Source organism: Oncorhynchus tshawytscha, unplaced genomic scaffold, assembly GCF_018296145.1.
Source record: "Oncorhynchus tshawytscha isolate Ot180627B unplaced genomic scaffold, Otsh_v2.0 Un_contig_2312_pilon_pilon, whole genome shotgun sequence".
NCBI classification, from domain to species: domain Eukaryota; kingdom Metazoa; phylum Chordata; class Actinopteri; order Salmoniformes; family Salmonidae; genus Oncorhynchus; species Oncorhynchus tshawytscha.
The window spans coordinates 295,001-349,750 of record NW_024609723.1 but is presented as its reverse complement, the minus strand read 5'-3'; the positions used below and the strand labels follow the sequence as shown (position 1 = coordinate 349,750).

At 43.4% G+C, this 54,750-nt stretch overlaps 1 protein-coding gene across 1 annotated transcript; it reads right to left on the bottom strand.

The window, feature by feature from the left end:
• Positions 1–2,908: 2,908 nt before the first annotated feature.
• Positions 2,909–13,890, bottom strand: LOC112232062 (centrosomal protein of 89 kDa). The gene is made up of 6 exons (XM_042317279.1): positions 13,837–13,890; positions 13,396–13,485; positions 12,395–12,595; positions 9,902–10,044; positions 7,221–7,271; positions 2,909–2,971 (listed from the first exon to the last, which is right to left on the bottom strand). Exons 1-6 carry the CDS (start codon positions 13,847–13,849, stop codon positions 2,909–2,911), a joined length of 561 nt encoding a protein of 186 aa, XP_042173213.1. The 5' UTR covers positions 13,850–13,890.
• Positions 13,891–54,750: the final 40,860 nt, after the last annotated feature.

The window sequence follows — 54,750 nt, the reverse complement described above, 5'->3', positions numbered from 1 at the left end:
ATTCTCTTGGTAGGTAATGCGGTCTACATTTGATTGTGAGGAATTCTAAATCAGGTGAACAGAAGGATTTGAGTTCCTGTATGTTTCCTTCATCACACCATGTCACGTTGGCCATAAGGCATACGCCCCCGCCCCTCTTCTTACCAGAGAGATGTTTGTTTCTGTCGGCGCGATGCGTGGAGAAACCCGCTGGCTGCACCGCTTCGGATTGCGTCTCTCAGTTAGCCATGTTTCCGTGAAGCAGAGAACGTTACAGTCTCTGATGTCCCTCTGGAATGCTACCCTTGCTCGGATTTCATCAACCTTGTTGTCAAGAGACTGGACATTGGCAAGAAGAATGCTGGGGAGTGGTGCACGATGTGCCCGTCTCCGGAGTCTGACCAGAAGACCGCTTCGTTTCCCTCTTTTTCTGAGTCGTTTTTTTTTTGGTCGCTGCATGTGATCCACTCGGTTACACTGGTTGTAAGGCAGAACACAGGATCCGCATCGCGAAAACATATTCTTGGTCGTACTGATGGTGAGTTGACGCTGATCTTATATTTAGTAGTTCTTCTCGGCTGTATGTAAAGAAACCTAAGATGACCTGGGGTACTAGTGTAAGAAATAACACGTAAAAAACAAAAAACTGCATAGTTTCCTAGGAACGCGAAGCGAGGCGGCCATCTCTGTCGGCGCCGGAAGTACATATTTCAACCAGAGCCTGGGTAGACCAGGCCTCTCTCTATCAGTTTAGTGTGACATAGCTGAGCCTATTTCAACCTGAGCCTGGGTAGACCAGGCCTCGAACAGTTTAGTGTGACACAGCAAAGCCGATTTCAACCAGAGCCTGGGTAGACCAGGCCTCGAACAGTTTAGTGGGACATAGCTGAGCCGATTTCAACCAGAGCCTGGGTAGACCAGGCCTCGAACAGTTTAGTGGGACAAAGCTGAGCCGATTTCAACCAGAGCCTGGGTAGACCAGGCCTCTCTCTATCAGTTTAGTGTGACATAGCTGAGCCTATTTCAACCTGAGCCTGGGTAGACCAAGCCTCGAACAATTTAGTGGGACATAGCTGAGCCTATTTCAACCAGAGCCTGGACAGACCAGGCCTCTCTCTATCAGTTTAGTGTGACATAGCTGAGCCTATTTCAACCAGAGCCTGGGTAGACCAGGCCTCGAACAGTTTACTGTGACATAGCTGAGCCGATTTCAACACCAGCCTGGGTAGACCAGGCCTTGAACAGTTTAGTGTGACATAGCTGAGCCTATTTCAACCAGAGCCTGGGTAGACCAGGCCTCGCTCTAACAGTTTAGTGTGACATAGCTGAGCCTATTTCAACCAGAGCCTGGGTAGACCAGGCCTCGCTCTATCAGTTTAGTGGGACATAGCTGAGTCTATTTCAACCAGAGCCTGGGTAGGAAGACCAGGCCTCTATCAGATTAGTGGGACATAGCTGAGTCTATTTCAACCAGAGCCTGGGTAGACCAGGCCTCGAACAGTTTAGTGGGACATAACTGAGCCGATTTCAACCAGAGCCTGGATAGACTTTCATTGGATGTCTTCACCCCACACTTTAATATACTGGCTGAACATGATGCATGTTCAATGGCTCTTAATCACTTTAATATACTGGCTGAACATGATGCATGTTCAATGGCTCTTAATCACTTTAATATACTGGCTGAGCATGATGCATGTTCAATGGCTCTTTATAACTCTCTTGTGTTTCTCTCTTAAATAGACCATAACACATTTAAAAAGCATAAAGATATTAAACAAGAGAATAACAGGGTGACACTAATACAAAACACGCAAAGAAACACGCACACACACACTCACTCTTACCTCCGAGGCCTGCAGGAGAGTATCTTTCTCAGTGAGCCGGTCTTCATAAGACAACAACAATGGAGATAAATACTTCATGTCCAGCTGGAAGACAGAAAGGATGAAAACAGACGTTAGAGTTTAGACACCCAGCGCTGGTTTCCAGGACACAGATTGAGCCTCATCCTGGACTGGAAACTCAATGGAGAATCTCAATCTGTGTCCGGGAACCGCCGTCCATAAAACTTTACTCAAACATTTTCAGAAATCCCAACAACGCAAAGCTAATTACTAAAGACTGTCAGAGGATCTCACAGGGAACATTAAATAGATATATAGACATGAGAAACAGAGAGAACACCCACTGTAGTGAGTACATCAGATATCAGGGGAGGAGAGAGTACTGAGTACATCAGATATCAGGGAGGAGAGAGACACACCCACTGTAGTGAGTACATCAGATATCAGGGGACACCCACTGTACTGAGTACATCAGATATCAGGGGAGGAGAGAGACAGAGAGAACACCCACTGTACTGAGTACATCAGATATCAGGGGAGGAGAGAGACAGAGAGAACACCCACTGTACTGAGTACATCAGATATCAGGGGAGGAGAGAGACAGAGAGAACACCCACTGTACTGAGTACATCAGATATCAGGGGAGGAGAGAGGAGAGAGAGAGGACACCCACTGTACTGAGTACATCAGATATCAGGGGAGGAGAGAGACAGAGAGAACACCCACTATAGTGAGTACATCAGATATCACGGGAGGAGAGAGACAGAGAGAACACCCACTGTACTGAGTACATCAGATATCAGGGAAGGAGAGAGAGAACACCCACTGTACTGAGTACATCAGATATCAGGGAGGAGAGAGACAGAGAGAACACCCACTGTAGTGAGTACACAGATATCAGGGGAGGAGAGAGAGAACACCCACTGTACTGAGTACATCAGATATCAGGGAAGGAGAGAGACAGAGAGAACACCCACTGTAGTGAGTACATCAGATATCAGGGAGGAGAGAGACAGAGAGAACACCATAAAGATATTAAACAAGAGAATAACAGGGTGACACAGTGACCTCCGAGGCCTACATCAGATATCAGTGAGCCGGTCTTCAGAAGACAACAACCATGGAGATGAATACTTCATGTCCAGCTGGAAGACAGAAAGGATGAAAACAGACGTTAGAGTTTAGACACCCAGCGCTGGTTTCCAGGACACACCCACTGTACTGAAACTACATCAGATATCAATCTGTGTCCGGGAGGACTCAAACAATTTCAGAAATCAACAACGCAAAGCTAATTACTAAAGACACCAGGGAACATGAAATAGATATATAGACATGAGAAACAGAGAGAACACCCACTGTAGTGAGTACATCAGATATCAGGGGAGGAGAGAGAGAACACCCACTGTACTGAGTACATCAGATATCAGGGGAGGAGAGAGACAGAGAGAACACCCACTGTACTGAGTACATCAGATATCAGGGGAGGAGAGAGACAGAGAGAACACCCACTGTACTGAGTACATCAGATATCAGGGGAGGAGAGAGACAGAGAGAACACCCACTATAGTGAGTACATCAGATATCAGGGGAGGAGAGAGACAGAGAGGACACCCACTGTACTGAGTACATCAGATATCAGGGGAGGAGAGAGACAGAGAGAACACCCACTGTACTGAGTACATCAGATATCAGGGGAGGAGAGAGAGAGAGACAGAGAGAACACCCACTGTACTGAGTACATCAGATATCAGGGAGGAGAGAGACAGAGAGAACACCCACTGTACTGAGTACATCAGATATCAGGGAGGAGAGAGACAGAGAGAACACCCACTGTACTGAGTACATCAGATATCAGGGGAGGAGAGAGAGAACACCCACTGAGTACATCAGATATCAGGGAGGAGAGAGACAGAGAGAACACCCACTGTAGTGAGTACATCAGATATCAGGGGAGGAGAGAGAGAACACCCACTGTACTGAGAGATATCAGGGAGAGAGAGACAGAGAACACCCACTGTAGTGAGTACATCAGATATCAGGGAGGAGAGAGACAGAGAGAACACCCACTGTACTGAGTACATCAGATATCAGGGGAGGAGAGAGACAGAGAGAACACCCACTGTACTGAGTACATCAGATATCAGGGGAGGAGAGAGACAGAGAGAACACCCACTGTACTGAGTACATCAGATATCAGGGAGGAGAGAGACAGAGAGAACACCCACTGTACTGAGTACATCAGATATCAGGGGAGGAGAGAGACAGAGAGAACACCCACTGTACTGAGTACATCAGATATCAGGGAGGAGAGAGACAGAGAGAACACCCACTGTACTGAGTACATCAGATATCAGGGGAGGAGAGAGACAGAGAGAACACCCACTGTACTGAGATACATCAGATATCACGGGAGGAGAGAGACAGAGAGAACACCCACTGTACTGAGTACATCAGATATCAGGGAGGAGAGAGAGAGAAACACCCACTGTAGAGACATCAGATATCAGGGAGGAGAGAGACAGAGAGAACACCCACTGTACTGAGTACATCAGATATCAGGGGAGGAGAGAGACAGAGAGAACACCCACTGTACTGAGTACATCAGATATCAGGGAGGAGAGAGACAGAGAGAACACCCACTGTACTGAGTACATCAGATATCAGGGGAGTAGACAGAGAGAACACCCACTGTACTGAGTACATCAGATATCAGGGAGGAGAGAGACAGAGAGAACACCCACTGTACTGAGTACATCAGATATCACGGGAGGAGAGAGACAGAGAGAACACCCACTGTACTGAGTACATCAGATATCAGGGGAGGAGAGAGACAGAGAGAACTGAGTACATCAGATATCACCCACTGTACTGAGTACATCAGATATCAGGGAGGAGAGAGACAGAGAGAACACCCACTGTACTGAGTACATCAGATATCAGGGGAGGAGAGAGACAGAGAGAACACCCACTGTACTGAGTACATCAGATATCAGGGAGGAGAGAGACAGAGAGAACACCCACTGTACTGAGTACATCAGATATCAGGGGAGGAGAGAGACAGAGAGAACACCCACTGTACTGAGTACATCAGATATCAGGGAGGAGAGAGACAGAGAGAACACCCACTGTAGTGAGTACATCAGATATCAGGGAGGAGAGAGACAGAGAGAACACCCACTGTACTGAGTACATCAGATATCAGGGAGGAGAGAGACAGAGAGAACACCCACTGTACTGAGTACATCAGATATCAGGGAGGAGAGGAGTGAGTACATCACAGGAGAGAACACCCACTGTACTGAGTACATCAGATATCAGTAGGAGAGAGACAGAGAGAACACCCACTCTGAGTACATCAGATATCAGGGGAGGAGAGAGACAGAGAGAACACCCACTGTACTGAGTACATCAGATATCAGAGGAGAGAGACAGAGAGAACACCCACTGTACTGAGTACATCAGATATCAGGGGAGGAGAGAGACAGAGAGAACACCCACTATAGTGAGTACATCAGATATCACGGGAGGAGAGAGACAGAGAGAACACCCACTGTAGTGAGTACATCAGATATCAGGGAAGGAGAGAGAGAACACCCACTGTACTGAGTACATCAGATATCAGGGGAGGAGAGAGGAGAGAGACAGAGAGAACACCTACTGTAGTGAGTACATCAGATATCAGGGGAGGAGAGAGACAGAGAGAACACCCACTGTAGTGAGTACATCAGATATCAGGGGAGAAGAGAGAGAAGGAAGAAGAGGGGAGGAGAGAGGAGAAGAGGGGAGGAGAGGAGAGAGGATAAAAGGGGAGGAGAGGAGAGGGGAGAAGAGGAGAGAGGAGAAGAGAGTCCCTGGCTTTGCTAATGTGACAGTTCTGACATCAGTGAAGAACAAACAACAGTTTAGGATATTAGAATTGCTGAGGATTGCTAAGGAACACTAAGGAACGCTAAGGATCGCTAAGGGCTCAGACATACCAATAGTGTTTTCTGGCCGAAAGTACTCAGCACCTTTGAACGTAATTTTCGAACCAAGAGCGCACCTATTATACATGTAGAGTCGCGTGAAAAATGTTGGCAGTCAGTTGTCTACAGTGAGCGGTCCCTAAAATACAGCGCTCTGAAATGATCGGCAGACAAATGCTAGATCCACATTCAGGGCGAAAAGTGCGAGACTTAAAATATTATATTCTTGTTAATCTAAATGCACTGTCCGATTTACAATACGCTTTACAGAGAAACCATGCCATGAGATTGTTTGAGGACGGCGCCCCACATCAAAATATTTTTCCACCGGCACAGGTTTCATAAATTCACAAAAGGCGATTTAAATATTAACTTAGTTTTGGAAATCTTCCTCTGGTTTGTCATCCAAAGGGTCCCAGCTACAACATGTAGTGTTCTTTTGTTAGATAAAATCGTTCTTTATATCCCAAAAGTCTGTTTAGTTGGCGCCATCGATTTTGAGTAATCCACTTGTTCAACATGCAGAAAAAGGAATCCATAAATCTACCGCTAAACTTAAAGCCCAGTTCCGATACGTAAGATGAGACAACGCGACGGTCTGAAGGAGTTTTAGAACAAAGTTTGCTTGATCTGAACGGTCCGGTTTTAAAACGTCTCATGTCGTCGGCTGGAGTTTCCGACATTCAACAGGTCACATACCTTTATCTAAAGTCTTGAGACGAGACGGATCCATTTAGACAATCAGAAGCCAGTGAACTAATGTTCTGCACACAGCCAAGCAGCTAGCTAGCTAACCAAACAGACATCTACCTACCTATTCTGCTGCAGATAGCTAGCCTAGCTTGCTGAAATTCATCTGACAAGTCATAAAGTCTACACTGTTACACGTATTTCATGATACTCGTTTGTTACAGTAACTTGCTATAACAAGTAGCAACTTTGTTTCATCACGTCGACGTAACGAGGAACCGTTATCGCGGAAATGGTCTCAACTGCACATCTTGTCTCCTTGATCCGAATGCCCCGTCTTTCGTCAGCTGTCGTACAACACAACATTCTAAAACTAGCTAGTTTTATCTATTCTCGTCTCATGTCGTCTGTGGTCTCTGAACTGGGCTTTAAGGATTGCTAAGGATAGCAATCAGTTCGCAAATTATGTTCAGAGGTGCTAAGTACTCTCGGCCAGCAAACGCTATTGGTGTGTCGAAGCCCTAAGGATCACCAGGGATAGCTAAGGATCGCCAGGGATAGCTAAGGATCGCCAGGGGTAGCTAAGGATCGCCAGGGGTAGCTAAGGATCCCTGAGGGTTGCTAAGGATCCCTGAGGGTTGCTAAGGATCGGGCTCATAATTCACTGGTATACATAGCAGAAGACAATGCCACTGTTTCTAGAGGAGGAATCCATGAGAATGTCTGAGTGACTGACCAGCCAGGGAGGAGCAGATCCTTTAAGTGGCAAGCCATGGGTCCTGGAGCTCTGAAAGACATGGAGAGAAAACATTACTACAGTACATCAATACATCCAGAACCACATTACTACAGTACATCAATACATCCAGAACCACATTACTGCAGTACATCAATACATCCAGAACCACATTACTACAGTACATCATTACATCCAGAACCACATTACTACAGTACATCATTACATCCAGAACCACATTACAGTACATCAATACATCCAGAACCACATTACACATCAATACATCCAGAACCACATTACTACAGTACATCATAACTATACATCCAGAACCACATTACTACAGTAACTACAGTACATCAATACATCCAGAACCACATTACTACAGTACATCAATACATCCAGAACCACATTACTACAGTACATCAATACATCCAGAACCACATTACTACAGTACATCAATACATCCAGAACCACATTACTACAGTACATCAATACATCCAGAACCACATTACTACAGTACATCAATACATCCAGAACCACATTACTACAATAACTACAGCACATCAATACATCCAGAACCACATTACTACGGTAACTACAGTACATCAATACATCCAGAACCACATTACTACAGTAACTACAGTACATCTATACATCCAGAACCACATTACTACAGTACATCAATACATCCAGAACCACATTACTACAGTAACTACAGTACATCTATACATCCAGAACCACATTACTACAGTACATCAATACATCCAGAACCACATTACTACAGTACATCAATACATCCAGAACCACATTACTACAGTACATCAATACATCCAGAACCACATTACTACAGTACATCAATACATCCAGAATCACATTACTACAATAACTACAGCACATCAATACATCCAGAACCACATTACTACGGTAACTACAGTACATCAATACATCCAGAACCACATTACTACAGTAACTACAATACATCTATACATCCAGAACCACATTACTACAGTACATCAATACATCCAGAACCACATTACATCTATACATCCAGAACCACATTACTACAGTAACTACAGTACATCAATACATCCAGAACCACATTACTACAGTAAATCTATACATCCAGAACCACATTACTACAGTAACTACAGTACATCAATACATCCAGAACCACATTACTACAGTACATCAATACATCCAGAACCACATTACTACAGTACATCAATACATCCAGAACCACATTACTACAGTAACTACAGTACGTCCAGAACCACATTACTACAGTAACTACAGTACATCTATACATCCAGAACCACATTACTACAGTACATCAATACATCCAGAACCACATTACTACAGTACATCTATACATCCAGAACCACATTACTACAGTAACTACAGTACATCAATACATCCAGAACCACATTACTACAGTAACTACAGTACATCTATACATCCAGAACCACATTACTACAGTACATCAATACATCCAGAACCACATTACTACAGTAACTACAGTACATCATTACATCCAGAACCACATTACTACAGTACATCAATACATCCAGAACCACATTACTACAGTAACTACAGTACATCAATACATCCAGAACCACATTACTACAGTACATCAATACATCCAGAACCACATTACTACAGTACATCAATACATCCAGAACCACATTACTACAGTAACTACAGTACATCATTACATCCAGAACCACATTACTACAGTACATCAATACATCCAGAACCACATTAGTACAGTAACTACAGTACATCAATACATCCAGAACCACATTACTACAGTACATCTATACATCCAGAACCACATTACTACAGTACATCAATACATCCAGAACCACATTACTACAGTAACTACAGTACATCTATACATCCAGAACCACATTACTACAGTACATCAATACATCCAGAACCACATTACTACAGTAACTACAGTACATCTATACATCCAGAACCACATTATAGTTAGGGTAGTTATAGTTAGGGTAGTTATAGTTACCTCTTCTTTGCCCAGGACTGTCTGGTAGTTATAGTTATGGTAGTTATAGTTATAGTTATGGTAGTTATAGTTAGGGTAGTTGTAGTTATAGTTTGGGTAGTTATAGTTAGGGTAGTTATAGTTAGGGTAGGTATAGTTATAGTTAGGGTAGTTATAGTTGGGGTAGGTATAGTTATAGTTAGGGTAGGTATTGTTAGGGTAGGTATAGTTAGGGTAGTTATAGTTAGGGTAGGTTTGTTAGGGTAGGTATAGTTATAGTTAGGGTAGTTATAGTTAGGGTAGGTACAGTTATAGTTAGGGTAGTTATAGTTAGGGTAGGTATAGTTATAGTTAGGGTAGGTATAGTTAGGGTAGTTATAGTTAGGGTAGTTATAGTTATAGTTAGGGTTGGTATAGTTAGGGTAGGTATAGTTAGGGTAGGTATAGTTAGGGTAGGTATAGTTATAGTTAGGGTAGGTATAGTTATAGTTATGGTAGGTATAGTTAGGGTAGTTATAGTTATAGTTATGGTAGGTATAGTTAGGGTAGTTATAGTTAGGGTAGTTATAGTTAGGGTAGTTATAGTTAGGGTAGGTATAGTTATAGTTAGGGTAGGTATAGTTAGGATAGTTATAGTAGGTATAGTTAGGGTAGTTATAGTTATAGTAGTTATAGTTACCTCTTCTTTGCCCAGGGGTCTGAAGCGTGTCTGGTAGCGGCTGAGCTCCACATTGAGGCGATGGACGGTCATCTTCAGGCTGTCGTTCTCGTCTACCACCTCCTGGGCTTGCTGCCTCAGACTCAGCAGCTCTGCCTGTTCACCTACAGGGGGAGCTACAGTCAGTGTCTGGTCCACACAGGAAGTACAATGCAGAACACGAGTCTATCCCGTCTCTCACAGCCCCCCGTCTCTCACAGCCCCCAGTCTCTCACAGCCCCCAGTCTCTCACAGCCCCATCTCTCACGGCCCCCAGCCTCTCACGGCCCCCAGCCTCTCACGGCCCCCAGCCTCCTCCCCCCCCCAGTCTCTCCCATCTCTCACAGCCCCCAGTCTCTCACGGCCCCCAGTCTCTCACAGCCCCCAGTCTCTCATGGCCCTCCAGTCTCTCACGGCCCCCAAGTCTCTCACGGCCCCCAGTCTCTCACGGCCCCCAGTTTCTCCCCTCCTCCCCTCCAGTCTCTCACGGCCCCAGTCTCTCCTCCCCTCCTGTCTCTCACGGCCCCCAGTCTCTCACGGCCCCCAGTTTCTCCCCTCCTCCCCTCCAGTCTCTCACGGCCCCAGTCTCTCACCTCCTTCCCTCCTGTCTCTCCTCCCCTCCTGTCTCTCACAGCCCCCAGTCTGTCACGGGCCCCAGTCTCTCACAGCCCCCAGTCTCTCACCTCCTCCCCCAGTCTCTCCCCTCCTCCCCCACAGTCTCTCCCGTCTCTCACGGACCCCAGTCTCTCACGGACCCCAGTCTCTCATGGACCCCAGTCTCTCACGGACCCCAGTCTCTCACGGATCCCAGTCTCTCACGGACCCCAGTCTCTCACAACCCCCAGTCTCACACAGCCCCCCCAGTCTCTCCCCTCCTCCCTCTCACGGCCCCAGTCTCTCCCCTACTGTCTCTCACGGCCCCCAGTCTCTCACGGCCCCCAGTCTCTCCAGTCTCTCACGGCCCCACGTCTCTCACGGCCCCACGTCTCTCACGGCCCCACGTCTCTCACGGCCCCCGTCTCTCACGACCCCCCTCTCCTGTCTCTCACGGCCCCCAGTCTCTCCTGTCTCTCACGGCCCCCAGTCTCTCCTGTCTCTCACGGCCCCCAGTCTCTCCTGTCTCTCACGGCCCCCAGTCTCTCCTGTCTCTCACGGCCCCCAGTCTCTCACGGCCCCACGTCTCTCACGGCCCCCGTCTCTCACGACCCCCTCTCTCTCACGACCCCCCTGTCTCTCTCTCACGGCCCCCAGTCTCTCCTGTCTCTCACGGCCCCCAGTCTCTCCTGTCTCTCACGGCCCCCAGTCTCTCCTGTCTCTCACGACCCCCCCCGTCTCTCACGGCCCCCAGTCTCTCCTGTCTCTCACGACCCCCCCTCTCTCTCACGACCCCCCGTCTCTCACGGCCCCCAGTCTCTCCTGTCTCTCACGACCCCCCCCCAGTCTTTCCTGTCTCTCACGACCCCCGTCTCTCACGGCCCCCAGTCTCTCCTGTCTCTCACGGCCTCCTGTCTCTCACGACCCCCCTCCTGTCTCTCACGGCCCCCAGTCTCTCCCGTCTCTCACGGCCCCTCTCTCCGTCTCTCACGGCCCCCAGTCTCTCCTGTCTCTCACGGCCCCCTCTCCCGTCTCTCACGGCCCCAGTCTCTCCTGTCTCTCACGGCCCCCAGTCTCTCACGGCCCCCAGTCTCTCACGGCCCCCAGTCTCTCCTGTCTCTCACGGCCCCCAGTCTCTCCTGTCTCTCACACTGCTGGCCCCCAGTCTCTCCTGTCTCTCACGGCCCCCAGTCTCTCCTGTCTCTCACGGCCCCCAGTCTCTCCTGTCTCTCACGGCCCCCAGTCTCTCCTGTCTCTCACAGACAGGCCCCCAGTCTCTCCTGTCTCTCACGGCCCCCAGTCTCTCCTGTCTCTCACGGCCCCCAGTCTCTCCTGTCTCTCACGGCCCCCAGACAGTCTCTCCTGTCTCTCACGGCCCCCAGTCTCTCCTGTCTCTCACAGCCCCCAGTCTCTCCTGTCTCTCACGGCCCCCAGTCTCTCCTGTCTCTCACGGCCCCCAGTCTCTCCTGTCTCTCACGGCCCCCAGTCTCTCCTGTCTCTCACGGCCCCCAGTCTCTCCTGTCTCTCACGGCCCCCAGTCTCTCCTGTCTCTCACGACAGAGACCACCAGTCTTTCCTGTGTCTCACGGCCCCCAGTCTCTCCTGTCTCTCACGGCCCCCAGTCTCTCCTGTCTCTCACGGCCCCCAGCCTCTCCTGTCTCTCACAGCCCCCAGTCTCTCCTGTCTCTCACGGCCCCCAGTCTCTCCTGTCTCTCACAGCCCCCCGTCTCTCACGGCCCCCAGTCTCTCCTGAGACTCTCACGACAGCCCCCGTCTCTCACGACAGAGACACCCCAGGGTTTTTCTCTTCTTGTCCCCCCCTTCCACCCCTACCTTAGGTCCTCTCCCCTCTTCCCCCTCACCCCCCAGTATCCACCCCACCTGCTGTAGGGACAGGGACCTTGCTGAGTTCCCGCTCCAGACTCTGGACCCTCTGGTGGCTCCTCTGCAGTTGCAGGCTCTGTTCAGTACACCTCTGCTCCAGCACCCTCCTGTCTGCCCCCAGGGCCTGGTTCTGCTCTGTTAAAGACCGAACCATCTCCTTCTGCATGTCCAGAACCTCTCTGTAGGCACTGCTGGCCTCTGAGTGTGGCAAGGTGTATGGCACAGCACAGCAAGACACAACACACACAGACAGAGAAACACAGACAGACACACAATGACACACAGACAGAGACACACAGACAAAGAAACACAGACAGAGACACACAGACAGAGACACACACACAGAGACACACAGACAGAGACACACAGACAGAGACACACAGACAGAGACACACAGACAGAGACACAGACAGAGACACACAGACAGACACACAGACAGAGACAGCAAGCAAAGAGGAAAAGGAAAGAAATAGAGTTGATGAGAACATAAATACTGTGAGGTCCAGACAACACAGATATATAATAATACTGTGAGGTCCAGACAACACAGATATATAATAATACTGTGAGGTCCAGACAACACAGATATATAATACTGTGAGGTCCAGACAACTACGGATATATAATACTGTGAGGTCCAGACAAATACAGATATATAATAATACTGTGAGGTCCTGACAACACAGTTATATAATACTGTGAGGTCCAGACAACACAGTTATATAATACTGTGAGGTCCAGACAACACAGATATATAATAATACTGTGAGGTCCAGACAACACAGATATATAATACTGTGAGGTCCAGACAACACAGTTATATAATAATACTGTGTGTCCTGACCGTCTCTAAGGACGACTGTGTCCTGACTGACTAAGGACGACTGTGTCCTGGCTGACTAAGGATGACTGTGTCCTGGCTGACTAAGGATGAGTGTGTCCTGCACGACTGACTAAGGATGACTGTGTCCTGGCTGACTCTAAGGACGACTGTCTACCTGATGGTCCATCTCTCCTGCTTCCTGAACTCTTGGTCTTCTGGGCTGAAGACCTCTTCTGAGATGCACGGAAGCTTTCTTCTGTCAGATCTGAGAGAATAAGTAGTTTAGGTGTACACACAGAGTCAGTGTAATTCCTCTCATCACCTCCCTCTGAAACATACAACTACTGGCAATTAGAAAGACAAAGAGAGGGGAGAGAAAGAGAGTGGATAGAGAGAGAGGAGAGAAAGAGAGAGAGAGGGGAGAGAGAGAGATAATAGCTGCCCTCACAGTGTTAGACTGTAGGCTGATCTCGACTAGGTGATAGACTGTAGGCTGATCTAGGCTAGGTGATAGAGAGCTGGTATGGAGAGGATGGGAATTATAATCCTACCATTTGGCAAATGAAATGGGAGTGTTTTTATAGGCGGTCTCACTGGACCAAAGACAAGTCCTTACCTGGGGAAGGCATGCTTCTACGAGACCAAGACGAAGGCCTCAGTTCGGACGGTGTGGCCTGGGAGAGAGAGGGTTTGTAAGAGGGACCATGAGAGAAAGAAAGAGAGAGAGATAAAGAGCGAGAGAGATATGAATGCACAGTCCAACTCTAGTCCTCAATTACCCCCAAAAGCCCAACTCCAGTACTCCCAATACGACCAGGATGGGTTGATAATAATATGACCAGGATGGGTTGATAATATGACCAGGATGGGTTGATAATATGACCAGGATGGGTTGATGATAATATGACCAGGATGGGTTGATGATAATATGACCAGGATGGGTTGATGATAATATGACCAGGATGGGTTGATGATAATATGACCAGGATGGGTTGATGATAATATGACCAGTATGGGTTGATGATAATATGACCAGTATGGGTTGATAATAATATGACCAGGACGGGTTGATAATAATATGACCAGGACGGGTTGATAATAATATGACCAGGACGGGTTGATAATAATATGACCAGGACGGGTTGATAATAATATGACCAGGACGGGTTGATAATAATATGACCAGGACGGTTTGATAATAATATGACCAGGATGGGTTGATAATAATATGACCAGGATGGGTTGATAATAATATGACCAGGATGGGTTTATTATATGGCCTGGATGGGTTGATTATATGACCAGGATGGGTTGATAATAATGTTACCAGGATGGGTTGATAACAGGACCAGGATGGGTTGTTAATATGACCAGGATGGGTTGATAACAATATGACCAGGGTGGGTTGATAATATGACCAGGATGGGTTGATAATATGACCAGGATGGGTTGATAATAACATGACCAGGATGGGTTGATAATAATATGACCAGGATTGGTTGATAATATGGGTTGATAATGTGACCAGGATGGGTTGATAATGTGACCAGGATGGGTTAATAATAATATGACCAGGATGGGTTGATAATATGGGTTGATAATGTGACCAGGATGGGTTGATAATGTGACCAGGATGGGTTAATAATAATATGACCAGGATGGGTTGATAACAATATGACCAGGATGGGTTGATTATATGACCAGGATGGGTTGATTATATGACCAGGATGGGTTGATAATATGACCAGGATGGGTTGATTATATGACCAGGACAGGTTGATAATATGAGCAGGATGGATTGATAATAATATGACCAGGATGGGTTGATTATATGGCCTGGATGGGTTGATTATATGACCAGGATGGGTTGATTATATGACCAGGATGGGTTGATTATATGACCAGGATGGGTTGATAATATGACCAGGATGGGTTGATAATATGACCAGGATGGGTTGATAATATAACCAGGATGGGTTGATTATATAACCAGGATGGGTTGATAATAGGACCAGGATGGGTTGATTATAGGACCAGGATGGGTTGATTATATGACCAGGATGGGTTGATTATATGACCAGGACGGGTTCATAATATGAGCAGGATGGATTGATAATAATATGACCAGGATGGGTTTATTATATGGCCTGGATGGGTTGATTATATGACCAGGATGGGTTGATAATAATGTTACCAGGATGGGTTGATAACAGGACCAGGATGGGTTGATAATATGACCAGGATGGGTTGATAATATAACCAGGATGGGTTGATAATATGACCAGGATGGGTTGATAATATGACCAGGATGGGTTGATAATATGACCAGGATGGGTTGATAATATAACCAGGATGGGTTGATAATATGACCAGGATGGGTTGATAATATGACCAGGATGGGTTGATAATATGACCAGGATGGGTTGATAATATAACCAGGATGGGTTGATAATATAACCAGGATGGGTTGATAATATGACCAGGATGGGTTGATTATATGGCCTGGATGGGTTGATTATATGACCAGGATGGGTTGATTATATGACCAGGATGGGTTGATAATATGACCAGGATGGGTTGATTATATGACCAGGACAGGTTGATAATATGAGCAGGATGGATTGATAATAATATGACCAGGATGGGTTGATTATATGGCCTGGATGGGTTGATTATATGACCAGGATGGGTTGATTATATGACCAGGATGGGTTGATTATATGACCAGGATGGGTTGATAATATGACCAGGGTGGGTTGATAATATAACCAGGATGGGTTGATTATATGACCAGGATGGGTTGATAATATGACCAGGATGGGTTGATAATATAACCAGGATGGGTTGATTATATAACCAGGATGGGTTGATAATAGGACCAGGATGGGTTGATTATAGGACCAGGATGGGTTGATTATATGACCAGGATGGGTTGATTATATGACCAGGACGGGTTCATAATATGAGCAGGATGGATTGATAATAATATGACCAGGATGGGTTTATTATATGGCCTGGATGGGTTGATTATATGACCAGGATGGGTTGATTATATGACCAGGATGGGTTGATTATATGACCAGGATGGATTGATAACAGGACCAGGATGGGTTGATAATATGACCAGGATGGGTTGATAATATGACCAGGATGGGTTGATAATAATATGACCAGGATGGGTTGATAATATGACCAGGATGGGTTGATAATATGACCAGGATGGGTTGATAATATGACCAGGGTGGGTTGATAATATAACCAGGATTGTGCCTTTGTCTTCTGGACAACGAAAGAAAGTTGATATGAAAACCAATAGAACAGGAGAGAAATGGCATTGGGGTGGGTCTCTACAGTAAGAAAGAAAATCATTCAAAAATACTTCCCTAGAAAGCATGACTTAGCAACAGTGGAATCAGGGATCAGTAAGCTTCTTTAAAAACAATACCTGTAGATTGTTTCAGATCACAAGCTCGTAGGCATATGCCTATTGGGAAGCCCGCAATTTGTGCAGGGCAGGTGGCAATAAACCTAGCTGATTACTGAGTTGAGGCTGTCAGTGAAAAGCATCTCAGATATTGAGAAGATGATGTGTCCGGAGTATAATTTATAATGTTGAGAAAAGGGGGGAGGGGTGTGTGGCGAACCCGTCTGTCTCTCCACAACGGCCTCCCTTTGATATATATATTTTTAATCAATTCCCCATTACATAGGTCACCGTTACTTCCTGTCATTTGGTTACATTCATGTCTGTTAATGCAGGTATTAATTACAGTCATTTATCGTTGTCATTCTCGGAGTGGAGACGTTGTTTGCAGAGATCACAACCTGCTAAACTTGTGGGTTTTGGTTTCATTTACTAGATATGTAAAATATATGTTTTCAGTGTCTTCTGTTTGGAGTGCTCTATGTGAGCAATGAGCGTGTGTCTGGTTTCTCTGTCCTGATCATGTTGAGGGAGCGTGTGTCTGGTTTCTCTGTCCTGGTCATGTTGAGGGAGCGTGTGTCTGGTTTCTCTGTCCTGATCATGTTGATGGAGCGTGTGTCTGGTTTCTCTGTCCTGATCATGTTGAGGGAGCGTGTGTCTGGTTTCTCTGTCCTGATCATGTTGAGGGAGCGTGTGTCTGGTTTCTCTGTCCTGATCATGTTGAGGGAACGTGTGTCTGGTTTCTCTGTCCTGATAATGTTGATGGAGCGTGTGTCTGGTTTCTCTGTCCTGTTAATGTTGAGGGAGCGCCTGAGCATAGAGGTAACTGGCAGCTCAGAAATGTACCGGCTGAGGGGCAGCGACCGGCTGAGGGGCGGCGACCGGCTGAGGGGCGGCGACCGGCTGAGGGGCGGCGACCGGCCGAGGGGCGGCGACCAGCTGAGGAGCAGCAGGAGAAATCCAGCTCAAAACAGGCCTCTGTACGCTGTGTTTCCATCGGCAAGACAGAACAGCTGCCTCCGGTAAGACAAGGGGGTGGAGGTCCGTGTCTATTTGTAAATAACAGCTGGTGCGCAAAATCAAATATTTAAGTCTCAAGGTTTTGCTCGCCTGAGGTAGAGTATCTCATCAATCAATCAATCAAAGATGTACTGTGTATCCAACGACACATTGGTGCGGCTGGCTTCCCGGGTTAAGCGAGCAGTCTGTCGAGAAGCAGTGTGGCTTGGCTGTGTTTCGGAGGACGCGTTGGCTGTCGACCATCGCCTCTCCTGAGTTCGTACGGGAGTTGCAGTGATTGGACAAGACTAGCTACCATAGTCACTTGTAAAAATCTCGACAGTATGTCCTTTTACAAAAAGAAGAAAGAAAAGATGAAAGCTGTCCAACTTCAATTACCTCCACTAACCTGTACCCCCATCTGTAGCTCTGTTTATTACCTATACATAGTCACTAACTCTACCTACATATTACCTCCACTAACCTGTACCCCCATCTGTAGCTCTGTTTATTACCTATACATAGTCACTAACTCTACCTACACCTACATATTACCTCCACTAACCTGTACCCCCATCTGTAGCTCTGTTTATTACCTATACATAGTCACTAACTCTACCTACATATTACCTCCACTAACCTGTACCCCCATCTGTAGCTCTGTTTATTACCTATACCTAGTCACTAACTCTACCTACATATTACCTCCACTAACCTGTACCCCCATCTGTAGCTCTGTTTATTACCTATACATAGTCACTAACTCTACCTACATATTACCTCCACTAACCTGTACCCCCATCTGTAGCTCTGTTTATTACCTATACATAGTCACTAACTCTACCTACATATTACCTCAATTACCTCCACTAACCTGTACCCCCATCTGTAGCTCTGTTTATTACCTATACATAGTCACTAACTCTACCTACATATTACCTCCACTAACCTGTACCCCCATCTGTAGCTCTGTTTATTACCTATACATAGTCACTAACTCTACCTACATATTACCTCAATTACCTCCACTAACCTGTACCCCCATCTGTAGCTCTGTTTATTACCTATACATAGTCACTAACTCTACCTACATATTACCTCCACTAACCTGTACCCCCATCTGTAGCTCTGTTTATTACCTATACATAGTCACTAACTCTACCTACATATTACCTCCACTAACCTGTACCCCCATCTGTAGCTCTGTTTATTACCTATACATAGTCACTAACTCTACCTACATATTACCTCCACTAACCTGTACCCCCATCTGTAGCTCTGTTTATTACCTATACATAGTCACTAACTCTACCTACATATTACCTCCACTAACCTGTACCCCCATCTGTAGCTCTGTTTATTACCTATACATAGTCACTAACTCTACCTACATATTACCTCCACTAACCTGTACCCCCATCTGTAGCTCTGTTTATTACCTATACATAGTCACTAACTCTACCTACATATTACCTCCACTAACCTGTTCCCCATCTGTAGCTCTGTTTATTACCTATACATAGTCACTAACTCTACCTACATATTACCTCCACTAACCTGTTCCCCATCTGTAGCTCTGTTTATTACCTATACATAGTCACTAACTCTACCTACATATTACCTCCACTAACCTGTACCCCCATCTGTAGCTCTGTTTATTACCTATACATAGTCACTAACTCTACCTACATATTACCTCCACTAACCTGTACCCCCCCATCTGTAGCTCTGTTTATTACCTATACATAGTCACTAACTCTACCTACATATTACCTCCACTAACCTGTACCCCCATCTGTAGCTCTGTTTATTACCTATACATAGTCACTAACTCTACCTACATATTACCTCCACTAACCTGTACCCCCATCTGTAGCTCTGTTTATTACCTATACATAGTCACTAACTCTACCTACATATTACCTCCACTAACCTGTACCCCCATCTGTAGCTCTGTTTATTACCTATACATAGTCACTAACTCTACCTACATATTACCTCCACTAACCTGTACCCCCATCTGTATCTGTAGCTCTGTTTATTACCTATACATAGTCACTAACTCTACCTACATATTACCTCCACTCCACTAACCTGTACCCCCATCTGTAGCTCTGTTTATTACCTATACATAGTCACTAACTCTACCTACATATTACCTCCACTAACCTGTACCCCATCTGTAGCTCTGTTTATTACCTATACATAGTCACTAACTCTACCTACATATTACCTCCACTAACCTGTACCCCCATCTGTAGCTCTGTTTATTACCTATACATAGTCACCTAACTCTACCTACATATTACCTCTGTTTATTACCTATATTACACTAACCTGTACCCCCCCCATCTGTAGCTCTGTTTATTACCTATACATAGTCACTAACTCTACCTACATATTACCTCCCACTAACCTGTACCCCCATCTGTAGCTCTGTTTATTACCTATACATAGTCACTAACTCTACCTACATATTACCTCAATTACCTCCACTAACCTGTACCCCCATCTGTAGCTCTGTTTATTACCTATACATAGTCACTAACTCTACCTACATATTACCTCCACTACTAACCTGTACCCCCATCTGTAGCTCTGTTTATTACCTATACATAGTCACTAACTCTACCTACATATTACCTCCACTAACCTGTACCCCCATCTGTAGCTCTGTTTATTACCTATACATAGTCACTAACTCTACCTACATATTACCTCCACTAACCTGTACCCCCCCCCATCTGTAGCTCTGTTTATTACCTATACATAGTCACTAACTCTACCTACATATTACCTCCACTAACCTGTACCCCCATCTGTAGCTCTGTTTATTACCTATACATAGTCACTAACTCTACCTACATATTACCTCCACTAACCTGTACCCCCATCTGTAGCTCTGTTTATTACCTATACATAGTCACTAACTCTACCTACATATTACCTCCACTAACCTGTACCCCCATCTGTAGCTCTGTTTATTACCTATACATAGTCACTAACTCTACCTACATATTACCTCCCACTAACCTGTACCCCATCTGTAGCTCTGTTTATTACCTATACATAGTCACTAACTCTACCTACATATTACCTCCACTAACCTGTACCCCCATCTGTAGCTCTGTTTATTACCTATACATAGTCACTAACTCTACCTACATATTACCTCCACTAACCTGTACCCCCATCTGTAGCTCTGTTTATTACCTATACATAGTCACTAACTCTACCTACATATTACCTCATATTACCTCCACTAACCTGTACCCCCATCTGTAGCTCTGTTTATTACCTATACATAGTCACTAACTCTACCTACATATTACCTCCACTAACCTGTACCCCCATCTGTAGCTCTGTTTATTACCTATACATAGTCACTAACTCTACCTACATATTACCTCCACTAACCTGTTCCCCATCTGTAGCTCTGTTTATTACCTATACATAGTCACTAACTCTACCTACATATTACCTCCACTAACCTGTTCCCCCATCTGTAGCTCTGTTTATTACCTATACATAGTCACTAACTCTACCTACATATTACCTCCACTAACCTGTTCCCCCATCTGTAGCTCTGTTTATTACCTATACATAGTCACTAACTCTACCTACATATTACCTCCACTAACCTGTACCCCCATCTGTAGCTCTGTTTATTACCTATACATAGTCACTAACTCTACCTACATATTACCTCCACTAACCTGTACCCCCATCTGTAGCTCTGTTTATTACCTATACATAGTCACTAACTCTACCTACATATTACCTCCACTAACCTGTACCCCCATCTGTAGCTCTGTTTATTACCTATACATAGTCACTAACTCTACCTACATATTACCTCCACTAACCTGTACCCCCATCTGTAGCTCTGTTTATTACCTATACATAGTCACTAACTCTACCTACATATTACCTCCACTAACCTGTACCCCCATCTGTAGCTCTGTTTATTACCTATACATAGTCACTAACTCTACCTACATATTACCTCCACTAACCTGTACCCCCATCTGTAGCTCTGTTTATTACCTATACATAGTCACTAACTCTACCTACATATTACCTCCACTAACCTGTACCCCCATCTGTAGCTCTGTTTATTACCTATACATAGTCACTAACTCTACCTATTATATTACCTCCACTAACCTGTACCCCCATCTGTAGCTCTGTTTATTACCTATACATAGTCACTAACTCTACCTACATATTACCTCCACTAACCCTGTACCCCCATCTGTAGCTCTGTTTATTACCTATACATAGTCACTAACTCTACCTACATATTACCTCCACTAACCTGTACCCCCATCTGTAGCTCTGTTTATTACCTATACATAGTCACTAACTCTACCTACATATTACCTCCACTAACCTGTACCCCCATCTGTAGCTCTGTTTATTACCTATACATAGTCACTAACTCTACCTACATATTACCTCCACTAACCTGTACCCCCATCTGTAGCTCTGTTTATTACCTATACATAGTCACTAACTCTACCTACATATTACCTCCACTAACCTGTACCCCCCATCTGTAGCTCTGTTTATTACCTATACATAGTCACTAACTCTACCTACATATTACCTCCACTAACCTGTACCCCCATCTGTAGCTCTGTTTATTACCTATACATAGTCACTAACTCTACCTACATATTACCACTCCACTAACCTGTACCCCCATCTGTAGCTCTGTTTATTACCTATACATAGTCACTAACTCTACCTACATATTACCTCCACTAACCTGTACCCCCATCTGTAGCTCTGTTTATTACCTATACATAGTCACTAACTCTACCTACATATTACCTCCACTAACCTGTACCCCCATCTGTAGCTCTGTTTATTACCTATACATAGTCACTAACTCTACCTACATATTACCTCACTCCACTAACCTGTACCCCCATCTGTAGCTCTGTTTATTACCTATACATAGTCACTAACTCTACCTACATATAACCTCCACTAACCTGTACCCCATCTGTAGCTCTGTTTATTACCTATACATAGTCACTAACTCTACCTACATATTACCTCCACTAACCTGTACCCCCATCTGTAGCTCTGTTTATTACCTATACCTAGTCACTAACTCTACCTACATATTACCTCCACTAACCTGTACCCCCATCTGTAGCTCTGTTTATTACCTATACATAGTCACTAACTCTACCTACATATTACCTATTACCTCCACTAACCTGTACCCCCATCTGTAGCTCTGTTTATTACCTATACATAGTCACTAACTCTACCTACATATTACCTCCACTAACCTCCACTAACCTGTACCCCCATCTGTAGCTCTGTTTATTACCTATACATAGTCACTAACTCTACCTACATATTACCAATCCACTAACCTGTACCCCCATCTGTAGCTCTGTTTATTACCTATACATAGTCACTAACTCTACCTACATATTACCTCACTACCTCCACTAACCTGTACCCCCATCTGTAGCTCTGTTTATTACCTATACATAGTCACTAACTCTACCTACATATTACCTCCACTAACCTGTACCCCCATCTGTAGCTCTGTTTATTACCTATACATAGTCACTAACTCTACCTACATATTACCTCAATTACCTCCACTAACCTGTACCCCCATCTGTAGCTCTGTTTATTACCTATACATAGTCACTAACTCTACCTACATATTACCTCCACTAACCTGTTCCCCCATCTGTAGCTCTGTTTATTACCTATACATAGTCACTAACTCTACCTACATATTACCTCCACTAACCTGTACCCCATCTGTAGCTCTGTTTATTACCTATACATAGTCACTAACTCTACCTACATATTACCTCCACTAACCTGTACCCCCATCTGTAGCTCTGTTTATTACCTATACCTAGTCACTAACTCTACCTACATATTACCTCCACTAACCTGTACCCCCCATCTGTAGCTCTGTTTATTACCTATACATAGTCACTAACTCTACCTACATATTACCTCCACTAACCTGTACCCCATCTGTAGCTCTGTTTATTACCTATACATAGTCACTAACTCTACCTACATATTACCTCCACTAACCTGTACCCCCATCTGTAGCTCTGTTTATTACCTATACATAGTCACTAACTCTACCTACATATTACCTCCACTAACCTGTACCCCCATCTGTAGCTCTGTTTATTACCTATACATAGTCACTAACTCTACCTACATATTACCTCAATTACCTCCACTAACCTGTTCCCCATCTGTAGCTCTGTTTATTACCTATACATAGTCACTAACTCTACCTACATATTACCTCCACTAACCTGTTCCCCCATCTGTAGCTCTGTTTATTACCTATACATAGTCACTAACTCTACCTACATATTACCTCCACTAACCTGTACCCCCATCTGTAGCTCTGTTTATTACCTATACATAGTCACTAACTCTACCTACATATTACCTCACTACTAACCTGTACCCCCATCTGTAGCTCTGTTTATTACCTATACATAGTCACTAACTCTACCTACATATTACCTCCACTAACCTGTACCCCCATCTGTAGCTCTGTTTATTACCTATACATAGTCACTAACTCTACCTACATATTACCTCCACTAACCTGTCCCCCATCTGTAGCTCTGTTTATTACCTATACATAGTCACTAACTCTACCTACATATTACCTCCACTAACCTGTACCCCATCTGTAGCTCTGTTTATTACCTATACATAGTCACTAACTCTACCTACATATTACCTCCACTAACCTGTACCCCCATCTGTAGCTCTGTTTATTACCTATACATAGTCACTAACTCTACCTACATATTACCTCCACTAACCTGTACCCCCATCTGTAGCTCTGTTTATTACCTATACATAGTCACTAACTCTACCTACATATTACCTCCACTAACCTGTTCCCCCATCTGCAGCTCTGTTTATTACCTATACATAGTCACTAACTCTACCTACATATAACCTCCACTAACCTGTACCCCATCTGTAGCTCTGTTTATTACCTATACATAGTCCCTAACTCTACCTACATATTACCTCCACTAACCTGTACCCCCATCTGTAGCTCTGTTTATTACCTATACATAGTCACTAACTCTACCTACATATTACCTCCACTAACCTGTACCCCCATCTGTAGCTCTGTTTATTACCTATACATAGTCACTAACTCTACCTACATATTACCTCAGTACTAACCTGTACCCCCATCTGTAGCTCTGTTTATTACCTATACATAGTCACTAACTCTACCTACATATTACCTCAATTACACTAACCTGTACCCCCATCTGTAGCTCTGTTTATTACCTATACATAGTCACTAACTCTACCTACATATTACCTCAATTACCTCCACTAACCTGTACCCCCATCTGCAGCTCTGTTTATTACCTATACATAGTCACTAACTCTACCTACATATTACCTCCACTAACCTGTTCCCCCATCTGTAGCTCTGTTTATTACCTATACATAGTCACTAACTCTACCTACATATTACCTCCACTAACCTGTACCCCCATCTGTAGCTCTGTTTATTACCTATACATAGTCCCTAACTCTACCTACATATTACCTCCACTAACCTGTACCCCCATCTGTAGCTCTGTTTATTACCTATACATAGTCACTAACTCTACCTACATATTACCTCCACTAACCTGTACCCCCATCTGTAGCTCTGTTTATTACCTATACATAGTCACTAACTCTACCTACATATTACCTCCACTAACCTGTACCCCCATCTGTAGCTCTGTTTATTACCTATACATAGTCACTAACTCTACCTACATATTACCTCCACTAACCTGTACCCCCCATCTGTAGCTCTGTTTATTACCTATACATAGTCACTAACTCTACCTACATATTACCTCCACTAACCTGTACCCCCATCTGTAGCTCTGTTTATTACCTATACATAGTCACTAACTCTACCTACATATTACCTCCACTAACCTGTACCCCCATCTGTAGCTCTGTTTATTACCTATACATAGTCACTAACTCTACCTACATATTACCTCCACTAACCTGTACCCCCATCTGTAGCTCTGTTTATTACCTATACATAGTCACTAACTCTACCTACATATTACCTCCACTAACCTGTACCCCCATCTGTAGCTCTGTTTATTACCTATACATAGTCACTAACTCTACCTACATATTACCTCAATTACCTCCACTAACCTGTACCCCCATCTGTAGCTCTGTTTATTACCTATACATAGTCACTAACTCTACCTACATATTACCTCCACTAACCTGTACCCCCATCTGTAGCTCTGTTTATTACCTATACATAGTCACTAACTCTACCTACATATTACCTCAATTACCTCCACTAACCTGTACCCCCATCTGTAGCTCTGTTTATTACCTATACATAGTCACTAACTCTACCTACATATTACCTCCACTAACCTGTACCCCCATCTGTAGCTCTGTTTATTACCTATACATAGTCACTAACTCTACCTACATATTACCTCATTACCTCCACTAACCTGTACCCCCATCTGTAGCTCTGTTTATTACCTATACATAGTCACTAACTCTACCTACATATTACCTCCACTAACCTGTACCCCCATCTGTAGCTCTGTTTATTACCTATACATAGTCACTAACTCTACCTACATATTACCTCACTACCTCCACTAACCTGTTCCCCCATCTGTAGCTCTGTTTATTACCTATACATAGTCACTAACTCTACCTACATATTACCTCACACTACTAACCTGTACCCCCATCTGTAGCTCTGTTTATTACCTATACATAGTCACTAACTCTACCTACATATTACCTCACTACCTCCACTAACCTGTACCCCCATCTGTAGCTCTGTTTATTACCTATACATAGTCACTAACTCTACCTACATATTACCTCCACTAACCTGTACCCCCATCTGTAGCTCTGTTTATTACCTATACATAGTCACTAACTCTACCTACATACCTCCCACTACTAACCTGTACCCCATCTGTAGCTCTGTTTATTACCTATACATAGTCACTAACTCTACCTACATATTACCTCCACTAACCTGTAACCCCCCCATCTGTAGCTCTGTTTATTACCTATACATAGTCACTAACTCTACCTACATATTCACCTCCACTAACCTGTACCCCCATCTGTAGCTCTGTTTATTACCTATACATAGTCACTAACTCTACCTACATATTACCTCCACTAACCTGTTCCCCCATCTGTAGCTCTGTTTATTACCTATACATAGTCACTAACTCTACCTACATATTACCTCCACTAACCTGTACCCCCATCTGTAGCTCTGTTTATTACCTATACATAGTCACTAACTCTACCTACATATTACCTCCACTAACCTGTACCCCCATCTGTAGCTCTGTTTATTACCTATACATAGTCACTAACTCTACCTACATATTACCTCCACTAACCTGTTCCCCCATCTGTAGCTCTGTTTATTACCTATACATAGTCACTAACTCTACCTACATATTACCTCCACTAACCTGTACCCCCCATCTGTAGCTCTGTTTATTACCTATACATAGTCACTAACTCTACCTACATATTACCTCAATTACCTCCACTAACCTGTACCCCCATCTGTAGCTCTGTTTATTACCTATACATAGTCACTAACTCTACCATATTATATTACCTCATCTGTAGCTCTGTTTATTACCTATACATAGTCACTAACCTGTTACCCCCCCTGTATCTGTAGCTCTGTTTATTACCTATACATAGTCACTAACTCTACCTACATATTACCTCAATTACCTCCACTAACCTGTACCCCCATCTGTAGCTCTGTTTATTACCTATACATAGTCACTAACTCTACCTACATATTACCTCCACTAACCTGTATCCCATCTGTAGCTCTGTTTATTACCTATACATAGTCACTAACTCTACCAACATATTACCTCCACTAACCTGTACCCCATCTGTAGCTCTGTTTATTACCTATACATAGTCACTAACTCTACCTACATATTACCTCAATTACCTCCACTAACCTGTACCCCCATCTGTAGCTCTGTTTATTACCTATACATAGTCACTAACTCTACCTACATATTACCTCCACTAACCTGTTCCCCATCTGTAGCTCTGTTTATTACCTATACATAGTCACTAACTCTACCTACATATTACCTCCACTAACCTGTACCCCCATCTGTAGCTCTGTTTATTACCTATACATAGTCACTAACTCTACCTACATATTACCTCCACTAACCTGTACCCCCATCTGTAGCTCTGTTTATTACCTATACATAGTCACTAACTCTACCTACATATTACCTCACCACTAACCTGTACCCCCATCTGTAGCTCTGTTTATTACCTATACATAGTCACTAACTCTACCTACATATTACCTCCACTAACCTGTACCCCCCTATCTGTCAGCTCTGTTTGTTATTACCTATACATAGTCACTAACTCTACCTACATATTACCTCCACTAACCTGTATCCCATCTGTAGCTCTGTTTATTACCTATACATAGTCACTAACTCTACCAACATATTACCTCCACTAACCTGTACCCCATCTGTAGCTCTGTTTATTACCTATACATAGTCACTAACTCTACCTACATATTACCTCAATTACCTCCACTAACCTGTTCCCCCATCTGTAGCTCTGTTTATTACCTATACATAGTCACTAACTCTACCTACATATTACCTCAATTACCTCCACTAACCTGTACCCCCATCTGTAGCTCTGTTTATTACCTATACATAGTCACTAACTCTACCTACATATTACCTCCACTAACCTGTACCCCATCTGTAGCTCTGTTTATTACCTATACATAGTCACTAACTCTACCTACATATTACCTCCACTAACCTGTACCCCCATCTGTAGCTCTGTTTATTACCTATACATAGTCACTAACTCTACCTACATATTACCTCCACTAACCTGTACCCCCATCTGTAGCTCTGTTTATTACCTATACATAGTCACTAACTCTACCTACATATTACCTCAATTACCTCCACTAACCTGTACCCCCATCTGTAGCTCTGTTTATTACCTATACATAGTCACTAACTCTACCTACATATTACCTCAATTACCTCCACTAACCTGTACCCCCATCTGTAGCTCTGTTTATTACCTATACATAGTCACTAACTCTACCTACATATTACCTCAATTACCTCCACTAACCTGTACCCCCATCTGTAGCTCTGTTTATTACCTATACATAGTCACTAACTCTACCTACATATTACCTCCACTAACCTGTACCCCCATCTGTAGCTCTGTTTATTACCTATACATAGTCACTAACTCTACCTACATATTACCTCAATTACCTCCACTAACCTGTACCCCCCCTGTAGCTCTGTTTATTACCTATACATAGTCACTAACTCTACCTACATATTACCTCCACTAACCTGTACCCCCATCTGTAGCTCTGTTTATTACCTATACATAGTCACTAACTCTACCTACATATACCTCACCTCAATTACCTCCACTAACCTGTACCCCCATCTGTAGCTCTGTTTATTACCTATACATAGTCACTAACTCTACCTACATATTACCTCCACTAACCTGTACCCCCATCTGTAGCTCTGTTTATTACCTATACATAGTCACTAACTCTACCTACATATTACCTCCACTAACCTGTGTACCCCATCTGTAGCTCTGTTTATTACCTATACATAGTCACTAACTCTACCTACATATTACCTCCACTAACCTGTACCCCCATCTGTAGCTCTGTTTATTACCTATACATAGTCACTAACTCTACCTACATATTACCTCAATTACTCCACTAACCTGTACCCCCATCTGTAGCTCTGTTTATTACCTATACATAGTCACTAACTCTACCTACATATTACCTCCACTAACCTGTACCCCATCTGTAGCTCTGTTTATTACCTATACATAGTCACTAACTCTACCTACATATTACCTCCACTAACCTGTACCCATCTGTAGCTCTGTTTATTACCTATACATAGTCACTAACTCTACCTACATATTACCTCCACTAACCTGTACCCCCATCTGTAGCTCTGTTTATTACCTATACATAGTCACTAACTCTACCTACATATTACCTCCACTAACCTGTACCCCCATCTGTAGCTCTGTTTATTACCTATACATAGTCACTAACTCTACCTACATATTACCTCCACTAACCTGTACCCCCATCTGTAGCTCTGTTTATTACCTATACATAGTCACTAACTCTACCTACATATTACCTCCACTAACCTGTACCCCCATCTGTAGCTCTGTTTATTACCTATACATAGTCACTAACTCTACCTACATATTACCTCCACTAACCTGTACCCCCATCTGTAGCTCTGTTTATTACCTATACATAGTCACTAACTCTACCTACATATTACATATTACCTCCACTAACCTGTACCCCCATCTGTAGCTCTGTTTATTACCTATACATAGTCACTAACTCTACCTACATATTACCTCCACTAACCTGTACCCCATCTGTAGCTCTGTTTATTACCTATACATAGTCACTAACTCTACCTACATATTACCTCATCTGTTACCTCCACTAACCTGTACCCCCCCCATCTGTAGCTCTGTTTATTACCTATACATAGTCACTAACTCTACCTACATATTACCTCCACTAACCTGTACCCCCATCTGTAGCTCTGTTTATTACCTATACATAGTCACTAACTCTACCTACATATTACCTCCACTAACCTGTACCCCCATCTGTAGCTCTGTTTATTACCTATACATAGTCACTAACTCTACCTACATATTACCTCCACTAACCTGTACCCCCATCTGTAGCTCTGTTTATTACCTATACATAGTCACTAACTCTACCTACATATTACCTCCACTAACCTGTACCCCCATCTGTAGCTCTGTTTATTACCTATACATAGTCACTAACTCTACCTACATATTACCTCCACTAACCTGTACCCCCATCTGTAGCTCTGTTTATTACCTATACATAGTCACTAACTCTACCTACATATTACCTCCACTAACCTGTTCCCCCATCTGTAGCTCTGTTTATTACCTATACATAGTCACTAACTCTACCTACATATTACCTCCACTAACCTGTACCCCCATCTGTAGCTCTGTTTATTACCTATACATAGTCACTAACTCTACCTACATATTACCTCATTACCTCCACTAACCTGTTCCCCCATCTGTAGCTCTGTTTATTACCTATACATAGTCACTAACTCTACCTACATATTACAATTACTCCTAACCTGTACCCCCATCTGTAGCTCTGTTTATTACCTATACATAGTCACTAACTCTACCTACATATTACCTCCACTAACCTGTTCCCCCATCTGTAGCTCTGTTTATTACCTATACATAGTCACTAACTCTACCTACATATTACCTCCACTAACCTGTACCCCCATCTGTAGCTCTGTTTATTACCTATACATAGTCACTAACTCTACCTACATATTACTCCACTAACCTGTACCCCCATCTGTAGCTCTGTTTATTACCTATACATAGTCACTAACTCTACCTACATATTACCTCCACTAACCTGTACCCCCATCTGTAGCTCTGTTTATTACCTATACATAGTCACTAACTCTACCTACATATTACCTCCACTAACCTGTACCCCCATCTGTAGCTCTGTTTATTACCTATACATAGTCACTAACTCTACCTACATATTACCTCCACTAACCTGTACCCCCATCTGTAGCTCTGTTTATTACCTATACATAGTCACTAACTCTACCTACATATTACCTCCACTAACCTAACCTGTACCCCCATCTGTAGCTCTGTTTATTACCTATACATAGTCACTAACTCTACCTACATATTACCTCCACTAACCTGTACCCCCATCTGTAGCTCTGTTTATTACCTATACATAGTCACTAACTCTACCTACATATTACCTCCACTAACCTGTACCCCCATCTGTAGCTCTGTTTATTACCTATACATAGTCACTAACTCTACCTACATATTCACCTCCACTAACCTGTACCCCCATCTGTAGCTCTGTTTATTACCTATACACTAACTCTACCTCACTAACCTGTACCCCATCTGTAGCTCTGTTTATTACCTATACCACTAACCTGTTCCCCTGTACCCCCCATCTGTAGCTCTGTTTATTACCTATACATAGTCACTAACTCTACCTACCTCATTACCTCCACTAACCTGTACCCCCATCTGTAGCTCTGTTTATTACCTATACATAGTCACTAACTCTACCTACATATTACCTCCACTAACCTGTACCCCCATCTGTAGCTCTGTTTATTACCTATACATAGTCACTAACTCTACCTACATATTACCTCCACTAACCTGTACCCCCATCTGTAGCTCTGTTTATTACCTATACATAGTCACTAACTCTACCTACATATTACCTCCACTAACCTGTACCCCCCATCTGTAGCTCTGTTTATTACCTATACATAGTCACTAACTCTACCTACATATTACCTCACCTCCACTAACCTGTACCCCCATCTGTAGCTCTGTTTATTACCTATACATAGTCACTAACTCTACCTACATATTACCTCAATTACTAACTAACCTGTTCCCCCATCTGTAGCTCTGTTTATTACCTATACATAGTCACTAACTCTACCTACATATTACCTCCACTAACCTGTTCCCCCATCTGTAGCTCTGTTTATTACCTATACATAGTCACTAACTCTACCTACATATTACCTCCACTAACCTGTACCCCCATCTGTAGCTCTGTTTATTACCTATACATAGTCACTAACTCTACCTACATATTACCTCCACTAACCTGTTCCCCCATCTGTAGCTCTGTTTATTACCTATACATAGTCACTAACTCTACCTACATATTACCTCCACCACTAACCTGTACCCCCATCTGTAGCTCTGTTTATTACCTATACATAGTCACTAACTCTACCTACATATTACCTCCACTAACCTGTACCCCCATCTGTGGCTCTGTTTATTACCTATACATAGTCACTAACTCTACCTACATATTACCTCCACTAACCTGTACCCCCATCTGTAGCTCTGTTTATTACCTATACATAGTCACTAACTCTACCTACATATAACCTCCACTAACCTGTACCCCATCTGTAGCTCTGTTTATTACCTATACATAGTCACTAACTCTACCTACATATTACCTCCACTAACCTGTACCCCCATCTGTAGCTCTGTTTATTACCTATACATAGTCACTAACTCTACCTACATATTACCTCAATTACCTCCACTAACCTGTACCCCCATCTGTAGCTCTGTTTATTACCTATACATAGTCACTAACTCTACCTACATATTACCTCCACTAACCTGTTCCCCCATCTGTAGCTCTGTTTATTACCTATACATAGTCACTAACTCTACCTACATATTACCTCCACTAACCTGTACCCCCATCTGTAGCTCTGTTTATTACCTATACATAGTCACTAACTCTACCTACATATTACCTCAATTACCTCCACTAACCTGTACCCCCATCTGTAGCTCTGTTTATTACCTATACATAGTCACTAACTCTACCTACATATTACCTCCACTAACCTGTACCCCCATCTGTAGCTCTGTTTATTACCTATACATAGTCACTAACTCTACCTACATATTACCTCCACTAACCTGTACCCCCATCTGTAGCTCTGTTTATTACCTATACATAGTCACTAACTCTACCTACATATTACCTCCACTAACCTGTACCCCCATCTGTAGCTCTGTTTATTACCTATACATAGTCACTAACTCTACCTACATATTACCTCCACTAACCTGTACCCCCATCTGTAGCTCTGTTTATTACCTATACATAGTCACTAACTCTACCTACATATTACCTCCACTAACCTGTACCCCCATCTGTAGCTCTGTTTATTACCTATACATAGTCACTAACTCTACCTACATATTACCTCCACTAACCTGTACCCCCATCTGTAGCTCTGTTTATTACCTATACATAGTCACTAACTCTACCTACATATTACCTCACACCTCCACTAACCTGTACCCCCCATCTGTAGCTCTGTTTATTACCTATACATAGTCACTAACTCTACCTACATATTACCTCCACTAACCTGTACCCCCATCTGTAGCTCTGTTTATTACCTATACATAGTCACTAACTCTACCTACATATTACCTCCACTAACCTGTACCCCCATCTGTAGCTCTGTTTATTACCTATACATAGTCACTAACTCTACCTACATATTACCTCCACTAACCTGTACCCCCATCTGTAGCTCTGTTTATTACCTATACATAGTCACTAACTCTACCTACATATTACCTCCACTAACCTGTACCCCCCCATCTGTAGCTCTGTTTATTACCTATACATAGTCACTAACTCTACCTACATATTACCTCCACTAACCTGTACCCCCATCTGTAGCTCTGTTTATTACCTATACATAGTCACTAACTCTACCTACATATTACCTCCACTAACCTGTACCCCCATCTGTAGCTCTGTTTATTACCTATACATAGTCACTAACTCTACCTACATATTACCTCCACTAACCTCCACTAACCTGTACCCCATCTGTAGCTCTGTTTATTACCTATACCTAGTCACTAACTCTACCTACATATTACCTCCACTAACCTGTACCCCCATCTGTAGCTCTGTTTATTACCTATACATAGTCACTAACTCTACCTACATATTACCTCCACTAACCTGTATCCCATCTGTAGCTCTGTTTATTACCTATACATAGTCACTAACTCTACCTACATATTACCTCCACTAACCTGTACCCCATCTGTAGCTCTGTTTATTACCTATACATAGTCACTAACTCTACCTACATATTACCTCCACTAACCTGAACCCCCATCTGTAGCTCTGTTTATTACCTATACCTAGTCACTAACTCTACCTACATATTACCTCCACTAACCTGTACCCCCATCTGTAGCTCTGTTATTACCTATACATAGTCACTAACTCTACCTACATATTATATTACCTCCACTAACCTGTACCCCCATCTGTAGCTCTGTTTATTACCTATACATAGTCACTAACTCTACCTACATATTACCTCCACTAACCTGTACCCCCATCTGTAGCTCTGTTTATTACCTATACATAGTCACTAACTCTACCTACATATTACCTCCACTAACCTGTACCCCCATCTGTAGCTCTGTTTATTACCTATACATAGTCACTAACTCTACCTACATATTACCTCCACTAACCTGTACCCCCATCTGTAGCTCTGTTTATTACCTATACATAGTCACTAACTCTACCTACATATTACCTCAATTACCTCCACTAACCTGTACCCCCATCTGTAGCTCTGTTTATTACCTATACATAGTCACTAACTCTACCTACATATTACCTCCACTAACCTGTACCCCCATCTGTAGCTCTGTTTATTACCTATACATAGTCACTAACTCTACCTACATATTACCTCCACTAACCTGTACCCCCATCTGTAGCTCTGTTTATTACCTATACATAGTCACTAACTCTACCTACATATTACCTCCACTAACCTGTACCCCCATCTGTAGCTCTGTTTATTACCTATACATAGTCACTAACTCTACCTACATATTACCTCAATTACCTCCACTAACCTGTACCCCCATCTGTAGCTCTGTTTATTACCTATACATAGTCACTAACTCTACCTACATATTACCTCCACTAACCTGTACCCCATCTGTAGCTCTGTTTATTACCTATACATAGTCACTAACTCTACCTACATATTACCTCCACTAACCTGTACCCCCATCTGTAGCTCTGTTTATTACCTATACATAGTCACTAACTCTACCTACATATTACCTCCACTAACCTGTTCCCCCATCTGTAGCTCTGTTTATTACCTATACATAGTCACTAACTCTACCTACATATTACCTCCAATTACTGTAGCTCTGTTTATTACCTATACATAGTCACTAACCTTGTACCCCCATCTGTAGCTCTGTTTATTACCTATACATAGTCACTAACTCTACCTACATATTACCTCCACTAACCTGTACCCCCATCTGTAGCTCTGTTTATTACCTATACATAGTCCTAACTCTACCTACATATTACCTCCACTAACCTGTACCCCATCTGTAGCTCTGTTTATTACCTATACATAGTCCCTAACTCTACCTACATATTACCTCCACTAACCTGTACCCCCATCTGTAGCTCTGTTTATTACCTATACATAGTCACTAACTCTACCTACATATTACCTCCACTAACCTGTTCCCCCATCTGTAGCTCTGTTTATTACCTATACATAGTCACTAACTCTACCTACATATTACCTCCACTAACCTGTTCCCCCATCTGTAGCTCTGTTTATTACCTATACATAGTCACTAACTCTACCTACATATTACCTCAATTACCTCCACTAACCTGTACCCCCATCTGTAGCTCTGTTTATTACCTATACATAGTCCCTAACTCTACCTACATATTACCTCCACTAACCTGTTCCCCCATCTGTAGCTCTGTTTATTACCTATACATAGTCACTAACTCTACCTACATATTACCTCCACTAACCTGTACCCCCATCTGCAGCTCTGTTTATTACCTATACATAGTCACTAACTCTACCTACATATTACCTCCACTAACCTGTTCCCCCATCTGCAGCTCTGTTTATTACCTATACATAGTCACTAACTCTACCTACATATTACCTCCACTAACCTGTTCCCCATCTGCAGCTCTGTTTATTACCTATACATAGTCCCTAACTCTACCTACATATTACCTCAATTACCTCCACTAACCTGTACCCCCATCTGTAGCTCTGTTTATTACCTATACATAGTCCCTAACTCTACCTACATATTACCTCCACTAACCTGTACCCCCATCTGTAGCTCTGTTTATTACCTATACATAGTCACTAACTCTACCTACATATTACCTCAATTACCTCCACTAACCTGTACCCCCATCTGTAGCTCTGTTTATTACCTATACATAGTCCCTAACTCTACCTACATATTACCTCCACTAACCTGTACCCCCATCTGTAGCTCTGTTTATTACCTATACATAGTCCCTAACTCTACCTACATTTTACCTCCACTAACCTGTACCCCCATCTGTAGCTCTGTTTATTACCTATACATAGTCACTAACTCTACCTACATATTACCTCCACTAACCTGTACCCCCATCTGTAGCTCTGTTTATTACCTATACATAGTCACTAACTCTACCTATATATTACCTCCACTAACCTGTTCCCCCATCTGTAGCTCTGTTTATTACCTATACATAGTCCCTAACTCTACCTACATATTACCTCCACTAACCTGTACCCCCATCTGTAGCTCTGTTTATTACCTATACATAGTCACTAACTCTACCTACATATTACCTCCACTAACCTGTTCCCCCATCTGTAGCTCTGTTTATTACCTATACATAGTCACTAACTCTACCTACATATTACCTCCACTAACCTGTTCCCCCATCTGCAGCTCTGTTTATTACCTATACATAGTCACTAACTCTACCTACATATAACCTCCACTAACCTGTACCCCATCTGTAGCTCTGTTTATTACCTATACCTAGTCACTAACTCTACCTACATATTACCTCCACTAACCTGTTCCCCCATCTGTAGCTCTGTTTATTACCTATACATAGTCACTAACTCTACCTACATATTACCTCCACTAACCTGTACCCCCATCTGTAGCTCTGTTTATTACCTATACATAGTCACTAACTCTACCTACATATTACCTCCACTAACCTGTTCCCCCATCTGTAGCTCTGTTTATTACCTATACATAGTCACTAACTCTACCTACATATTACCTCAATTACCTCCACTAACCTGTACCCCCATCTGTAGCTCTGTTTATTACCTATACATAGTCACTAACTCTACCTACATATTACCTCAATTACCTCCACTAACCTGTACCCCCATCTGTAGCTCTGTTTATTACCTATACATAGTCACTAACTCTACCTACATATTACCTCCACTAACCTGTACCCCCATCTGTAGCTCTGTTTATTACCTATACATAGTCACTAACTCTACCTACATATTACCTCAATTACCTCCACTAACCTGTACCACCATCACATTGACTCGTTAGTTCATATAGTAAATATGTTTTCTTAAAACTGCCTTGTTGGTTAAGGGCTTGTAAGTCACTGTAAGGTGAAACACCGGTTGTATTCGATACAGGTGACAAATACAATGTGATAGTTGTGTTGAATAAATAAGATACATGATGACTAACTAAAATACACACTATATTATGTAAATTAAGCTATAGACCAATAAGTATGACAGTCCAATGTATTTTTGTACAGTGACTGGTACTTCCGTCAATGGATAAACATCATTATTTTGCAGTGGGATTTTTTTGCCTCCTTTTTTTTGGAGGCAAAAGTCGACAATTTAAAGTAGTGAACTATATAGGGAATAGGTCTCTGGTCTATAGTAGTACCACTATATAGGGAATAGGGCTCTGGTCTATAGTAGTACCACTATATAGGGAATAGGGCTCTGGTCTATAGTAGTACCACTATATAGGGAATAGGTCTCTGGTCTATAGTAGTACCACTATATAGGGAATAGGGCTCTGGTCTATAGTAGTACCACTATATAGGGAATAGGGCTCTGGTCTATAGTAGTACCACTATATAGGGAATAGGGCTCTGGTCTATAGTAGTACCACTATATAGGGAATAGGGCTCTGGTCTATAGTAGTACCACTATATAGGGAATAGGGCTCTGGTCTATAGTAGTACCACTATATAGGGAATAGGGCTCTGGTCTATAGTAGTACCACTATATAGGGAATAGGGCTCTGGTCTATAGTAGTACCACTATATAGGGAATAGGGCTCTGGTCTATAGTAGTACCACTATATAGGGAATAGGGCTCTGGTCTATAGTAGCACCACTATATAGGAATAGGGCCACTATATAGGGAATAGGGCTCTGGTCTATAGTAGTACCACTATATAGGGAATAGGGCTCTGGTCTATAGTAGTACCACTATATAGGGAATAGGGCTCTGGTCTATAGTAGTACCACTATATAGGGAATAGGGCTCTGGTCTAAAGTAGTACCACTATATAGGGAATAGGGCTCTGGTCTATAGTAGTACCACTATATAGGGAATAGGGCTCTGGTGTAGGTCAGAGAGACAATGAGACAAAGGGTACAGAGAGCAGTAGCCTAATTCTTCAACCCTAGCTCTGGTCTAAAGTAGTGCACTATATAGGGAATAGGGCTCTGGTCTAAGGTAGTGCACTATATAGGGAATAGGGCTCTGGTCTAAAGTAGTGCACTAGATAGGGAATAGGGCTTTGGTCTAAAGTAGTGCACTATATAGGGAATAGGGCTCTGGTCTAAAGTAGTGCACTAAATAGGGAATAGGGCTCTGGTCTAAAGTAGTGCACTATATAGGGAATAGGGCTCTGGTCTAAAGTAGTGCACTATATATAGGGAATAGGGTGCCATAGTGCTCTGGTCTAAAGTAGTGCACTATATAGGGAATAGGGTTCCATAGGGCTCTGGTCAACAGTAGTGCACTATATAGGGAATAGGGTGCCATTGGGCTCTGGTGTAAAGTAGTGCACTATAATAGGGAATAGGGTGCCATTGGGCTCTGGTGTAAATAATAGGGAATATGGTGCCATTGGACTCTGGTAAAGTGCACTATAATAGGGAATAGGGTTCCATAGGGCTCTGGTGTAAAATAGGGAATATGTAGTGCACTATAATAGGGAATAGGGTTCCATAGGGCTCTGGTGTAAAGTAGTGCACTATAATAGGGAATATGGTGCCATTGGACTCTGGTGTAAAGTAGTGCACTATAATAGGGAATATGGTGCCATTGGGCTCTGGTGTAAAGTAGTGCACTATAATAGGGAATATGGTGCCATTGGGCTCTGGTGTAAAGTAGTGCACTATAATAGGGAATATGGTGCCATTGGACTCTGGTGTAAAGTAGTGCACTATAATAGGGAATAGGGTTCCATAGGGCTCTGGTGTAAAGTAGTGCACTATAATAGGGAATATGGTGCCATTGGGCTCTGGTGTAAAGTAGTGCACTATAATAGGGAATAGGGTGCCATTGGACTCTGGTGTAAAGTAGTGCACTATAATAGGGAATAGGGTTCCATTGGACTCTGGTGTAAAGTAGTGCACTATAATAGGGAATATGGTGCCATTGGGCTCTGGTGTAAAGTAGTGCACTATAATAGGGAATAAAGGGGGAATAGGGTGCCATTGGGCTCTGGTGTAAAGTAGTGCACTATAATAGGGAATATGGTGCCATTGGGCTCTGGTGTAAAGTAGTGCACTATAATAGGGAATAGGGTGCCATTGGGCTCTGGTGTAAAGTAGTGCACTATAATAGGGAATACTATAATAGGTGCCATTGGGCTCTGGTGTAAAGTAGTGCACTATAATAGGGAATATGGTGCCATTGGGCTCTGGTGTAAAGTAGTATGGCCTATAATAGGGAATAGTGCACTATAATAGGGGGAATAGCGGCTCTGGTGTAAAGGTGCCATAGGGCTCTGGTGTAAAGTAGTGCACTATAATAGGGAATAGGGTGCCATTGGACTCTGGTGTAAAGTAGTGCACTATAATAGGGAATATGGTGCCATTGGGCTCTGGTGTAAAGTAGTGCACTATAATAGGGAATATGGTGCCATTGGGCTCTGGTGTAAAGTAGTGGTGCACTATAATAGGGAATATGGGCCATTGGGCTCTGCCATATAATAGGGAATATGGTGGGCTCTGGTGTAAAGTAGTGCACTATAATAGGGAATAGTGGGTGCCATTGGGCTCTGGTGTAAAGTAGTGCACTATAATAGGGAATAGGGTGCCATTGGGCTCTGCCATTGGGTGCCATTGGGCTCTGGTGTAAAGTAGTGCACTATAATAGGGAATAGGGTGCCATTGGGCTCTGGTGTAAAGTAGTGCACTATAATAGGGAATAGGGTGCCATTGGGCTCTGGTGTAAAGTAGTGCACTATAATAGGGAATAGGGTGCCATTGGACTCTGGTGTAATTGGGCTCTGTAAAGTAGTGCACTATAATAGGGAATATGGGGAATATGGTGCCATTGGGCTCTGGTGTAAAGTAGTGCACTATAATAGGGAATAGGGTGCCATTGGGCTCTGGTAAAGTAGTGCACTATATAGGAAATAGGGTGCCATTGGGCTCTGGTGTAAAGTAGTGCACTATAATAGGGAATATGGTGCCATTGGACTCTGGTGTAAAGTAGTGCACTATAATAGGGAATATGGTGCCATTGGGCTCTGGTGTAAAGTAGTGCACTATAATAGGGAATATGGTGCCATTGGACTCTGGTGTAAAGTAGTGCACTATAATAGGGAATATGGTGCCATTGGGCTCTGGTGTAAAATAGTAGTGCACTATAATAGGGAATAATGGTGCCATTGGGCTCTGGTGTAAAGTAGTGCACTATAATAGGGAATATGGTGCCATTGGGCTCTGGTAAAGTAACTATAATAGTAGGTGCACTATAATAGGGAATATGGTGTTGCCATTGGGCTCTGGTGTAAAGTAGTGCACTATAATAGGGAATATGGTGCCATTGGGCTCTGGTGTAAAGTAGTGCACTATAATAGGGAATATGGTGCCATTGGGCTCTGGTGTAAAGTAGTGCACTATAATAGGGAATATGGTGCCATTGGGCTCTGGTGTAAAGTAGTGCACTATAATAGGGAATATGGTGCCATTGGGCTCTGGTGTAAAGTAGTGCACTATAATAGGGAATATGGTGCCATTGGGCTCTGGTGTAAAGTAGTGCACTATAATAGGGAATATGGTGCCATATCTGGTGTAAAGTGCCATAATAGGGCTCCATGGTGTAAAGTAGTGCACTATAATAGGGAATATGGTGCCATTGGGCTCTGGTGTAAAGTAGTGCACTATAATAGGGGTGCCATAGGTGTAAAGTAGTGCACTATAATAGGGCTCTGGTGTAAAGTAGTGCACTATAATAGGGAATATGGTGCCATATAATAGGGAATCTGGTGTAAAGTAGTGCACTATAATAGGGAATAATTTGGGATGCATTCAATCTCAAGGAAAAAAAAAGTGACACTATAGAATTATAATAGGGAATATTTTTTTTCAAAGAAGAAGTGTTTTACCTTCTGAACTGGAAACATCTGATGAACCTCAGCTTCCTCTGGAAAACAGAGCTATATTAATTATGGAAACATCTGATGAACCTCAGCTTCCTCTGGAAAACAGAGCTATATTAATTATGGAAACATCTGATGAACCTCAGCTTCCTCTGGAAAACAGAGCTATATTAATTATGGAAACATCTGATGAACCTCAGCTTCCTCTGGAAAACAGAGCTTTATTAATTATGGTCATTATGGAAACATCTGATGAACCTCAGCTTCCTCTGGAAAACAGAGCTATATTAATTATGGAAACATCTAATGAACCTCAGCTTCCTCTGGAAAACAGAGCTTTATTAATTATGGTCATTATGGAAACATCTGATGAACCTCAGCTTCCTCTGGAAAACAGAGCTATATTAATTATGGTCATTACGGAAACATCTGATGAACCTCAGCTTCCTCTGGAAAACAGAGCTTTATTAATTATGGAAACATCTGATGAACCTCAGCTTCCTCTGGAAAACAGAGCTATATTAATTATGGAAACATCTGATGAACCTCAGCTTCCTCTGGAAAACAGAGCTTTATTAATTATGGTCATTATGGAAACATCTGATGAACCTCAGCTTCCTCTGGAAAACAGAGCTTCATTAATTATGGTCATTATGGATACATCTGATGAACCTCAGCTTCCTCTGGAAAACAGAGCTTCATTAATTATGGTCATTATGGAAACATCTGATGAACCTCAGCTTCCTCTGGAAAACAGAGCTATATTAATTATGGAAACATCTGTTGAACCTCAGCTTCCTCTGGAAAACAGAGCTATATTTTATAATAGTCTGAATAGTGAGTGCAGACAGTGTGTTTGGTGTGTGTGGGGACCAACCTGGGGGTAGAGGGGACACTATGTCGAAGGCAGAGTCATCAGTCTCCTCTCTGCCCTCTGACAGAACATCCCTCTGGAAAACAGAGACAAGGATTTAACACAACACACACAGCTTGAGAGTGTAAAGAGAAGACAGTTGAATTGCCATTCAGAGTGTAAAGAGAAGACAGTTGAATTGCCATTCAGAGTGTAAAGAGAAGACAGTTGAATTGCCATTCAGAGTGTAAAGAGAAGACAGTTGAATTGCCATTCAGAGTGTAAAGAGAAGACAGTGGAATTGCCATTCAGAGTGTAAAGAGAAGACAGTTGAATTGCCATTCAGAGTGTAAAGAGAAGACAGTTGAATTGCCATTCAGAGTGTAAAGAGAAGACAGTTGAATTGCCATTCAGAGTGTAAAGAGAAGACAGTTGAATTGCCATTCAGAGTGTAAAGAGAAGACAGTTGAATTGCCATTCAGAGTGTAAAGAGAAGACAGTTGAATTGCCATTCAGAGTGTAAAGAGAAGACAGTTGAATTGCCATTCAGAGTGTAAAGAGACAGACATTCAGTTGAATTGAATTGCCATTCAGGGTTTACAGAGAAGACAGTTGATATTGCCATTCAGAGTTTACAGAGAAGACAGTTGAATTGCCATTCAGGGTTTAAAGAGAAGACAGTTGAATTGCCATTCAGAGTGTAAAGAGAAGACAGTGGAATTGCCATTCAGAGTGTAAAGAGAAGACAGTGGAATTGCCATTCAGAGTGTAAAGAGAAGACAGTGGAATTGCCATTCAGAGTGTAAAGAGAAGACAGTGGAATTGCCATTCAGAGAAAGAGAAGACAGTGGAATTGCCATTCAGAGTGTAATACACAAGACAGTGGAATTGCCATTCAGAGTGTAAAGAGAAGACAGTGGAATTGCCATTCAGAGTGTAAAGAGAAGACAGTGGAATTGCCATTCAGAGTGTAAAGAGAAGACAGTGGAATTGCCATTCAGAGTGTAAAGAGAAGACAGTGGAATTGCCATTCAGAGACAGTGGAATTGCCATTCAGAGTGTAAAGAGAAGACAGTGGAATTGCCATTCAGAGTTTAAAGAGAAGACAGTGGAATTGCCATTCAGAGTTTAAAGAGAAGACAGTGGAATTGCCATTCAGAGAGAAGACAGTGGAATTGCCATTCAGAGTGTAAAGAGAAGACAGTTGAATTGCCATTCAGAGTGTAAAGAGAAGACAGTGGAATTGCCATTCAGAGTGTAAAGAGAAGACAGTTGAATTGCCATTCAGTTTAAAGAATTGCCATTCAGAGTGTAAAGAGAAGACAGTTGAATTGCCATTCAGAGTGTAAAGACAGTTGAATTGCCATTCAGAGTGTAAAGAGAAGACAGTTGAATGCCATTCAGAGTGTAAAGAGAAGACAGTTGAATTGCCATTCAGAGTGTAAAGAAAGAAGACAGTTGAATTGCCATTCAGAGTGTAAAGAGAAGACAGTGGAATTGATTCAGTTGAATTGCCATTCAGAGTGTAAAGAAGACAGTTGAATTGCCATTCAGAGTGTAAAGAAGACAGTTGAATTGCCATTCAGAGTGTAAAGAGAAGACAGTTGAATTGCCATTCAGAGTGTAAAGAGAAGACAGTTGAATTGCCATTCAGAGTGTAAAGAGAAGACAGTTGAATTGCCATTCAGGGTTTACAGAGAAGACAGTGGAATTGCCATTCAGAGCTGCTGTTTGTGGTGAAAAACCATCATTTTGGCATAAAAATACCTTCATGAACGAGACCTTAATTTTTAAGGCTGAGAAACTTTGGTCGAGATAACTCTCTGACTTTCACTGTTAATACACACACACACACACACACACACTGTCATGATGCCGTCACCTCCAAACCACACACACACACACACACACACACACACACACACTGTCCTGTCATGATGCCGTCACCTCCACCCCAGTCTGAAACCCTCTAAGCCCTTGGCTCGTTCCTCTCAGACAGAGTCATATCTTTTTAAAGACTATCTTTAATTCAGAGCCTGTTATGGGGTTACGGGTTGGTTGGCCCTTAAAGGTCGCAGCAGCACTGTCAACCCCCCTGGCATTTTAACTATTTGTTGCCTTTACAACCTGGAATTAAAGTTGATTTTTAGGGGTTTGTATCATTTGATTTACACAATATGCCTGAAGATGCTAAATATAGTTTATTTTGAAAGAAACAATACAGACGAAAAAAATGAAAACTTGAACGTGCATAAATATGAACCTACTTTACAGTTCACGTTAAAGAGGACTGAGATGGGTTCGTTTCTACCCCAGAGTTCACTTTAAAGAGGACTGAGATGGGTTCGTTTCTACCCCAGAGTTCACTTTAAAGAGGACTGAGATGGGTTCGTTTCTACCCCAGAGTTCACTTTAAAGAGGACTGAGATGGGTTCGTTTCTACCCCAGAGTTCACTTTAAAGAGGACTGAGATGGGTTCGTTTCTACCCCAGAGTTCACGTTAAAGAGGACTGAGATGGGTCCTTTCCTACCCCAGAGTTCACTTTAAAAAGAGGACTGAGATGGGTTCGTTTCTACCCCAGAGTTCACTTTAAAGAGGACTGAGATGGGTCCTTTCCTACCCCAGAGTTCACTTTAAAGAGGACTGAGATGGGTTCGTTTCTACCCCAGAGTTCACTTTAAAGAGGACTGAGATGGGTTCGTTTCTACCCCAGAGTTCACTTTAAAGAGGACTGAGATGGGTTCGTTTCTACCCCAGAGTTCACTTTAAAGAGGACTGAGATGGGTTTGTTTCTACCCCAGAGTTCACTTTAAAAAGAGGACTGAGATGGGTTCCTTTTCTACCCCAGAGTTCACTTTAAAGAGGACTGAGATGGGTTCGTTTCTACCAAAAGAACTTTAAAGAGGACTGAGATGGGTTCCCCAGTTTCTACCCCAGAGTTCACTTTAAAGAGGACTGAGATGGGTTCGTTTCTACCAAAAAGAACTTTAAAGAGGACTGAGATGGGTTCGTTTCTACCCCAGAGTTCACTTTAAAGAGGACTGAGATGGGTTCGTTTCTACCAAAAGAACTTTAAAGAGGACTGAGATGGGTTCGTTTCTACCCCAGAGTTCACTTTAAAGAGGACTGAGATGGGTTCGTTTCTACCCCAGAGTTCACTTTAAAGAGGACTGAGATGGGTTCGTTTCTACCAAAAAGAACTTTAAAGAGGACTGAGATGGGTTCGTTTCTACCAAAAAGAACTTTAAAGAGGACTGAGATGGGTTCGTTTCTACCCCAGAGTTCACTTTAAAAGAGGACTGAGATGGGTCCTTTCCTACCCCAGAGTTCACTTTAAAAAGAGGACTGAGATGGGTTCGTTTCTACCAAAAAGAACTTTAAAGAGGAGTGAGATGGGTTCGTTTCTACCCCAGAGTTCACTTTAAAGAGGACTGAGATGGGTTCGTTTCTACCAAAAAGAACTTTAAAGAGGACTGAGATGGGTTCGTTTCTACCCCAGAGTTCACTTTAAAGAGGACTGAGATGGGTTCGTTTCTACCCCAGAGTTCACTTTAAAGAGGACTGAGATGGGTTCGTTTCTACCCCAGAGTTCACTTTAAAGAGGACTGAGATGGGTTCGTTTCTACCCCAGAGTTCACTTTAAAGAGGACTGAGATGGGTTCGTTTCTACCCCAGAGTTCACTTTAAAGAGGACTGAGATGGGTTCGTTTCTACCAAAAAGAACTTTAAAGAGGACTGAGATGGGTTCGTTTCTACCCCAGAGTTCACTTTAAAAAGAGGACTGAGATGGGTTCGTTTCTACCCCAGAGTTCACTTTAAAGAGGACTGAGATGGGTTCGTTTCTACCAAAAAGAACTTTAAAGAGGACTGAGATGGGTTCGTTTCTACCCCAGAGTTCACTTTAAAGAGGACTGAGATGGGTTCGTTTCTACCAAAAAGAACTTTAAAGAGGACTGAGATGGGTTCGTTTCTACCCCAAGAACTTTAAAGAGGACTGAGATGGGTTTGTTTCTACCCCAGAGTTCACTTTAAAGAGGACTGAGATGGGTTCGTTTCTACCCCAGAGTTCACTTTAAAGAGGACTGAGATGGGTTCGTTTCTACCCCAGAGTTCACTTTAAAGAGGACTGAGATGGGTTCGTTTCTACCCCAGAGTTCACTTTAAAGAGGACTGAGATGGGTTCGTTTCTACCCCAGAGTTCACTTTAAAGAGGACTGAGATGGGTTCGTTTCTACCCCAGAGTTCACTTTAAAGAGGACTGAGATGGGTCCTTTCTACCCCAGAGTTCACTTTAAAGAGGACTGAGATGGGTTCGTTTCTACCCCAGAGTTCACTTTAAAGAGGACTGAGATGGGTCCTTTCCTACCCCAGAGTTCACTTTAAAGAGGACTGAGATGGGTCCTTTCCTACCCCAGAGTTCACTTTAAAAAGAGGACTGAGATGTGTTCGTTTCTACCCCAGAGTTCACTTTAAAGAGGACTGATATGTGTTTGGTTAATATGTGATAACACCCTAAGAGATTTCCACAACTGGATTGTCCAACATTTGCCCATTATTATTTTCTAAATTCTTCAAGCTCCGTCAAATTGGTTGGTGATCATTGCTAGACAAACCTTTTCAGGTCTTGACAAAGATTTCCAACAGTTTGCCCATTAAGAACATTAACTTTTCTGTAAATTTTAGGTTAATGTCCTGCTGAAAGGTGAATTCATCTCCCAGTGTAGATGTGGCCTTGTGTTTTAGGTTAATGTCCTGCTGAAAGGTGAATTCATCTCCCAACCTTTGTTTTAGGTTAATGTCCTGACAAAAGGTGATTCATCTCCCAGTGTAGATTTGGCCTGTGTTTTAGTTAAAACTATAACTCGGTTAATGTCCTGCTGAACTGAATTCATCTCCAGTGTAGATGTGTCCTTGTGTTTTAGGTTAATGTCCTGCTGAAAGGTGAATTCATCTCCCAGTGTAGATGTGTTTGTTTTAGGTTATTGTCCTGCTGAAAGGTGAATTCATCTCCTAGTGTAGATGTGGCCTTGTGTTTTAGGTTATTGTCCTGCTGACAGGTGAGATGTGGCCTTGTGTTTTAGGTTATTGTCCTGCTGACAGGTGAATTCATCTCACAGTGTCTGGTGGAATGCAGGCTGAACCAGGTTTTCCTATAGGATGTTGCCTGTGCTTAGCTCCATTCCATTTTTTTTTATCCTGAAAAACTCCCCAGTCCTTAACGATGACAAGCATACCCATAACATGATGCAGCAACCACTATGCTTGAACATATGAGGAGTGATACTCAGTAATGTGTTGTATGGGATTTGCCCCTAGTATAACACTGTATTCAGGAGGACTGGAGTTGGGCTGTTGGGGGTACTGGAGGACTGGAGTTGGGCTGTTAGGGGTAGTGGAGGACTGGAGTTGGGCTGTTTGGGTACTGTAGGACTGGAGTTGGCTGTTGGGGTTCTGGAGGAGTTGGGCTGTTTGGGTACTGGGACCAAGGATTGGCTGTGAGGACTGGAGTTGGGCTGTTGGGGGTTCTGGAGGACTGGAGTTGGGCTGTTGAGGGTTCTGGAGGACTGGAGTTGGGCTGTTGGGGGTTCTGGAGGCATGGAGTTGGGCTGTTGGGAGTTCTGGAGGACTGGAGTTGAGCTGTTGGGGGTTCCTGGAGGACTGGCGTTGGGCTGTTGGGGGTTCTGGAGGACTGGAGTTGGGCTGTTGGGGGTTCTGGAGGCATGGAGTTGGGCTGTTGGGAGTTCTGGAGGCATGGAGTTGAGCTGTTGGGGGTTCTGGAGGACTGGAGTTGGGCTGTTAGGGGTTCCTGGAGGACTGGCGTTGGGCTGTTGGGGGTTCTGGAGGACTGGCGTTGGGCTGTAGGGGGTTCTGGAGTTCTGGATTTGGGCTGCTGGGGGTACTGGAGGACATGAGTTGGGCTGTTAGGGGTAGTGGAGTACTGGAGTTGGGCTGTTTGGGTACTGTAGGACCAAGGATTGGATGTGTGGGGTTCTGGAGGACTGGAGTTGGGCTGTTGGGGGTTCTGGAGGACTGGAGTTGGGCTGTTGAGGGTTCTGGAGGACTGGAGTTGGGCTGTTGGGGGTTCTGGAGGACTGGAGTTGGGCTGTTGGGGTTCTGGAGGACTGGAGTTGGGCTGTTGGGGTTCCATTTAGGACTGGCATTGGGCTGTTCTGGTTCTGTACTGGACCTATAACTGTTGGGGGTTCTGGAGGCCTTGGTCTTCTATAAGTTTGGACAGGAAGTGTTGGGGGTTCTGGAACCCTGGTCTTCTGTTAGGGGTTCCTGGAAATGGCACAGAACCTTGGTCTTCTATAACCTCTGGAGGAAATGGCACAGAACCTTGGTCTTCTGGAACCTTCTGGAAATGGGCAGAACCTGGTCTTCTATAACCTATACAGGAAATGGATTAACCTTGGTCTTCTATAACCTATACAGGAAATGGCACTGAACCTGGTCTTCTATAACCTATACAGGAAATGGCACAGAACCTTGGTCTTCTATAACCTAAACAGGAAATGGTATAGAACCCTGGTCTTCTATAACCTAAACAGGAAATGGCACAGAACCTTGGTCTTCTATAACCTATACAGGAAATGGCACAGAACCTTGGTCTTCTATAACCTATACAGGAAATGGCACAGAACCCTGGTCTTCTATAACCTATACAGGAAATGGCACAGAACCTTGGTCTTCTATAACCTATACAGGAAATGGCACAGAACCCTGGTCTTCTATAACCTATACAGGAAATGGCACAGAACCTTGGTCTTCTATAACCTATACAGGAAATGGCACAGAACCTTGGTCTTCTATAACCTATACAGGAAATGGCACAGAACCTTGGTCTTCTATAACCTATACAGGAAATGGCACAGAACCTTGGTCTTCTATAACCTATACAGGAAATGGCACAGAACCTTGGTCTTCTATAACCTATACAGGAAATGGCACAGAGCCTTTTTTTCCATCTCTAATAAATCAGGAGAAACTGCAGCATCATATACATTCAGAGGTAACAGCCCGGTTCAGTAGCAACTCCGACTGTTGGCTCTCCTCCTTAGGCAATGTGGATCTGAACTAATTCTGTTGAAGGTGTAAGCATTATGGGGCTGGCTCCACCTTTCCCTCTGATAGACGATCATCATACTGCTTATACTGTACCCATCCAATCCTTTGTAATATCCATGTGCCTAGGAGGTTAGGGGTTTGAGGTCAGAGGTTAAGGGTTGTTTCTAGACAGGGACAACATGAGCATGAGGCTAAAGACCTCATACAGAGGCCTCATCCTGAGACCTCCTCGTACTGAGACCTCCTCATACTGACCTGAGACCTCATACTGAGACCTCCTCGTACTGACCTGAGACCTCCTCATACTGACCTGAGACCTCATACTGAGACCTCCTCGTACTGACCTGAGACCTCCTCATCCTGAGACCTCCTCGTACTGAGACCGCCTCATACGGACCTGAGACCTCATACTGAGACCTCCTCATACTGACCTGAGACCTCCTCATACTGAGACCTCCTCGTACTGAGACCTCCTCGTACTGAGACCTCCTCATACTGTACTGAGACCTCCTCATACTGAGACCTCCTCATACTGAGACCTCCTCACACTGAGACCTCCTCGTACTGAGACCACCTCGTACTGAGACCTCCTCATACTGAGACCTCAGGTTAGAGGACAGGGGTTAAGGACTAGAGGATAACGGTTAGGGGTTATAGGTTAGAGGACAGGGGTTAAGGACTAGAGGATAAAGGTTAGGGGTTATAGGTTAGAGGACAGGGGTTAAGGACTAGAGGATAACGGTTAGGGGTTATAGGTTAGAGGACAGGGGTTAAGGACTAGAGGATAACGGTTAGGGGTTATAGGTTAGAGGACAGGGGTTAAGGACTAGAGGATAAAGGTTAGGGGTTATAGGTTAGAGGACAGGGGTTAAGGACTAGAGGATAATGGTTAGATGACAGGGGTTAAGGACTAGAGGATAAAGGTTAGGGGTTATAGGTTAGAGGACAGGGGTTAAGGACTAGAGGATAAAGGTTAGGGGTTATAGGTTAGAGGACAGGGGTTAGACAGTTCCAACATGAGGCTCTAGACTTTGCTGTAACATTACACCTCTTTATAAATCCTCTCTATACCTCCTGCTCAGGGTAAATAGATCAACCTTCCAGTTACTAGTCCAACGCTCTAACCACTAGGCTACCCTGCTGCCCCTGTAACATAACACCTCTTTATAAATCCTCTCTATACCTCCTGCTCAGGGTAAATAGATCAACCTTCCAGTTACTAGTCCAACGCTCCAACCACTAGGCTACCCTGCTGCCCCTGTAACATAACACCTCTTTATAAATCCTCTCTATACCTCCTGCTCAGGGTAAATAGATCAACCTTCCAGTTACTAGTCCAACGCTCTAACCACTAGGCTACCCTGCTGCCCCTGTAACATAACACCTCTTTATAAATCCTCTCTATACCTCCTGCTCAGGGTAAATAGATCAACCTTCCAGTTACTAGTCCAACGCTCTAACCACTAGGCTACCCTGCTGCCCCTGTAACATAACACCTCTTTATAAATCCTCTCTATACCTCCTGCTCAGGGTAAATAGATCAACCTTCCAGTTACTAGTCCAACGCTCTAACCACTAGGCTACCCTGCTGCCCCTGTAACATAACACCTCTTTATAAATCCTCTCTATACCTCCTGCTCAGGGTAAATAGATCAACCTTCCAGTTACTAGTCCAACGCTCTAACCACTAGGCTACCCTGCTGCCCCTGTAACATAACACCTCTTTATAAATCCTCTCTATACCTCCTGCTCAGGGTAAATAGATCAACCTTCCAGTTACTAGTCCAACGCTCTAACCACTAGGCTACCCTGCTGCCCCTGTAACATAACACCTCTTTATAAATCCTCTCTATACCTCCTGCTCAGGGTAAATAGATCAACCTTCCAGTTACTAGTCCAACGCTCTAACCACTAGGCTACCCTGCTGCCCCTGTAACATAACACCTCTTTATAAATCCTCTCTATACCTCCTGCTCAGGGTAAATAGATCAACCTTCCAGTTACTAGTCCAACGCTCTAACCACTAGGCTACCCTGCTGCCCCTGTAACATAACACCTCTTTATAAATCCTCTCTATACCTCCTGCTCAGGGTAAATAGATCAACCTTCCAGTTACTAGTCCAACGCTCTAACCACTAGGCTACCCTGCTGCCCCTGTAACATAACACCTCTTTATAAATCCTCTCTATACCTCCTGCTCAGGGTAAATAGATCAACCTTCCAGTTACTAGTCCAACGCTCTAACCACTAGGCTACCCTGCTGCCCCTGTAACATAACACCTCTTTATAAATCCTCTCTATACCTCCTGCTCAGGGTAAATAGATCAACCTTCCAGTTACTAGTCCAACGCTCTAACCACTAGGCTACCCTGCTGCCCCTGTAACATAACACCTCTTTATAAATCCTCTCTATACCTCCTGCTCAGGGTAAATAGATCAACCTTCCAGTTACTAGTCCAACGCTCTAACCACTAGGCTACCCTGCTGCCCCTGTAACATAACACCTCTTTATAAATCCTCTCTATACCTCCTGCTCAGGGTAAATAGATCAACCTTCCAGTTACTAGTCCAACGCTCTAACCACTAGGCTACCCTGCTGCCCCTGTAACATAACACCTCTTTATAAATCCTCTCTATACCTCCTGCTCAGGGTAAATAGATCAACCTTCCAGTTACTAGTCCAACGCTCTAACCACTAGGCTACCCTGCTGCCCCTGTAACATAACACCTCTTTATAAATCCTCTCTATACCTCCTGCTCAGGGTAAATAGATCAACCTTCCAGTTACTAGTCCAACGCTCTAACCACTAGGCTACCCTGCTGCCCCTGTAACATAACACCTCTTTATAAATCCTCTCTATACCTCCTGCTCAGGGTAAATAGATCAACCTTCCAGTTACTAGTCCAACGCTCTAACCACTAGGCTACCCTGCTGCCCCTGTAACATAACACCTCTTTATAAATCCTCTCTATACCTCCTGCTCAGGGTAAATAGATCAACCTTCCAGTTACTAGTCCAACGCTCTAACCACTAGGCTACCCTGCTGCCCCTGTAACATAACACCTCTTTATAAATCCTCTCTATACCTCCTGCTCAGGGTAAATAGATCAACCTTCCAGTTACTAGTCCAACGCTCTAACCACTAGGCTACCCTGCTGCCCCTGTAACATAACACCTCTTTATAAATCCTCTCTATACCTCCTGCTCAGGGTAAATAGATCAACCTTCCAGTTACTAGTCCAACGCTCTAACCACTAGGCTACCCTGCTGCCCCTGTAACATAACACCTCTTTATAAATCCTCTCTATACCTCCTGCTCAGGGTAAATAGATCAACCTTCCAGTTACTAGTCCAACGCTCTAACCACTAGGCTACCCTGCTGCCCCTGTAACATAACACCTCTTTATAAATCCTCTCTATACCTCCTGCTCAGGGTAAATAGATCAACCTTCCAGTTACTAGTCCAACGCTCTAACCACTAGGCTACCCTGCTGCCCCTGTAACATAACACCTCTTTATAAATCCTCTCTATACCTCCTGCTCAGGGTAAATAGATCACCTTCCAGTTACTAGTCCAACGCTCTAACCACTAGGCTACCCTGCTGCCCCTGTAACATAACACCTCTTTATAAATCCTCTCTATACCTCCTGCTCAGGGTAAATAGATCAACCTTCCAGTTACTAGTCCAACGCTCTAACCACTAGGCTACCCTGCTGCCCCTGTAACATAACACCTCTTTATAAATCCTCTCTATACCTCCTGCTCAGGGTAAATAGATCAACCTTCCAGTTACTAGTCCAACGCTCTAACCACTAGGCTACCCTGCTGCCCCTGTAACATAACACCTCTTTATAAATCCTCTCTATACCTCCTGCTCAGGGTAAATAGATCAACCTTCCAGTTACTAGTCCAACGCTCTAACCACTAGGCTACCCTGCTGCCCCTGTAACATAACACCTCTTTATAAATCCTCTCTATACCTCCTGCTCAGGGTAAATAGATCAACCTTCCAGTTACTAGTCCAACGCTCTAACCACTAGGCTACCCTGCTGCCCCTGTAACATAACACCTCTTTATAAATCCTCTCTATACCTCCTGCTCAGGGTAAATAGATCAACCTTCCAGTTACTAGTCCAACGCTCTAACCACTAGGCTACCCTGCTGCCCCTGTAACATAACACCTCTTTATAAATCCTCTCTATACCTCCTGCTCAGGGTAAATAGATCAACCTTCCAGTTACTAGTCCAACGCTCTAACCACTAGGCTACCCTGCTGCCCCTGTAACATAACACCTCTTTATAAATCCTCTCTATACCTCCTGCTCAGGGTAAATAGATCAACCTTCCAGTTACTAGTCCAACGCTCTAACCACTAGGCTACCCTGCTGCCCCTGTAACATAACACCTCTTTATAAATCCTCTCTATACCTCCTGCTCAGGGTAAATAGATCAACCTTCCAGTTACTAGTCCAACGCTCTAACCACTAGGCTACCCTGCTGCCCCTGTAACATAACACCTCTTTATAAATCCTCTCTATACCTCCTGCTCAGGGTAAATAGATCAACCTTCCAGTTACTAGTCCAACGCTCTAACCACTAGGCTACCCTGCTGCCCCTGTAACATAACACCTCTTTATAAATCCTCTCTATACCTCCTGCTCAGGGTAAATAGATCAACCTTCCAGTTACTAGTCCAACGCTCTAACCACTAGGCTACCCTGCTGCCCCTGTAACATAACACCTCTTTATAAATCCTCTCTATACCTCCTGCTCAGGGTAAATAGATCAACCTTCCAGTTACTAGTCCAACGCTCTAACCACTAGGCTACCCTGCTGCCCCTGTAACATAACACCTCTTTATAAATCCTCTCTATACCTCCTGCTCAGGGTAAATAGATCAACCTTCCAGTTACTAGTCCAACGCTCTAACC

Bases quoted from the DNA above. Each gene is read 5' to 3' on its own strand.
- LOC112232062 (XM_042317279.1), bottom strand. The intron at 12,596-13,395 runs GTAGACAGTCGT...TGCCACACTCAG, and splicing joins CAGGAGAGATGGACCATCAG to AGGCCAGCAGTGCCTACAGA. The intron at 2,972-7,220 runs GTCAGTCACTCA...TCTGTCTTCCAG, and splicing joins GATCTGCTCCTCCCTGGCTG to CTGGACATGAAGTATTCATC.